General features: G+C 46.6%; 1 protein-coding gene across 1 annotated transcript; it reads right to left on the reverse strand.

Annotated features, from left to right (window-relative positions):
• Window positions 1-20,526: 20,526 nt before the first annotated feature.
• On the reverse strand, window positions 20,527-32,252 carry LOC125941872 (uncharacterized). The gene is made up of 2 exons (XM_049659735.1): window positions 32,094-32,252; window positions 20,527-21,373 (listed from the first exon to the last, which is right to left on the reverse strand). The coding sequence occupies exons 1-2, from the start codon at window positions 32,250-32,252 to the stop codon at window positions 20,636-20,638; spliced, it is 897 nt and encodes a 298-aa protein (XP_049515692.1). The 3' UTR covers window positions 20,527-20,635.
• Between the last annotated feature and the right edge of the window lie 27,749 nt (window positions 32,253-60,001).

Below are 60,001 nucleotides of genomic sequence, written 5' to 3' on the forward strand. Positions count from 1 at the left end.
CTCATTTTACTTTGCCTGCACTGATTCATCTGATCGAACACATTGGGCCCGCTTCCTGGAAATGTTTGGAGAAAATTGTCAGCTGCCAGCTGACATTGACGGTGATATTCAGTATTTTCGTGTGTGGAATATTGCGAGCGCGTGCTACCATTTCTGGAACGGCTTGAACACGAAGGCTCCAGTGCGCGCATTTTGGCCCAAGTATATAAGAACAGGAAACCCATAAGGTTCCAGAATTGAAAATCGAAAGCACACCCTTGGAAATGTCAGTGCACCTTTCGCGTAGAGTATATGAGTACTTTACACCCATAAAGTTCCGGAATTGAAATCCATGCGCTCCGTAGATACCGCGGCCGCTGCCGGATGCCGCGACGCACCCGCTCGCTATAAAAAAGCCCTTGAAACATTGTGCTCGGATAGGGCTCCTTACGTTATGTGCCTCCAGGTGCGTGGGCGTTGCCACAAAATCCAGACGGAGTTCACAATGTTCGTTCCGAAATGTCTTTTCGAGCATGAAAAAGCCGGCAGACCCCACGCCCTGTGCGAATCGATGCTATGCGAAGCATTGTGCGCGGAGCCTACCAAGTTAACGAAACGACCATGACAGCACCAAGACGTAGGAGGCTGTTTCATGACCTACATCACACGCATGTCATGACATTCATGTCATGAGCCCTTAGGAGTCCATTTAGCTACGTCTAACAGACCTTAAGGCAAAATCCTTAGTCATGCTCATGACTATGACTTCAACCATCACTCTGTAGCCTTTTCTTTCACTTAGTACCACATCCGAACCCATTCCTTTGTTTTTTGAGTGTTAACCTTTTTTCGCTGAGTCATTGTCGTTTTTTCTGAGTCATGCTCTTGACTATGGCTTCTACCACCATGTTTTAGTGTTTTCTTCACTTAGTAACCACGTCAGAACCCATTTCAGTAGTTTTGGGTGTTATTCTTTTTTCGCTGAGTCATTGTCATTTTTGCTCAGACATTCTCATGACTATGGCTTCTAGTTCCATTCTTTAACACACTTTTCTCACGTGCGTTTATAAAGACCGACCGACAATTTCATTAAATTCTTTATGTAATTACGCCGGATAGCGCAAAAGATAATTAGTATTTTATATTAAAAAGCGGGATATGTATGGTTGTAATTATCAGTTAACGAGGTTGAAGAAAATAATTAAGCTTCATGGATGTTACATAAATAGAATGGTAGTGAAAATTTCTAAATGATAACACAAAGCCCAACGATTTACTTTATTTTACTTCAACATAATCGTAGCACACTGCGGCTGTGGGGTTGACAATGGATTACCTAGTACGATAATACTAGTTCTCTTGTGCTGCCTAGAAACGCCTTGACGTAGTCGCCACTTCTTCGGACCATACGCTCTCTGTGTTGTTTTTCAAGATTTCGTGAAACATAGCATTTCCTTCTAATCCTGGAAATGTATATATTTGACGGGAGTAAATTTTTTGCCGGAACCGAGCAATGTGCGCAAAGGTTTGTAAATTCGCTTTTGAAGTTTTGGTTAAAAAACACAGCAAGAAGCGTAAATTTATTGCTTCGCAGGAATTTGGTTCCAAAGTTTGATTTCTTGCAAACATTTTCTTTCCTTTTATTTTTGTGACTGATGAACCTGGAAGGCCATGCACGCTTGTCATTTCCCTAGAAAACCTAATTACGACAGCCGCAGTGTATAAAGAGGTTCGGGATAGTAATTTTGTTAATATCACATTAATTAATTTACTCTACATCACGTAGACCTCTCCCATTCATTCTAGAGGCCTCGACTAAGACAGACAATGACATCATGTATACATGGCTGATGTAACAAAATGTAGTTCACAAAAGAAAAATAAGTGACTTTGAACACTGCGACAATGAAAATATCCAGAAAAGAGGAAACAATGTGGCAAGCATGACATTACGCGAACATTCAGGCAGAACCCGTTTTACGATGAATGACGACGTCAATGCGATTAGCATTGAAGCAATGTAGCAGCATACCGCGTTGCCATCGCAGAAATGAGTCATATATGATTCGTGTACGCATCCTGGCTTCTACTTCCCTTGAGCCCAGCAAGGACCTTCAATAAAGTTTACTATCTCTCTCTCTCTCTCTCTCTCTTCGCTCTGTACACGCTACGTCATCTAGCGGCCCTGCCGCGAAGTCCATGCGTACGCGTCTGTGAGTATACTATGTTCAGGCAAGATTCGCTGAATATATTTCACGCAGGTTTGATTCCAACCAACAGCACAGAGGTGATAAAGGATTCATTTTCCCAATAAACAGCAGCAAAAACTGACAGTCACTTTTGCATACGCCAAAGAAGGTGAAGCCGAAAGCCTGCGCACTCAAGACATATTCGTTAAATTACTTGATGTTCTCGTTCGAATGCTTTGTTACTTCTGATTTGTCGTTTTTTTCGACCTAAGGTCGCGCGTTCGAGTGGCTTAATTGACGCTACCTTAATTAACGGTGTCTTAATTAACCTCGCCCTAATAACCAGCTAAGGTCATGGGTTCGACTCCCACCAAAGCTCATGGGTTCGGGTGATATAATTACATGTATATAATTAACTGTGCCTTTAATTAACTTCGCCTTAACACCAAAGATGGTCAGTTCGACTCCCACATAATCTCGAGGTTTCAACTCCTACCGAAAGTCGTGGATTCCAGTGCCTGAATTAACTATATCTTAACACGATGACGACGGTGACCCGCACACCATCAAAATTCTTTCGGGAGCATTTGCATATTGGTAAGACACGATGACGACTCGGTCTAGTAATTCACTTACTATACCGAGTCGTCATCGTGTTCCATTTCGATTAAATAACATGGCTTTCCCTCAAGGACGTTGAAGGTCGACAGAACGATGAGACATATAATGCTTTCGCCTTAATATTTCCTGTGGCACATTCCCACTAAACAAAGTTCGCATCAATGAGGCTTGTTACTGCGAAGCTGTTATAGGCTAGGTTCCAGGAGATCGCGTCCGGCAACAACCGAAAGTAGATCAACAATTTGAGACGCGTCGCGCCACTTTGTAGCGTCGTATGAAAACGTCGGCATGGCGGCGTTTTTAAACATCGGGATCGTAAAAATGCTGCTTGCTTGCTTGCTTGCTTGCTTGCTTGCTTGCTTGCTTGCTTGCTTGCTTGCTTACTTGCTTGCTTGCTTGCTTGCTTGCTTGTTTGACCCGCGCACCATCAGAATTGTTGTGCGAGCGTTGCTCGCTTACTCATAGAAAACGATGACGATGGTGACCTGCACACTATCAGAATTCTTGCTTGAGCCTTTGCATGCATATAGGTAAGACACGATGTCGGGTCGGCGTAGTAACTGAATAGTGAAGTAAGTAGTAAGTGTACGGTGTACGATTTCGCTTCGACGACACGGTTTTCGCACAAGGACGTTGAAGGTCGGCTGCACGATGAGACATACGAAGCTTTCGCCTTAATAAGATCACGTGCGGCGCATACGAGCATCGGATATGCAGGTATGAGCAAGGGGCAAGAAAGAAAGAAGGAATGAATGAAAGAAACAAATCACTTGAGGCTCATACATTTGTGTTGTGTCTCTTCAACCACTTAACATAACCACCAAATTAAAATATTAAAATATAACTAAACAAAACCAAGAGCTTCTCTGGTATTCCATCTTCACAGAGTGGAAGGGCTCTGAATTTTTTATGAGGCTCTCATTCCTAGTGGCATACACCCAGTGATCCAAGTTGCCGTGAAAGACGCGCATTGAATAGCAGCACATACAGTTTGGCGCATACCCAGAGACCCTAGCAGTCATCAAAGAAGTTAATTGATGATTGGCACATGCCTGATGGCCCATACCCACAAAAAAAAAGTTCACGTGAAAAAGGCTCATCGATGAGCGGCACTTTCCAAGTGGCACATAGCCAATGAACAAATTTAGGCCGATGGTTTCTTTTCAACCGGGATCCTTCAGGCCAGCATCCTCATGTCCTTGTCATTACGTCATGGACTACCAAGTGACCCAAATTTGCGTGAAACCGCCTAGAGACACCGATAGGTAGGTAGAGGCACTGGAAAGTCCGTGAAGTATTCGAAGAATATCGTTCGCATTAAAAGTAAACTTGGCCTGGCGGGCAACATAATGTATACAGAGCACTGTCATGGCTAACTGACTTCCACATCAATAAAACAGGTTGGGGCACATATGGCAGGCCCTCCTAAGTTATGTGGAGCAGCACCTTTACGTTATGCTTGAAGAAAGTTGAGTCTTAGCGGACTACCAGTAATAACTTTAGGAGAGAAAATTGTAGACGAACAAATAATTTTCGGATATTCAACTTTGACCGCGCAGGTAGCGATGCAATCAAATACTAAAGGCGTAATACTAAAGTAGAAGAAGATAGCCTTAGGTATTAAAGTTCAAGCTGGTGTCAATTATATTCTACATGACATTAACAGGAAGACGTTGAGTGGCCCAGGTCATGAAAAACAATGATCTTCTAACAGGTCCTTTACTAGATCAACAAAAATGGTACCACGAGGTAGAAACTGCAGCCAGACAGCTGAGAGTTCATTGGCGTGATGAAATTAAAAAATCGGCAGTTTGAATGTGTTGTCGTCAAGGGATTGGTACCATCGAATATAGGTTTATCTTAGCTAATATCTTAAGATAATGTTTGGGTATATTGTATCTGTGTCATGATATATTCCAAAACGTGTAACAGTATCTGTATTTTCGAAAAATCAGTTGAAGTATCGTGTATATTAAGAAACAAGGTACGCCTATCGCACCACCCAGTACGATGCCCAGAGTCACTGAAGGGTAGTAAATGACGGCTATTGAAGCTTATTCTAAGACGCAACTATTTTATTTTAGCACGTACTTCTAATAACAAAACGCCATTTGAAACATAAATAATGAACACACTGCCAGCTAGAGACCACTGCGAACTTTTAAAGAATGACGAGTAGCGACCGCAAGCACGCTTCGATTTTCTTGTATATATATATATATATATATATATATATATATATATATATATATATATAGATTAATCACATCATAAGAAGCCAACAAACATTGACACCAAGGACAACATAGGGGAAATTACTTCTACTTAATAATTGAATTAAAGAAATCATAAATTAATGGAAAATGAAAACGGATGAAAAACAACTGTCCGCAGGTGGGGAACGAACCCACGTCTTCGCATTACGCATGCGATGCTCTCACCATTGAGCTACCGCGGAACCGTTTTCCCATACACTTTCTGGGGTATTTATCTTTTACAACTGGAACTAACCCTGGGAGTATTAGCCAGCGCCACCACTCACAAACCTTGGGGCGGATGTGGAACATCCTTTCTGCCACAGGCGTCACGAGCACGTGATCTTTTTTGGGTGATGGCAACTGGTCAATAAACCCACATATGCTACTTGAAGGCATCAATGTTGCTGGAGTCGAGCCCTCGTTATGTAATGAACGAGAAGAAAGGGAACCGAGGGGCCCGATATATATATATATATATATATATATATATATATATATATATATATATATAAAGTAAGTGCTCTGTGGCGCGAGCATATCACAAACTTGAAGTAGGTTGACCAAGAACTAAAAGCGATCTCCATGGAAGTATATCATCAATAATATTCAGGTCGAGGACAACGTAAAACCGTTATAAACAATAAGTGAAAAGTTTCACGAACCTGATATTGCTTTAGGGAACATGTTCTAACAGCAGAACTGAAGTCAGCCAGTACTCGAAATGTACCCTTTTGCTAGAAACTGTGTGCGTGGAACTAGTTACAAAAAAATACGGATGGAAAATGTGTTCACACTTGCACAATAACAGCTCTGGATACTTCATTTCCCACTACGTGGAAACGTGTTGTCTTGAAGAGCGAAACTTTTTTTAAGTACTTTAAGTGCACTTACCGAGCGCATATCTAATCATTGCTGATTACCTTCACAGATCCTCTGTAATGGAATTCGATGCCACGAATTGAAGCGCTAAACGAGATAACTATATTTTCTTTCACTGAGTTCTCTCGTCGCCTTCACACCGACGCCGCTGTCGTACACCTCCGCAACACGCCGCAATGTTGTTTTAAGTCACGTAAGGTAAATAGACATTTGTTACCTAATTATGGCACAATACTTGCATAGAATTTAGTCAGTGATTCGCTACCTCGAATGATTAGATACACTAATTAAGAACAACGTCACTGCTGTCGCGATGAGTCAGCAGCCTGCCAGAGTCACAAATTGAGTGTAAGTACGCACCCTAGTGTCGAGGGAACACGGAGCCTGCTTTCTGTATAGGGTCTGTGTGTTGAGTGTAGGTTCTGGCTTTCATCAAACCAAGTTCTTGAACACGGCAACTGCGCACTCATTTGCTTCTGAAGGGATGTTTTGACAGGCTACCAGTCCTTTCTCCACATTTTCGGTACCATAGTGCGGTTTTCCACACTAATCATTACTGTTGTTGTTATGCATTCGCTAAAACACAATTTCAGGCAATATATTTACTTGTGTGTGCTTCACGTGAAGTTATAATTGCGGAATCATGAAATTATGTCGTGAAATTTCATGAAATTAAAATAAATTAAAAATAAAGTAAAATAAAGTAAAATTGGTCGCGTAAGGATATATTTGCCCTATCCTGCTCCCTTCATTATAGAAAGGTACAGGTACTAGTTAAGTCGATGGCAGCCTCGCACGCTATTCCTTGTGTTAGATGAAAGATAGGAAAGCCACACGTGTGTTGGATGAAAGATAGAATATGCACACAGACGACACGCATAGGCACGCATACACACTTAGGTTTAGGAGAAAGATTCGCCAGTTCCAAGGGTTTCGAAAAATATGAGGAGCGCTTTCGCTGCGCGCAGAGCGCGGATGTGGTCCTTCATCAAGTGCCGAGATCGTCTTCAAACTTCAAGCTCGAGTCTCATCACGAATGCAGGCCAGATTGGAGATTCTGAGACAACTGTAATCACATATACCACATTGTAAGTCATCATTATAGCTGCCTGCCGAACACGTCTGTGGGTCTATCGTTTTGACCTTAAACATAAGGTAGTTAGTATAAGCAACTTTCAGTTGATGGGGTCAAGACATGCTTGATCCTGCCTGATCGTCATAGGCACTGATAAACTCATGTTAAACTCATACCGTGACGCGACGTACAATTAAGGCAGTGCGTGTTCCGAATGCATTCCCGGAGCCACACGTGATGGTCCTGCGGAGTCAAATGAAATGTCATCTTGAAATAAAATTGTCGCTGTGACGGTGGTGTCCACTGTCACCTGGCGTTCGCCGTGGTCAATTTTCTGTTTAACACACATCCATTATTTCATAGCATTGGGTCAGCTATAAGATATGACAGAAGTAATAATGTAATGATGAAAATTTCATTTGCGAACCTTGCCGTATTACGTTTCCGCCGTATTGGGATTGTATCCGGAAATCACAGATGGTCGCTGCAATTCTACGATCAGTAGTCGCAAAAAATATTCTTGCTAAAAGCTGAATTATTTTTTTTGAGGTTCGGCAAAGTAAATACTGCAACGCTAATACGCTGAGGACAAGATTTCTTTATCTTATCTTGTTGCTATTTATAAGAAAAACGTTAGGAGGAAAGATAGTGTTATACGGACATTTCTCGATTCACACAAAGTATATACACTTGCGTAAAACAACGCTCGTAGTAACGAAGCAGTACCTACATTTTACCAAATCTTAAAAAAAAGGTCGGAGCGAATGGCCCCAAAAGTAGTGACAACGTCAAAAGTTTGCCAGTCAGCTCAAGTGAACTTACATAAGTATACTGCGCAATACAATGTCCTCCCTCCAGGTGGAGTGAGTTCAAGTTACGTTGAAACAACATCAAAGTAGATATTACTTCCACACGGCAGGCGGCGCTCCAGCGCCATGCACCACGAAGAACCCAGTGGTAAGCGACGTCTCAACACATGCAACAGAATATTTCTATTCACTGAGAAAAATCGAACAACGTGTGTTTGCTGTGCTCACATGTGTTAAATATCTGTTAACCTTGTAATAAAGTGGTCCACAAATGTGAAGCTCAATTGAGCACGGGGGTAGCGCAGATCGACCATGATTACTCATCACCCGATGAACTTGGCATCTGCAGAGCACAATAAGCCGGACCTGAACGCAACTCTGCTCCAGTGGAGAGCATATAAAGTAATTCTAGTGTAAGCTAGTGTCGACTTGGTTTAATTCCAATTCTAGGTGGCTCAGGAACAAACGTAAAGCGCCAGTTCAGGCAAGCTAAGTTGGCGAAAACTACGCACGCGTGGGATAAATATTCACGTACGACTAAGCTATTCGACTGCTTCAGCACGCAGCTTTCGCTGCGTGCTGAACCACCCTGACCGCGCAGTCCTTCCGAGCGACGCAAGGCGTTAGTGAACAAATATGGAATTTCCCAAAGTAATATTCGTCAGAAAATCGTAAAGTACGACTTACCCACAACCAGCAGACATGATAGCGTCGGATTGTAATTTGAAAGTACGAGCAAGCATAATTCTGTTATGAGGAAACTCAAACACGAACTCCTTTTCCAGCATTTCTACCATACAACAGCGGCGCGCCTGGGTAGGTTACTTGCTAAAACACCATCCAGATGGCGCTCACGTCCTCGGCAGGTCAAACTGGGACTTAGCTTGCCTAATGCGTTTTGGACACGCGCGTTCCGGGGCAACAGCAAACAATTATTAAAGTAATAAAGAAAACTCGTACGACCTTGACATTTTGATATAAGACGGCTTATGTTGTCCCTGGAAAGATTTCTTCCCAGCAATAAATTTGTGTTCAAGAGGGAAGCCGACTTTAAAGGGATTGGTGTAAGCTTGTTCTTTGTAAGCTGGCTTTCCCCCATTCTGTGTTGTAGTGAAGCCTACTCATAAAGAAAAATGCGATGCGAATTTGGCCAGGTAGCGCTATCGCGTTCTACTCTGAACGGCGAAGCGTAAGAGTCCTCCAATTTTTCTTCACCTTCCAAGGCAGGTACTACAGGCAGGCGTAATGACCTCCCATGGGGGCCCCCATTTCCTTTACCATGGCCAACTTAAAGAGGGCTCTGCGCACCAAAACCAAAAGTTTTCCTCAGGTACATGGATGACTGCTTCTGCGTTTTGAAGACGGCCCGAGTAGAAGACCCGCTGGACCATTTAAATTCCATAGACGCTGATTTGCATTTCGCGGCTGAACGTGAACAAAACGTATCACTGCCATTCCTAGATGTACAAATTACACGAACAGGTGGCATTCGAACCACACGCGCCGCTACCTTCACTTCGAATCCTAACATCCGGCAAACCACAAGGTGCCTGATATAAATTATTTGTTAAAAAGCACCGAAAACTCATTGCTCATCTGAATCAGACCGAAAGAAAGGGGGGGAATACGGTCCCGGGACCGGTGCCGAAAAATAGACGCCTTGCAAATGGACGGATGTGATATCATGGGTCATAGCGGACATTCAGTCATGGGCGAACGTAGACGTTTTTAGCCCCTTTTGTTAGCGTAGACCTGGTCGCAGCATACGCGGCCAATTTATATATGCAGCCCTGGTCTTGCTACGGCTGACGTACCGAACAAACGACCGAGGTGCCTCTCCAGCTGCTTTTATTAGGCCATTCGCGACCTAGGTAATCGCGACTCGTCACGTCTGCCGACAAGCAAAATCACGCTTCGCACGGACGTTTAGCGCCACTTGCCGGGCTTTGCGCGAAATGGCGCTCCGAGGCCGAAACAGGCGGACGATTCAAAACCAGGTGGCCTAGGCAAGGAACGTTATAGCTTGTTATCAAGAGTAGCTCCCCGCGAATTGTCGTTTTGCGTAACTAATCCTTCTAATTTTCTATCTCCGGAAAAAATTAGAACACCCCCCTTACTTGTCACGCTTAATTGCATAGTACTCACGTCTAGAATAAAACCACTTTTTGAGGTGGTTTCCAGCCCACCACTTTGAGTTTGGCGACACACGCAAGCCAAACAAGTTTCCAAGAAATGTAATAGCATTAATATTGTCAAATGGTTGAAAACTCACGTTGACCAGTCTATAAATGCAAATGAACAGGACCAGCTCCGGTGTGGGCTGAAGCCCACTATTCCCTATCATAAAAAATTTCATCAAGTTGGGTCGCATTGTCACGTCCGCTACTCCGCGAGTCTCACGCTTCGTAAGATAATCAGAAAAAAATCATTTAAAGTTCAGCACAATGATATGCACAAGAATAAGGGGGATTATTTGTGAATTGGCCCGCTTCATCCTCACGTTGATCACTGTGATCTTCATTATCTAAAATTACTACGATGACGCAGGCAGTGACGTAGATTACCATGGGCAAGCAATGGGTGAAGAAACTAAAATCAAGGTCAACACGAAGTCAGAGGTAACACGCGTACTCAGCAGCTCACCATCATGCTGGTAGACTTTTTTTTTGCGTCAGTTAGTCAGTTGTCGCGTCCGTCAATCTTGAGCAGCAGTGATCAAAGGGTTACCTCCGAAGGGGTAGTTGAATGTTGATACATCGTCACTCCTAAATAAAAATATGTCGGATCTTTAAAAACCACACCTCTTAAAACCCTTAAACATGGGCAATGTAGCAATATGTAAGTACGTTATCCTCGGTTATGCCACGACCTCGTGACTAGGGACACAGCGCTTATCGGAGGGTATTATGATGCGGGCGTATTCTGCAGCCCTCAGATTCTTCAGATCAGACTTAATAATACTGTAGTATGAAAGGTGTAAGGCTGACGACAGGCGAATCGGCCATTGGCTTCAGCAATGTGGAGACCCTTGATTTTTTGCATGAAGCATGGCACTTAAGTGCATTTTTGCATGGAGTTCAGACACTTCAGTTTAACAATGTTAACTCGTGGCTCAGCGAACGAAGTACTCTGCAGAAGATGTAAACTCAGTGCCACAGCTGCCGCATCAACAATTTCATGCAGCAGCCATGATCCTCGCAACGACATGAAGGTATTGTAACGCGGCGCCAAACTGGCTTAGTTGGTTGCTATTCCTTCTTAAATACGGTAACTGCACAGGAAACACGGGAATAAAAACGTGCAGAAATACGCAAATTCTTACTTGCAATTGAAGGTTTATTAAGGATTGAGGCATTGTGGCATATGTGTAGACATTCTCTGTGTAGTACGCTTTGTTAAAAAAGAAATAAAGAGCAGACATAAATAAAGCCGCCAAGGCCATACCCACACATGTGAAAGGAGCAATGTTACCATGCAGAATCAGTCTGCACTCGACTGTCTACAATGTTATAATTTTTTTTTCACGCGAAACAAAGGAAGGCTTGATCGCACATGCCCCGTGGTATTTCTTAATGAAAAATGTTTCCGGTAATTTACGCATTAAACTTGATGGTTTCAAAACTGTTGTGGTGCTGAAAACAAAGTGCCGGTGCAACCACCGTTAGTATTATTCGCGCCTCCGAGAAAGACGCGGTTGTAGCACGGAGAACCAGCCCATCACTTTATCGGTAGTTGGAGCCAGACTGTGTCACTTTACTTCCGGTTGCAAAATCAATGCTCAGATCATACGAACTCAGATTCTTTGTAATTAAATTCAGAGCAAAAAAAGAACACGCGCCAAACAAGACAATAATGTTTTATGGCGCTTTATTATCCTCTCCGTAGTCACCCGATCAAACTGTCGCCCACCACCATGCTGTTTGAAGTCGCTTAATCTAAAGACACTTGTTGCCAGGTTATTCCGTCGTAGATGCATACAATTTTGTCACCACTTCAGCATCTCTAACGACATGGATAACATTAGTCAGAACAACATGGATGCGGTCACGCTTAGCCAGCAACGTTGGGGCTGTACAAGGAAAGGGTACCCGCATTTCGCCGTAGGTTGTGTGTATACTACTACAGCTGCCTTTTAGTATTATCCACTGCCTACCACCCCCATACCCAGTTTCATTCACGTTTCTCCTACCATCTTTAAAGCTCAAGGTGCATGGACAAGGCAACCATGTCCTTATTCACATCTGTATGGGTACTTTGATATGCTAATAAAGTGTTCTTAATAATTTCTTGGCTCTTTTTCATAGCCTAGAGAAGGAGAGTCGTCAACGCAATATTTTTCTCCTTCACAACACCACGTTCTCAGCGTCAACCTGATCTGGCTTTGGGCAGTAGCTCTCAACACACTGATTTATCGTAACACTTTTTTCGTTAGATCTTTATTTTATTCTGTGATGTTCGCTATAGTTTCGTAGCTGCTGCTGTCCATGGCGCGAATTGATTGTGCTGTTTCTTTATATCCGACATTTATTGCGATATCAATTATATGGACACTCCAGGCGAATTTCTGCTGTCGGCGTCCCCGGCCGTCGCCCAGAGGTTCCGTATAAATCCCAAGGGCGATAACATCGTCGCCATGCCCCGTAAGCTGCATGTGCGAGTGAAAGCTTGCGATTGTGAGCATACGATGGCGGCATACGATTTCGCGCGCGCAAGGAGGAAAGCGTGGAGCAAGCGCGCCATCTCCCGCGTAGGCGGGAGATGGCGCGTAGACGCTACGCGTAGAGGCTACGCGTAGAGGCTACGCGTAGAGGCTACGCGTAGAGGGAAGGCATAGAGGCTACGCGTAGAGGGAAGGGAGGGGGCGCGTTATACTCGGGCGGCTGCTGCGTAAGGCGCCGCCGCGCATAGTCGCGCGGGCCACCCTCTCTCGAAAGCCATCTGCAACGGGGACAGAGTCCTCCGTTCGGTGTGCTTTCGCGGTTTAGTTCGCGTTGAGGCGGGAAGCAGCACGAAGGTCAATTCGCTCGCTGCTGCGGCCGCGCTTCCTCACTCCATCGTTTTGGCAGCGAGTTTCCGCGGTCATCGAGTGAGATGTGGCCATGTTTGCTTTTGCGCGCGTAACAGCACTGCTTGGTAATTTAGTTAGTCAGCCTATGTTTACAAGTTTGTATGGCCGATAAAAGTACTATCCTTGCTTCGTATAGCTGTCTACTAATTTGCTATCGCAAATCAATGGTTCGCCTTTCGGGCGAAACTGCGACATTTAGTAACACCGCTTGTTCTGCAGCTGTCCTCACGTTTAGAATGATAATTTCTGGTAATATGCCTTGTGGGAAGTTCCCGAATGAAAAAAACGCAAAATTACTGGTTATTATTGTGGCTCATTGCCTCAAAAGCCGATGTTTATGGAAGTTGTCAACGTTTTCAATGTTTAAAATGGTGCAGATCCCACGTTCTTTGCGAATCGAAGTTATGGGAAGAATTTTGCAAGCTATGGGCGTCAGCCCTACGGCTGCGAGCCTCGACCATTTATCTGACTCTCTCGATGAGCTTGTGAAAGCGCTCCTTGTGGAGCTCAGACATGCATGCTCAGGGTCATAAAGGGCGTGGGCTTGCCAAGCTGCTCGATAATTGCGAACACGTTCCTCTTCCTGTGCGCCCACTAGTACCCCAATAGTACGTCATTCTCGAGCTGAGGAACTCAAAGCATGATTTGACTCACTTTTCGACAAAGCTTCGCCCCTCTAAGAGCTTCTTTGTTAGTGTCAAAAGCCCTGGTTGTCGGTCCGAGTCGCTGTAATGACGCCGCCATGCTAGACATCGGCGCAGCGTTGTCGCAGCGTTCTCGCACTCAGACTCCAGGTGCAGCTCGAAAGAGCAACCCTCGGTGCTCGATTAAACGGCTTGGTAATAAAATACGAGAAGGGCCGTGAAGGTCCGGTGCGAGCGTGGGGAGGAATGAAGCGGCAGCCGCGTTGCTCTCCGGCGAACGAAAATCAACGTTCGTGCAAAACTTGCTTTTGAATCGCTGTCCGTAGGTATGCAATCACCACCCGGTGTTCTGCAGACGAGATGCCCGGATCTTCTTACGCGCGACACCTGGCTCTAGCGCAGGTATTACGCGAGAATCAGAGGCGAGAGTCGGATGACGAAGCTCGAATGACGACGATGCCGCGACCACGACAGCATCGAGAACACGAGTACCCAGCGGTGGCTCAAGTTGGTAGGCACCGCCAGCACCGAGCCTCCTACTTTGTGGACAAATGTATTGGCGTTCAAGTTACTTTTGTGCTTCGATGCACAAAACAACGTTTTCGTATGTAACTGTAACGCCAGTGCATTCTCCTCAAAGATTGGGAATTAATATCTCCAAACTGGTGTCACCCTGGGAATTCGTTCCAAGTGGATCCGTCTTGCGAACTCCACGGCCAGAATTTGTACATTGCAGGATGGACCATAAGGTATTAGTTAAAAACTCAATAATCTATATTTTTAATTAGTGGATAACGCATTTCAATTTTTGTGCAGGTAATGTCCGCCTTTACGAGTAGATCAGCTCATGAACTAGAATTGTGCTATCTGCCACCGGCAACCTTTAAGAATTTTTGAAAGTGTTCGCTGAAACACCCTGTGTACGGTTCCAACGCACGTCATGAAATTTGCCAACGACACAAGAAACAAGAAGGTTTCGATGTTCTGCAGAGCCACTAGCCATAGTCTTCCCATCTTCCTTCCTCTTAATCGCAGCAAAAGCCTTTCCAACTTTTTAGGAGTCGAAAGTAAGCGTTCACAATAAAAACACACCAACTTTTTAAACAATGAGAAATACCGCGGACGTACGATCGCCACTTTACTGGATTTTTTCCTCCATTTTAAGTTCACCAGTTTCACTGGAACGAGGTTTTCTCTTTAAGCTGCCTCTCAGGCGCCGTCGTTACTGTTGTTTTTTGGGCTGATTTCAAGTATGTGTCCATTCCAATTAGCCCAGCTTTCTACCGTACACAGTCAAACCTCGATATAACAAACCACGATTTAAGGATACTCGCAATGTCACGAACTTATTTTTATTTCCCTGTCTTTGTTTCATTGAAAACAGTGCATTTCCTTCGCGATTTCACGAAGCAATTTCGTAGCACGGTTTCGATTTCACGCGCGCCTATCCGCCTTTTTCTCCTAGCGCGCGCGTACGTACGCGGGCCACGCGGAGTATCATCGCGCCAAGCCCAAAGGTAGAATGAGACGGTTGGTGCCTTGATGCACATTGGTGTCCCGCGCGTCTAGCGTTGGCGGTCGCGTAATCTTGTTTGCGAGCCATGGTGCGAAGCATTCGCTCGCGTTGTGACTGCGATTTCGTGGTCATTGAGTTAGATATGTTAATGTTTGCCTGAGCACGCGTGACGCCGATAAAACTACGAACCTTACATCGTGCAGTTCCCTTTCTGCTACTACTATGAATGCTCCACCTTTCGGGCAAAACTATGACTTTTTTTTGTCCAATACGAATTCCCGTGTGTTTTCCCAATTTTGTTTGTACACTTTTACATTAAGTGTGGTCGACTATGACGTCCAAGATTTACGGCTCCGCAGCACACAAATCTCTAACGCTGTGAGCCACGTCGAAGCATTGTTCTCGGCCTAATCTGCATCGCACGCGCTAGCACTCATAACCACGCTATTGTGGTCCGACCTGCTTGCGATTTGTTTATAAGTACTCACTAACGAGATACTATCCACCAGGAATGCTCTGGGAATTTGTGAAGTTGTTTTTCCTGCTGAAACGTTAAAACCTCAAATAAACAAAATTCGTGCTTTAACCAAGTTTTTCGCTCCAAGTGCAACGTCGTTATATATCTGTTTCACTGTACTACAGTCTTTAGGATTAGTACAGATGGGGCCACATATAAACCGATTCGATATATAAGAGTTGTCTTGTGTGTGAACAAATCAGTAAGACAGCCGCAGTCATGGTGAGCAAAGTTTGGGGGAAGGGGGTGAGATTCGCCTAGAAATCTTCGCGTTAATACGATCAAGGCAAACGGTCCAAAACACGGCCTTTTGGTTCAAAGTTGGATTTACAAACCACTTGAACATGGTACGCAACTACTCACACATTTTGATGAACAAACGCCTCACGTAGTTTCCACAGCGTTGCGCCTTAAGTTTATAACGGAGTATAAACCCTTTTCGCGGAGTAGTTTGCTCTAGAGAAACGAGGAGGCGCTACCGGCAGCGCAGCAAGAGTGCAAAAGCGCTGAAATTCGAAACCATTACGCCTTCTACCCCATACGATCAACTGTCTTAAATGCAACTGGGTGATCGCTAACACACTGAGCTCCTTTCATGCTACAAAATGTGGAACGGCAGATGGAACACATGTACAGTAGTTTGCTGCAAAATTAGGGACTAGAATATTAAGGACTGTGTGTGGCCAAGTTCACAGACCGCCGCTACGCAAAGACAAAAAAAAATAAATTATGGGGTTTTACGTGCCAAAACCAGTTCTGATTATGAGGCATGCCGTAGTGGGGGACTCCGGAAATTTGGACCACCTGGGGTTCTTTAACGTGCACCTAAATCTAAGTACACGGGTGTTTTCGCATTTACGCAAAGACTGTGTTGCCGGCCCTCCGTTCGCGATGGACGGCTTTCCTCGAGAATAAAAAAAAATATGACTCACCCGTCAGCGCTGTATCCCTAACCTCCAAACAAAGGACGTCAATACCGGAACATCTCGAAGAGTGAGTACCGCTCGGTACAGAGTGACAAATGGTGTTGTGCCGCTTCTTAGCATACTAAGTTTCTCGCACCGTTATTTGCACACTTCCACACAAACCTACACTCACACTTTTGCCCAATCTATAGCCGACGTATCAATAATACGCGAATGAATGCACACTCGAATCAATGGGCCGAAGCATGGGTGACGCCGATTATAAACCGGCAGCACACGAATGTTCAAAGCTGAACGTTTCGTGACGGTTAGAAGAGTAAGTGGGTGACTAGCGTTAATACGTCTTTGCTACAAATTATTACAAAGCATACCTTGTAATAGGTTGTAGCAAAGACGTATACAGATTATCTGCGCTTCAAGCCTTGTGAGTAGCAAGAACAAATGTATCGCGACTGAGCACACCCGCGGTCGATTAGGCACAAATGCACAGGCAGAAGTGACCTCGCTGAGAAAATTTACTGAGTCAGAAACATGACACTCCACTGGTTCAAAGTGTTTGTCAAATAGGGAATGAAAAGCAAAACGCGCTGATCCTGGTTTATTTCATAAGCGGAAAGTTTGACCAGCTTGGAAGGCATATCTATAACCTCGCTTTTATTGGGAGCACTGTATACGCTACGCGCTCTGTTTGGACAAGGCTTAATCAGCTCCGAAAGCGCTTTTTCATGTTCTCTTAAGCTGTTGCCAAAGCTTCATGTCGTCCACCCAGCCACCGTCTACGATAGCCGCTGAAATAGAGCTTTGGTAGAGTATACTAGATTTGTTAAGCCACACCGGCGTCGCGCACTTCCATTGTAGACACGGATGCAGCTGATGTAAGGAATGGACGTGTCACCGCGAGATCAAACATGGCGGCACCTAGGGGATCACCGTAAAAAGGGTCTATAGATGGCAGTAGGTGCTGCCTGGAGAAATCACATGAGCGTCTCATGGCTGAACTTCAGGCTGTACTTCCGTAACGTACGGCATCCCAGCATGGCTCTGCCCGGAGGAAAGGCCGTATACAATCACGGGATGGGATAGCTTGGCTGAAATTTAGCGCCGTTTCAGGGTGATCCAGTGGTGCATGGTAAACCGCATGGCGGCGTCCGGAGAAGCCGAACTGTCTCCTACGCGCCCTTGTCCATGCTCTCTAAATGTTTTCTTGAATATTATGGAAGGAACACCCATCACCGTGCACTTGTTGGCTTAAAAATATTTTCTTGGCGTCTTGCACATGGTCCAGAAATGCATTCTTAACCCATTCGTAATATACACTTCGTTGTCTTATACTTACATACCTCATTGTAATCATACTTTCACTGTTTCTGCGGCACTTACCAGCCGCAGCTACAGCGATTACCTAAATACGTCCACAGATAAAAGAGCATGCGCATTTTAGGCACAGGAAACACAATAAGGTATCCCAGTGTTTAGTAGTAAACTGCGGTCGGAAGCGGGTGAATTAACCACGCACAACGGAAATGTGGCCAAGCACACTCTTCTACTGGAGGACCCACGTCATGTCCACCACGGCGTCGGCCCACGGTTTGGTGAGAACAAAGACGGCTCTACTCCCTGCAATACTTTCCTGGCGGTGCAATTTTTATACCTTACTCCGCTGTCATGCACCCCAAACTACAACACCCGAATGAGATGGTCATATGCTGCTACTCATAAAAACACAACTTCATCATCACTTGTCGATACGGTGGCGTTCGCTGTACCTAGAGTGTTTTCAGGGACACCTTGGTGTCCTGGTATAAAAGGCTTTATTGAAAGTTGTTTAGGAACCGTTATAACCACTACTGCTGTACAGAGAAGACCACGAGCTAATGTGGTCAGGACAACATGCTCCTTGTCATTCATAAGGGCACCTAGAGCATAATTTGTATCGAGGATAATTCACTGTACAGCGCGCGAAGGGCAGGAAGGCTAAGAGAACGGCACTCGGTGCTATTTCTAAGAAAAACACTTGAAAGGGCCCGTTGTGCGAGAAATATAATTCACGCGAGCAGATACTTGAGCTTCGTGGTATGACATGGTTCGCCGTACAGAGGGACGACGCGCGAGCACAGACAGAGCGTTGTAGTCCTTTGGGTCTTGTTTCAGTCCTTTCTATGCTGTACAGTGAATTAGGCCATATTAACAAGCGCAATTATTTGCCCTCGTGAATTCGGAATGCTCCAACAGCAAAATGTCATTTTCTTAATTAAGAGACTATGGCAGGTCATTAATGGTGGTTCTCATGAGATAAAGAAACACACTTAACTTTCTTTGAAATTTTGTTTTCGTTCTCAGTCGTCATTAGTGATCGGAGCTTTCTATTGATGCAGTTAAGGGCAAAGCTATTTATTTCATGCTTCTTTGATAACTCCGCACCAACACTTCCTGCGGATTACGATTTCTCCATTTAGGATTCCCTACATACTGTATCAAGACTGCTCAATTTATACCACGTGACCTACTGCTGAGATCGAGCGGTAAAACTCGAGAGTGTTAATTGGTGTCAAACAGTGTCGAGTTCATGGCCGGGCTGCTTTCTTTGTATCATATCAGTCTTCAGTCCGCATCATAAAACAGTGTGTACAATGTGAGAGATAATATTACACATGTTACCAAGGCGGCAATGTCACCGAGGTACTGTCTGGGGAAGAAACGCGCTTGTAACCTTTCATCCACTAGAACTCCCAGAGAGGACATCACGACAATCATTTGCAAGGTGTTTCCCTTCGCTGTCTCTCAGCCTGAATCTGGGTCGCCTTTTTGTCCCAGAGACCTATATTAACTTAATTTGATAATGGTGGCGGAGCCATAATTCCTCGCCAAGGTAGAGTTGTCAGACGGCATCTTTACTACACCTAAGTTGCAAGTGCTTAAACCGAAAAAGCACAGATAGCCGCAAGAATTAATGAGTTCACAAGATGTCGAACAGTAAGCCTTATAGCGTATATCAGGTATTGATGGTTGACCTCCCAACTTCCATGAAACCTCCAGTTTTCGTATTTGTGTATTGTGGACTAAACTTCCCTCACTTCTCTCTTTTAGTGATTGTACTTGAAATATTTACAGCATGTCGCCTTCTTCCTCGCGAGAGAATGAAATACCATATTCCGTTTGCGCCCAAGTCGCTAGAATTATCTTCTAACCCGCCGTGATTGCTTAGTGGCTATGGTGTTGGGCTACTAAGCACGAGGTCACAGGATCAAATCCCGACCGCGGCGGCCACATTTCGATGAGGGCGAAGTGTGAAAACACCCATGTACTTAGATTTAGTTGCACATTAAGTAACCCCAGGTGGTACAGTTTATTCTGGAGTCACCCACTACGGCGTGCCTCGTAATCAGGTCATGGTTTTGGCGCGTAAAACCCCAGAATTTAATTTTTTTTAGTGCTGTTCCTAGTGGTATGATATGCTTCTAACCACGCTTCGTCGAGTTTCTGGCTTGATTTGTTGTCACCAGCTGAAACAGGAATTGGGTTGAACAAACTTGTGTGGCATCACTGCTCTGTTGGATATTGTATCCACTTAACATACGACTTTCGACAGATGCTCGCCCTATAGCTTACAGGAGCTCAGTATTCAGAAGCGTAGTGATAGGTGACAGGTAAGACAGCACAGTTATGCAACGTTGTTCAAAACGTGGCGTCTCTTTTTTAATATGCCAACCTATGCTCCTTCAGCCTATTTTCAATGGTGTCCTTGCTGCCGAAAATAAATAAGATGATGCAATGACAAACCGCTTAAGCAAATGCACTTAAACAATATGCCTAACGCAGCGTGCCTTACTGAATAGTGCGCTACATTGTTTGTATGTGAAGGACATAAAAAAACTGTTCAGGCCTTTCGTACTGGCCATTTCGCACTTTTTGACAAAATGCCAAGCGACGACAGATGCTGCAGCTACTGCTAAAGACGCGACACTCAGCATTAACACTGCATATTTTGTGGCCAGTAGCACTTGTTTCTTAGCTGCTGAAGTCCTCGTACAGCTACAACCGAGACTCTGTGACATGGCAAGCTGCCTCAGGCGTGCTCGCCAAAGTTTGCACTTTCTCGGTTTCTGGTGCACAACACGCCTCGACAAGTCCACTCCTAAAATCACCTCTTTTCTTCAAGTCGTCACTGCTCGACGGTTTATCGACCCTTGAATCGCACCTGTCTTCTCATGAATCACTTTGAATCCACCATACTTCTCGATTGCCTTTGACAGAGCTTCTTCCAGCCCAATCAGTTCATCGGCCGTCGGTGCCAGTTGTCCCACACTCCGCCTGCGACGTCCTTGGATGGCAGCCGACGTCGCCCCGTTAAGGAGGAAGAAAGTGTTGGTCATCATCGAAGCGATGATGGGGAGCAGGAAGGCGGACACCGCCAGAGGTGCCATGATAAGGATGAGCAGGGGAAACACGATGTCGTACTCGTTCTTGTAGTCGTGCTTGTCCACGTAGTGGTCGTAATAGTAGTCGCCTTCAAATTCGTCGTAGCGTCGCCTATCCTGCCTGTGATGGTGGCGGTGAGGATGGTGACCACCACCCACTTTGCCCTTACGCTTGTCCGTGGCTGGTGGCCAGTAGTTGTAGTAGGGCGGGTAATCGGCACCGTCGACATCGTAGTCTGCTACCACGGGAGTGCTAGCGCTTGAGCCAACGCTTGCACGGCGACGCAGCGGCGTTGGGCCCGAGTCCAGACGGCGACCATGGCGGTACCGGCGCACCGGATTACGATGCGAGAGCCCCCTGCCTTTTCCGACGGCAGTGGCATCGGTTGGCGATGACGTCGATGATTTCGGGTACGCTTCGCAGTACACTGCCAGGAAGGCGGACAGCAGGAAAGCAACCCATGGTGGAGAGACCTGCTCGAAAAAAAAGGGCGAAGGGAAACAACAGTAAGGACCTCTTGCGCGTATGTGTAGCTGTTTGACTGTGAGCACGTCTACGGAGCATTCACAATAGCTTTAATGTTTGCACTGATACCAAAGTCATCAGTTGACTCAGTTGGTTATTCATTATCTCGAGAAAGCAGGGCGGGGAGACGACAACACAGACAGCCACGGTAGCCTGAAGATTTCGCTGGTGTAAGACAAACACCAAGCTGACTCGCAGGCTATACCTTTTATTCAAGAAAGAAGCATATAGAAATAAATCACGCATATCGCTTCACACTTACGCTGTACAAAACTAAAGCATAATTATAAAGGTGAATTAATATAACTAAATACGTGCGGCAACATCAATAAATTATCTCTATGATAGGAATAAAGGTGTCGATGGTATTGCATTTTGGTGTCAAGTCTGCGAATATGAGCTCACTAAGCTAAGCGTGCAAATTTATTCGCCGCCAGATTACCGCATCTCAGCACCCTCTGAGAATAGCGTTCACCGACCAAGCTGCGAAGCACAAAAAATTCTGTGCGCATTATGCTTTTTGTAGCATCCCTTGACGTTCTCGAACGTAATTACTGAAACTGAGTAAGAGGAGCAACAATTTGATTGTAGGCATACACGGAAGCAGAATATGGACACGTGTACTTCTTTATCTTTGACCGATGACTGCTTTTCACCAGCTGACAAATGTTGAACGTTATCGCACGGTGCAGTACGCGCTTGCAAGTATCGGAGGTTTCTCCTATGTTATCGATGGTTCTATCCCTTGTCTGTTGTCACTGAACCTCTTGAAATCTGAATGTATGCGCGACGCGAATTGTGCAGAACTTTCTGGAAGGCAAGAAGGCAACAGCAATTACGCTGGAACCTTAGACGAGTCACGTATAACAGCTGACGTGCTTGACCAGCTGATAGATTTCGACGATCGCTGACTGTGCTCGCCGATATCGTTTAGCTTTGAGTGCCACTTGTTTGTTGCTTTTTCTTTTTTATCTTGTTTTTTTTTTTTCTTGTTTTTGGTGGGGCGGGGGGGGGGGGGCACAGGCTCGCCCAATAAGAAGTTGCTTGCGTGATTCCAAGTTCTTGTTACTGTGTTATTCGTCGTTGCTACAACGTGACTATACTATATCGATTTGATTCACGAACTTCAGGTAGGAATGTTCTAATCCTGCTACAATAATTTCACTACAAATCAACAAGTAGCACACATTTTCTTGTGGCCCGTTCCAATAAAGCCGTTCTTCTTTTCTTCTTGGGCTTTTAAAGTTTCCAGCTCCAACGTGCACGTTAAGCTAGGCAGGACCTTCCTCAAATTTCTTTGAGCGTAATTGTAACTGCAACATTCTTGGGTGCGCTATCGGTGCAAGAGCACCGCGGCAACACTGATACGAAAAACAAAAAACATTCCATTGCTACAGAAGACCTCCCATTCCGTTAAGCCTTACTACACGCAAACCACAAAGTGGGACACGTGAGACAAGAGGGCCCTAATTTACAAGATATGTCAAGGGCACCCATTCAATAGGACCTTCTTTGCGCAGTAGGTCTCTGGGTGACACCGCGCATTCGAGAAGGCCCGTTACACTCTACATCTTTCCACGTGAAGGGCCGACGCGCATCTGCCTTTCCCACGTCCGGGCGCCGCAGCCGCCTTCGAAAAATAACGAAGAGTAACAGAGGGGGAATCCCCTCCTCCGTTGTCGCATTCATTAAATAAACGCCGGGCACGCGGCAGGGCTGCATGACGGCGTCAATGCGTGCCCTACTGCTCTCGTCAGCGCCCATAGTCCGCGCTCAGCGTGCCGACGACGCATACACGCGCATTTCAATTTTCGGCAGCAAAGCGCGTCGAGTGCCGCCAAGCAGCCGTTCCTTTCTTTATTCCTCTTGTCGCGCAGCCAGCCGTGAACGCGTGTGACCAACGGGCGAGACGCGGTACGCCAGGTTTCCGGAGGAAGCGACTGAAGGGGGCGCCACCCTCGCCAGCCCGACCGCTGTCACGGTCACACTACGGTGGATCTCCCTCAAGCGATGCGTCTGTTACGTCGCCTCCTGGCTTTTGTCAAGTAGTTCAGCGACTGTAACCCATGTGGCATACGAGACACGGGCAGACTAATAAGGGACGTACTCTTAAAGGGCGGCCAAAGGATTTCGGAGCGCGGGATCCGCGAGAAAGAAACATTATGATAGTCAGTACACCTGCTCTCAGATTGAAAGATGTAAAGGATACTTTCCCATTCGACCACCACATTGTGCATCTAAATTGTAGTCTGCGTAGAAAGTGGATTTATCTGTGAATTTTGTGCTCCGAAAACTTTTCCGGTCGGCTGTACTCTGCAGCCGCTGAGGGGTCTAAAAGTACCTTTACTGTGTTCTTTGTGATACTGGCGTACTCCAAGCTGTATGTAGTCCTCGTTCTTTCTCATGAAGGCCTGAATTGTAGTAATTGTGGATAATTAATTCTTAGTCGAATATGTTACTGGCAGTAACATATTCCAACAGACTGCACAAGAATTAGTAGGGACCGAGTCACTATTATCTGCTTTGAGCAGAACAACGAATCGTCTTGATGGTCGCAATCTGGTTGAAGTGTTTGCAACTAAGTACCATTGATGGAGCTTCTTGTAATTGCCTGTAAAGAAAGCGCGCAAATAAAGCTTCCTTGTGAAATGGACTAACGCGTATTTACATCTATCTGCCCTGAATGGCTTCCTATACTGAAAGTGATATTGTGTCATTGTAGTAACACTAAGCGCGTCTTTCCTTGTTTGTGCTTGTGTGTTTTTGATTACTTGATTGAATCCTCTGATTGTGTGTGCTTAGTTGTAGAAACTGCAGAAGGTGACGTTTTCTTGTTGTTGTTTTTTTGTTTTGTTTTTTTTTTTTGCTGTTTCATATATTGTCTGTTGAGGCATGTTAACAGAATCTGCTTTCTTTCCTGAACGTTGTTTAGTGTGTGTGGTTGTTTTTCTGTTTTATTTTTTTTGCTTATTTTATGATCGCTTGTTATCATCCTTTGATCATTGACCAACATATTGCAAGGTAAATATACCTGGTAGCGAAGCTTCCATAGAAGCCCATACGTTCAAAACATGGTTGCTTACCGGCGGTTCATGGGGCTTAGCGCCATCTGTGTGAGGAGGGAACACTTCCGGCGGAAGAAAAAATAATTTGACGTCATATCCGTCAAAAACAGAAGTGACGTCATTTTGTTCTCATAGGCGCGAAATTTGTTTTCGGAGGCCTGCCATTAGAGCTGTATATTCAAATGCCCAGCCATTCGACTTCATGGGCGTTCCGAGTTTTCAGCGCGAAAAGCGATGCCGGAAAAGATCAGCCGTACGGGTGTCGAAATCGCGTCGCTGCACAGAACATACTTTCTTTGGAGGCCGACGAACACTTTGGGCGTAGATTGCGTAGAGTTCTCGCCCTTTCGTCGGACGCCAAGCCCGTCGGCCAGCGCTGTTGCACGAAAACAACTAAAGTAAACATGTATCTGACGGTCGCAACTCACTACTTTTGACTGCACAGGTTAAGAAACAATAAAACTACCCGCGTCACGTAATTCAGACAAACGTCGACATGCAACACAACACATATGAGGGGGGCGTATTGTAACAGGTGAACTTTGCGAGCGCGCCTTTCCACGCACTCCAAGAGTGGCATTGCAAGTGATAGCGGCGTCAACGCCCGCCGCTATCGATGGGCGCTCTCACGGTGGGCCCTGAAAAAAGGTATATATTGATAATGATCTAGTAAAATACAGTTGTATCTTTTCTCGCCATGCATATATAAAATGAATTAGGAATTTTATTTTCGTTGAATGAATCTAACTGCGTCTCGCTTTAATTTAAAAACGCTTTTTTTCTTTCCCAGTGTTTATTCCCTCCAAACATAGTCGCTCTTCAATCGCTGCTCCCATAACCACCCTTGCTGATGTCGGTGACAATTGGTTCTGAACCGCTTTTCGCCCGAAGCTTCGCGACCTATGTGGATCGACCTTGCATATTGTATCTGGCGAAATCGGTGACAAAAGAATTGCAAATAATTCCAATTTCCTGTTCCATCCAAATAGTTCACGCATTTACCCCCAACAGAAAAGAAAAGATGGCTGCCTAGCCAGCCTCCTTCTCCTCTCCTGCCTAGGCGTAGCAAACAGTTTCTCGCATGCGATCTCCCCTTCAACCTAATGCACTTTCCTCATGTGCCCTGCGTCTATGAAAAACATAGACGGATAGCCAGAAAACTTCTTGGGTACGTTTCGGCGCTAACAGCATGTAAAACGAAAGTGCCTTTAGCTTTATATAGCGTATGGAGTAAAAACATTATTTCAGGTATTTGAAATATAAAAGTCGGCTCTTACACGGTACAACCCCTTTAAATCATAGATTCCATGCTAATAATAATACTACAGTTATATCTCGCATTGCAATCGTTTACAAAACTAGTCTTATGGTTAATACATGCATTTTGCCATGGTTCGGCACGGTTTCGTTGAGAATGCATACTGCGGTAAAGAACGCCAGGTGGTCAAAATTAATCCAAAGCCCTCCACTACGGCGTTCCTCATAGTCAGAACTGGTTTTGGCACATAAAAAACCCATATATAAGACGAAGAGAATGCACAGTGTGAGTTCTTTGTTGCTCTTCGTGTTGTAGCGATGCTGTGTGCTCGTCTCAGAGTACTCTTTCTGAGCCGATGGCTCAGAAATTCACAATATTAAACGTAATTTTTACCGATAAGCTAATCACAACAACATAGAGCGTGTGTGACACAGAATGTAAGAGATGTACGAATGCGTATCTATGCTAACCATGAATAAATCATTCTTCATATTGTAACCAATTCGTGTTCTGTCTTTTTTTTCTGGCCTTGTTTTGTCTGATATACTCATAAACTGTATTATATGTACTGCAATGGGGATGTTTTCCTTGCAACACTCGATCTGGCGTTAGAACGGCAGACTGAAACAAGTCAAAAGGGAGCTATGGCGAAGCGGGCGAGCAAGCGTTGCTTGTCTTCTTCTTCCTTCACCAGCACCATGGCCCAGTCCCTTCAGTACAATCACTCCCCACCAAAAGAGGAGCCATCCTGGCGACCTAGGGGCAGGAGAAGACAGGGGGGTCGTGGCACTGCTTTAGGCGGGAGACATGGACAATTTCCTGGCCGCGACGACGCTGGTCGGAAGACGCGTCCTTCGGCTCGATGAGGTAGTTGACTGCGGATGTTTGTCGCAGTACCCGATAGGGACCATGGTACTTGGAATGCAGTTTGGAGGAAAGGCCCGGTGGAGTAGACGGCACCCACAACCAGACCAGCGAGCCGGGAGTAAAGGACGTAGCTGTAGTGGACGTGTCGTGGCGATGCTTTTGGCGCCACTGGTCCTGGGATGTGAACGAGCGAGCGAGCTGGCGACATTCTTCCGCGTATGCAGCCGCTCGTGAAACAGTCGTCGACTCCGAAGCATCCGGCCGGTAGGGTAGAATTGTGTCCATTGTGCAGGAAGGTTCGTGGCCGTAAAGAAGAAAGAAAGGTGAAAATCCAGTGGTGCTTTGCGTTGCAGTATTATATGCGTACGTTACGAAAGGCAGAATCCGATCCCAATTCGAGTGGTCAGAGGAAACATACATGGCCAACATGTCGCCAAGGGTGCGATTAAAACGCTCTGTCATGCCATTAGTTTGGGGATGGTATGCCGTGGTAGTGCGGTGAATGATGCGACACTCCTTTAGCAACGCTGTAATGGCGTCAGAGAGGAAAACGCGACCGCGGTCGCTCAGTAATTCTCGAGGTGCTCCATGCCGTAATACCAGGTTCTGAAGGATAAAACGAGCAACGTCTTTTGCCGTGGCAGATGACAGGGCTGAAGTTTCAGCGTACCGCGTAAGGTGGTCGATAGCAACAATAACCCAGCGGTTGCCGCTGGGAGTGCTGGGAAGCGGACCGTATAGGTCAACGCCGACGTGGTCGAACGCTCGAGCGGGGCATGGTAAAGGCTGCAAGGGACCGGCAGCAAGTTTAGGAGGCGTCTTGCGGCGTTGGCACAGGGGGCATGACCGGACATACTGGCGAACGAAACGATACATACCGCGCCAATAGTACCGAACCTGGAGGCGAGAGTATGTCTTCAATACCCCAGCGTGGCCGCATTGTGGGTCATCGTGGAACGTGGCGCAGATGTCGGAGCGGAGATGTCGGGGAATAACAAGCAACCACTTGCGACCGCTGGAGTTGTAGTTGCGCCGGTAGAGGAGGTGATCCCGAATAATAAAGTGCGTGGCTTGGCGACGGAGCGTCCGAGAGATCGGCGCTGGCGACCGGCTAGACAGGAAGTCGAGAAGCGAACAGATCCATGGGTCCTTGCGCTGCTCTGATGGCATGTCGGAAATGTTGAGGGCGAAGGCACCGCAGGCGGAAATCGACGAGCAGATAGGATCAGGTGACAGGGGTGACCGGGAAAGAGCGTCTGCGTCTGAATGCTTGCGGCCGGAGCGATAAACAACACGGATGTCGTATTCTTGTAGGCGTAATGCCCAACGAGCGAGCCGACCAGTTGGATCTTTGAGTGAAGACAACCAGCATAGGGCATGATGGTCGGTCACGATGTCAAAAGGGCGCCCATACACGTAAGGTCGAAATTTTGCGATAGCCCAAATAATGGCCAAACATTCCTTTTCAGTAACGGAGTAGTTCGCCTCAGCTTTGGTAAGGGTGCGGCTGGCATAGGCTACGACGTACTCATCGAAGCCATTCTTGCGCTGTGCAAGAACAGCACCTAGCCCGACACCACTAGCGTCCGTGTGAATCTCAGTTGGAGCAGAGGGATCGAAGTGGCGCAGTACTGGCGGTGAAGTGAGAAGGCGGCGCAATTCTTGAAATGCGTCGTCACATGCCGGGGACCGGTCCGGTAGCTCGGAACGGCCGGTAAGAAGCGCGGTCAAGGGGGCGATTATGGAGGCAAAATTGCGGACGAAGCGGCGGAAATAGGAGCATAAGCCGATGAAGCTGCGAAGCTCTTTCAGGGTAGTTGGTTTGGGGAACGCGGATACAGCACTAAGTTTCGTAGGGTCCGGGAGGATGCCGTCTTTTGAGACCACATGACCGAGGATAGTAAGCTTGCGAGCGCCGAAGTGGCATTTCTTCAAATTTAGCTGCAGTCCTGCAGCGGTGAGGCACGCAAGGACTTGCTCGAGGCGGCTGAGGTGTGATGCAAAGTCGGTAGAAAAAACTACAATGTCATCTAAGTAGCAAAGGCACGTGTTCCACTTCAGGCCTCGGAGAATGGTGTCCATCATTCGTTCGAAAGTGGCAGGCGCGTTGCAGAGGCCAAAGGGCATGACGGTGAATTCATATAGGCCATCAGGTGTTACAAAGGCTGTCTTTTGGCGATCGGCCTCTGCCATCGGCACTTGCCAGTACCCGGAGCGCAGATCCAGTGAAGAAAAGAATTCCGCACCCTGTAGGCTGTCCAAGGCATCGTCGATGCGCGGCAGAGGGTAGACATCTTTGCGCGTTATGCGGTTAAGGCGGCGATAGTCGACGCAGAACCTTATGGAGCCGTCTTTCTTTTTAACGAGGACAACCGGAGATGCCCAGGGACTGTTAGAGGGCTGGATGATGCCACGCTGCAGCATGTCGTCAACCTGCTGGACGATGATCCGGCGTTCAGCGACCGACACACGATACGGACGCTGGCGCAAAGGGGTTTGTTGACCGGTGTCGATATGGTGAACGACTGCTGACGCTCGACCCAAAGACGGTTGGCCAATGTCGAAGGAGGCCCGAAAACGCTGGAGGAGCTGGATAATTTCCTCGTGCTGGACAGGTGTGAGTGCCGAGTCGACGGCATGAGCAAAGACGTCCACAGGGGCATCGGTCGCGCCAGGAGGAGTGACGGCGCAAAGCGGAAGTGGTGCCGCATCGTCAAACATGGTGGCTGGGAGGGTGCAGTCGAAATATTCAGAGCTCCCCAAGCACTCGCCGCGGAGTATGGATGAAGGGCACGCGGAGGGATTGCACACGTAAAGGGCAGCAGAACCGCCGCAAAAAGTGACGATAGCAAAAGGAAGCAGAAGGTTCCGACGGCTCGCACAAGAGGCTGACGGCGTAAACAAAACAGATGAGTTCGCGACAGAGTCACACGACACAGGAACCAGAGCGGCTGAGAAAGGTGCGATGTCGATGTCCGTGGCAGCAACAACTTTAGTAGAATGGTGGTCGTCAGGCTCAAAGCACGGCACTGATAACGTAAGTTCGGCACGAGCGCAGTCAACAACAGCTTGGTTCAGAAATAGGAAGTTCCATCCAAGAATGACGTCGTGCGAGGAACGGGATAGAACGACAAATTCGACAACATACAAAACGCCTTGAATGACGACCCGAGCTGTGCAGGATGCTGAGGGCTGAATGCAATGCGATGTTGCCGTACGCAGCGATAGATAAGTCAGTGGGGTGGTCACTTTGTTCAAATGGCGGCAAAACTTTTGACTAATAACAGAAACGGCGGCTCCGGTGTCAATAAGTGCGTGTACGGTGACGCCATCGACGGACAGTTCAATTTCGTTCGCAGGAGAAAAATGAGGCCTTGAAATGTTCGACGTAAACGCAGTTCCTGCCTCGGGAACTGCCACTGTTAGTTTTCCTCGCGGGCAGGACTGAGTCGACGAACCATGGGGGAAAGGGATCGACGACGTGGGGAGGGCGACCGGCGTGAATCGAAGGGGCGGCGACTAGAAGACGAGTCCGGAGGAAGATGAGACACATCATGACGCGGAAGTCGAGCAGGCATGTAGCCGGAGGCGCTCGCACTGTCAGGGAAACGGTAGTTGCGACGGCGGCAGAATCGTGCTACGTGGCCCGGGAAACCACAGGAATAGCATATTGGCCGGTTATCAGGTGTGCGCCATGGGCGCTCACATTATATGCGCTCACACGGGCGTATTCGGCGAGCCAGTCCTCGACGTCGAGGTCCTCTGCTCCGCTAAAGATAGCAGGATCACGCTGCCGGACGACGCCAGGGCAGACAATGGTCGGGGGTACGGGAGCAGCAGCCTGGGACGGTCCGGGATCATTCATCGCAGGAGCTCTTGGTAGCGTCCGACTGCGGAGTTCCAGGATGTGGAAGAGAAACCCAGCACCTCCACCAGATGCAATGGGGATGTTTTCCTTGCAACACTCGATCTGGCGTTAGAACGGCAGACTGAAACAAGTCAAAAGGGAGCTATGGCGAAGCGGGCGAGCAAGCGTTGCTTGTCTTCTTCTTCCTTCACCAGCACCATGGCCCAGTCCCTTCAGTACAGTATGTTTTGATTTTAGGTGCGTTTTCTGTACACACAGCACTTTTGGATTGGGTTGGTAAAGAGGTTCCTAAGAAGGCCTCTGACATTCCATTGTATGATTTGTGTATCCATAATGAACTTAAATTGGTGCTGTGCGTAATAAAAACTGAAGTATTGCCTTAGATTACGGAGCCCTTTCCAGGCCCTGTAACGCGGGATTTGTCCTTTCTGAAGCGGTCGAGGGAGCCTCGCTGCTCCTTAGGCGCTTGGGGCGCCGTCGGGATGGGTGTAGTGTCCATTGCCTCTTGAGAGGCGCCGGAAACGCGCTCTTGCGAGCGAGAAGTTTCGCGAGAGAGTCTCGCCGCGAAGGACGAGACAGTTGCACCCACCAGCCCGGAGGTCGATGGGGCTGCCTTTGGGCCTGAGCTGCGCCGGCGGTTTCCACAGCCAGCAAGGGCCGGAGAGGGTGAGGCAGCCTTGATGCACCCACCGCGGGAGCTGCTGGCGGGCCTGCGGGTTCGCTACGCGTAGCGCAGGCTACCACCGAGGACTGTTGTGATGCCGGCAACCCTAGGGTAACTGGGCCTGTTTGCTAGTTGGGTGGAGTAGACGCCCACGGGGGGCAGGAGCCACAAGCGACAGCGTGCTGCGCGCGGGCTGGGCAGGTGGCAGTAGCCGCTGCGACGCTGCCCCTTGACGCGCCGCCTCAGCATAAGTGGTCGTGTGAATGGTGAGCACCTTTTGCGTGCTACCCTGAACGATATCTTTTCACAGACTTTCAGTGTGATAATTTCCTTTTCTTTTTTCCACCCTGGACAAGACCGGGAGTACGCTGGATGCTCACCATCGCAATTAAGGCAGTGAGGTGTGGCCTCGCAATTGTCTGAGGCATGACCTTGTACTCCACACTTAGCACAGGTGAGCCGACCACGGCAGCTCTGCGAGCCATGGCCGAATCTTTGACATTGGTAGCATCGCCTAGGATGTGATATGTAAGGTCTTACATCTATCTTTGTGTAGCCTGTTTCAATGCTTTGTGGCAAAATGCTCAATTCGAAGGTGAGTATCAGGTGTTTTGTGGGAATGTCTTTGTTGTCCCGCCTCATTACAATGCGCTGCACATTCGTGACGTTCTGCTCCCTCCATCTTTCTAACAATTCGGTTTCAGATAGGTCGATGAGGTCTGCTTCGGATACTACCCCCCGTACTGTGTTCATGGACCGATGCGGTGAAACAGTAACTGGGACATCACCAAAAGTAGCAAGCTGGCTGAGTCTGTTGTATTGGTCTTTATCACGTAGCTGAAGCAGAAGGTCTCCCCTTAGCATTTTGGTGACCTTGTAGCCAGGACCTAGTGTGTTGATTATCGAAGTCATCAATTTCCTTGATTGGTGACTTCGAGGCGCACACCTTCCTCGGGCAGCCAGTGGGGTTCTCGGTGCTACCGGACCGGGCGACCGTGGACGAAGCTATCCGCGTGAGTAGCCGCCTCCCTACCTCGATGCTCGCCGCGTGGCAGAGATTGGACGCCGTTAAAACATTCGTTTTTCCGGCGCTCAACTTCGCCATGACTTGTGGTTCCCTAGGTAAGGCAGAGGAGTCTCGCCTATACACAACGATGCGCCCGCTAATCAAACGAGCGCAAGCTTCACCTGCTTGCCAACGCTGCCAATGAGTACCTTTAGTGATGTTTGCTGAGTTGATGAAGCATTCCAACTCCTCTCCTTTGCAGACACTGAATTCCAGGACCTGGCATTGCGGGCACTCACGGAGGTAACCAGCAAGCGGCTGTGGCGGCCTGCAGATCATGGTGACATGGCTGCCTATCTGAGCGGCGAGATGGAGGGCCAGTTCCGGGCCACGGCGACGGAGCTCGAGTCCGTGTGGAAGGAGGCCCTCAAGGCTTCTCGGCGCCTGGGTGCTGCGTGGGAGTTGGAAGAAGGCCCTCGCATCTCCAGGGGGGACATAACACTCGGTCCGAGGAAACGCACTAAAGTGGTGAGGACATTCAGGACAGCACTGGCGCACACATGAAATGACGATCTCCGCCAAAAACCGAATTAGGAGAATGTGATGGAGTGCGTCGCCGCCAGCCAGATCAGTTCCCACATTGTGCGCACCGGCCAATTCACGAGGTTTGGTGGCTCGCGTTTCATTCACTGGGCTTGACTCAAAGTGGCTCCCCTGAACGCAGCGAGGCCCTGGGCTACGTCATTGGACCAACGGTGTAGGGTGTGCGGCTGTCAACCCGAGACACTGCCGCATGTCTGTGTCATTGCATGGCTCACAGTTAAGCATACACAAACCGCCACAACCAGATCGTTAGCCGAGTGAAAGCCGCCGCCTCCATCAAGTTAAATGTCCCCCACGACAATCAGCCACTAACCTCCGTCCCGATCTTGTACTTTGCAGAGGCGAGAAGGCGATCATCGTCGACGTGACCTGCCCGTTCGACAACCGGCCCTAAACGCGGCCCGCCAGGCGAAGGAAGAAAAGTACCAGCCTGTCCGGGAGTACCTGCTGAGCAAATTCCAGAAGGTGTCCGTGGAGGTGATCATTGTTGGAGCGCTCCGTTCCTGGGACCCCAGGAACGACCGCGTCATGCGCCGCTTCTGCAGCAGGAAGCACCTGCGATTCTGCAAGAATCTCTCAGTCAGCGAGACCATCGCAGCCTCTCGCGACGTCTACGCAGAGCACATCGCCGCCAAGTGAATAAAGTTTACTACGCAGTCACACACTACACTGACACACACTTCTCCGCCAGCCCAAAAACTTCCAACAATAATCTACGAACACTAAACGAACACGGATCTTCATTCCTGCTCAAAATTTAACACGAAAACTCTAATGTATTGTGCCATTTATGAACAATTCTTTTTGGAAAAATCGTAACAGACATTTTTATAAAAACCTCTGTTGAGCCTTGTTCCTGAGACCTCTTTGGGTCTCAGCTGTGACAAGGGTAGTTCAAGGGCGCGTTACAGGTCTCGGAGTACAGGAGTACATGCCATTGCGCTTGGACCCTTTCTGCACTATCACCAGGATCGACCGACATTGTAGCACACGCACTTGAAAAAGGCACGAAAGCCTAGCCATAAACAGCTACGCTATAAAAAATTGGCAGCCCATCCACAAAGTGAATGCTGATGATGGAGCGAACCGCCTTAACGATTGCGGCTGCTGTTCGAGCTTTTGCTTCGGGGTCTTGCTGCCGTTGCCGGTGTGCTGCTGCTTCTCGTGCTCGTAGCTCGGGGTTAGCTTCGCGGCGTTGCCGTTGGGCTGCCGCGTCTCGTTCTCGAAGTGTAGGATCAGAGTCACGACGTTTGCGCTTACGTTCGCGCTCCTCCATACTGCAGTTTAATGTGTAGCGGCGCGGCGCCGGCGCAACATCTGTGTACGGTCGGTATGCGCGCTGCGTGCGTGACGGGGAGCTACAACAACGACGGCGACAACGGACATCGTGAGAGCCTCAGGAGCTTCGCTCCTAAAAAAAAATAGCGTAGTTTGCACTGAAGGCACAATGCTAAAGAGACAGCGGAGCTGATGGGCACCTAGCTAGTCCTGGCTTTTGGGCTAGGCTAAGCACTAACAAGTGATCCCCAGCATTTTCCGGAATTTATCGCGAAGCGCGGCCTCTTCTTCGGGGGTTTGAAATATATTTGGCTGTCCCATGGTTTCTACTGATCGAGCGCCGCCGCGCACACGCTTACATAGCTGTTGCCTCAAGGTCAGGAAATGCGCAGATCCAATCGTTGTCATGACGCATGCGCAGATCTCGGCGCGGCGGCGGAAACCGGTTGCGCGCAGTGTCTCCGAGCTGCTGCCTATGCCGCCCGCGTTTGCCCGGCTCGAACGCGGGAAACGCGTTCGCTCTCGGCGCATGCGCAGTACACAGGCGGTAGTTGGCGCCAGGTGTTCTAGCAGCTGCGGCGTCGCTGGTTGCCATGGCTACGGCGCGGCTGGCTTTCCGTGAAACACCATACTTTTTACGGCTAGCTTAAACAGCTTCACTGTTAAAATAATTCGCGCAACAGCGTGGCGTCGATGGTACTCGCATGGTCTCCTAGCAGCATCCTCATTCTCGCTGAGTTCTCGCTCAAGCCAGTGGGGCCCTGGACTAGGGGCTCCACCCACATTTTCCTTCTTTTTTTTGCCTTTCACCATTAAAGTTTACTCTCTCTCTCTCTCTCTCGGTCGCCGAGTTCTTCAGCGGACAGAAGCTGTTGGATGCGAGAACGCTGTGAAGCTGCTGTGCGCTGTAGCAGGGCTGCCTTGAGGTCGTCGTAGGAGGCGGTAGACAGTGGGGCGTTAAAAAAAACGCTGCTTCGTCAGTGGCGGTGGGTGAGAGCGCTGCAACAGTGTAATGAAACTCGGAGTCTTGAGAGCGGTTACCAGCCACTTGGAATTGCGATTCGGCCCACGCGGAGGGATGCTGGTCCCAGTACTGTGGGAGGCAGACGGCGATGGCCGAACAGCAGGGCACACGCGTTCCTCGCGCAGATTTTGGCCTTGAGGACTCGTAGCGTTGGTGTGGTCCATGGTCGTCTCTACCACAGCAGCGTATGGCAGTATCACGTCCGGGTCACCAAACTGTGGCGTCGAGTGATTTCGTAGAGCGGTAAAGTATCGGCCTTTCGAGAGAGAACAACCGACACACGGAACTCTTAGTGTACCATTTTTTTATATCTCAGAACGCTAGCCCGTACCGGCGCGTGCCAGCCACACCTGCCTCGCGTAGATGCGAGCGTCTACGTAATTCTACGTAAGCTAGTCCTGGCTTTTGGGCTTAGCCTAACCCAAAAGCCAGGACTAGCTAGGTGCCCATCAGCTCCACTGTCTCTTTAGCATTGTGCCTCCAGTGCAAGCTACGCTATATATTTTAGGAGCGAAGCTCCTTAGGCTCTCACGATGTCCATTGTCGCCGTCGTCGTCGTAGCTCCCCATCGCGCACGCAGCGCGCATACCGACCGTGCACAAGTGTTGCGCTGCGCCGGCGCCGCTCCGAAACCCCTCTCCGAGCAAGCGCACGACGTCATGCGCAGAACCGTTCGCAGAGCGCACGCAGCGCGCATACCGACCGCGCGCAGGTGTTACGCTGGCGCCGCGCCATTGTCGCTACACTTTACACTGCAGTATGGAGGAGCGCGAACGTATACTATATAAGCGCAAACGTCTTCACTCTGATCCTACACTTCGAGACGTGGCAGCCCAACGGCAACGCCGGGAAGCTAACCCCGAATACGAGCACGAGAAGTAGCAGCACGCCGGCAACGGCAGCAAGACCCCGAAGCGAAAGCTCGAGCAGCAGCCGTAATCGTCGAAGGAGCTTCGCTCCATCATGAGGATTCACTTGGTGGATCGGCTGCCAATTTATTTACAGCGAAGCTCTTTATGGCTAGGCTTTGGTGCATTTTTCAAGTGCGTGTGCTACAATGTCGGCCGATCCTGGTGATAGTGCAGAAAGGGTCCAAGCGCAATGGCATGTACTCCTGTGGACTCCGGGAGCTGTAACGCGCCCTTGAACTACCCTTATCACTGCTGAGACCCAAAGAGGTCTCAGGAACAACGGTCCACAGAGGTTTTTAGAAAAATCTTTGTTACGATTTTTCCGAAAAGAAATGTTAATAAATGGCACAAGACACTAGAGTTTTCGTGTTAATTTTTGAGCAGGCATGAAGATGCGTGTTCGTTTAGTGTTCGTTGAATATTTTTGGAAGAGCGGGAGGTGGGACTGCACAATCACCACTGGCAGGCTGGGCAGCGGCACGAAATTGTGGCTTCATAGTCAGCTATGGACCCCGGCGCTTGCTTTAACGGTCACTCTGCATGGCCACTGGCTTCTTAAGAATTGCTGCTTCAGCACGCTGTACTGAGAACTGTTTCCTGCTTTGTAGCGACGCGTATGCTACGTCTGCGATAGGAGTGAATGCACCATTGCAACCTTTCGCACTATGGTCATCTGGAATGCCCCACGAGTCCGATAACCGGGAGGCAGGTGCCAGGCTGTCACCACTGGTAGGCTGGATGGCGTCAAGGAATCGTGGCAGCGAGACCCAGCGGTAGACTCCGGCGCTTGCTATCAAGGCCACTCTGGCCAATGGCTTCTTAGGATTTGTGGCTTCAACACGCTGTGCTGTCAACGCTTTTCAGGTATACATACTTGTCACTTTAACCACCTGCTGTTTTTCATCCATGTTCCTGAGTCTTTCTTGAGAACTAATGTTGCTCTGTGCTTGGGTGATTTCGAAAGACGTCCAATACTGCGCTGTCTCATTTGTGGTTTAGGCATGAGCTCCCATAGCCAACCGGCCTACTGATCTTTGGTGAACATTGAACCCCAACAAGACATCCTATTCTAAGCACAGCATGGTATTTGCGAACGTTAGGGCGGGTACCGTTACTCTTTTCTAGATTGCATGCACTACCTCATTTTTGTTGATGCAAAAGCATCCAATTGACCGAAAACGCCGGCGTCTGTAGCAACTAAAGGGCACCGAAATTCGGATTGGCTGCGACGCCACGTCACCAGCGCGCCTGTCGCTTTCGCGGTCTCACTCACCGAAGCCAGCGCGCTCCGTGTCTCTCTTTCACCCCACCCCACTGGGCTTAGCTGCTGCGCACACCTGCCGGCCTCGGCTTCTTGCTCTCCTCGGTCTCTCGTCACGCAGGACGGGAGTTGCACGCGGCATTCTCACCACACGTTGCTGATGCTGGCTGGCTCGGGCAGCACGTACCATTTTCTACATTAATCCATGTGCAAAACCCGAACGACCACTCAGCCGCGTTCAATTGGACACTAATGCTTTCGCATTCACAGCTCATATGCAGAGTTTGGGTTTTCTCGGATGATTGTAGCCATATAGTAGTCCATATTTCATTATTGCTTCGCTCCGCTTCCCCTTTATTTTCAGATTATATTTCGTTTTCTTTTGGTAATGATCGGTAACCCCCCCCCCCCCTCCCTATGTAATGGCCATGTAGCCCTATAGGGTAAATAAATGAAATGAACAGTATGCTTGGTCAGATCGGTATCCGGGGAACGGCATCGCCGACAAAGTCATGGGAACGGCTGGCGAACAAACATGTGTGGCTTACGACCGAGCGATGAAGAGTTTCAGCTAACTCTGCATCGTGAAATGCCGGTGATTATGAGACGTGCGGTACGCAGTGTTAACAAACCGCCGTTTCCTTTAGCAGGCAACATATAAAGTTGCCACTAGAAAAATAAAGTTTAAAAGTATCAAGGTGTTTCGGGACGCCTAGTGACTGAACCAAGATACTTGGATGGCGCAACCCTCGAACAAAACTAAGCTCACTACAGGTGCTTACGTATTATGTTAAAAGTTTGTCCTGTACAAAATTCAATGGTGGGCTAACATGGCCTAGTTTAATGGAATGCTTCATATAAGCTACGTACTTTTGCGGGTTAATGCAGCGGAACGAAGGTCAGAAACTTTGGGTAACAGCGCAGACGACCACAAGAAGGGAGACACGGACACACAGGCGCTGACTAACAACTGGTTTTATTGTGAAGGATAGCACACCTTATATATGCCAGAGTGAAGCAAGGGAAAGGGGAAACATAACAAGGGTAACATCGTGCCAACAACGCAAGCGCAAAACAGCCAACCAAGCGCAACAAGACGCAAACAATTATTTTGCTTTCTAATCTGAACCCCCGATAGCCGCATCCAGAAAATAAAATTCAGCGTCAAAGAGAGCAAGGGAAGGGGTGCTGAAGCACTTGCTACCGAACTTCCTGATGTGGTAGGCTTCCAAACTGATGCGCGCTCTCTTGTCACTACTCTTTCCTAGAATCGTCGTCTCCTTTAACCGGGCCACACAATCAGTGCACTTGCTAACGTGCGCAACTATATGTGCGTATTTGTCATCTCGTTTTTTCAGTTTTAGAGCGTGTTCCCCTAAACAGTCATTGACACAGCGACCAGTTTCGCCGACGGAAAACATCCCACAAGACATGGGAATGCAATACACCACTCCAGTGGAACATTTAACGAACGGCGGTTGGTGGTTCTTCTGGCATCCACGTTTACTGGTGTTGCAGATACGTGGGCACAACTTTCCCAGCTTGTTAGGGGCAGAAAAACAAATTGGCACGCCGTGCCTACTTGCCACCTTCTTCAGGTTGTGGGAGAGTTTATGGATGTAGGGGACCACCTCAGGTCTATGTGCCTTCCGGTGATCCTCCGCCGTTGTACTTCCCGTTCCACGCTTGAATTTTTGAAGGAGGGTTTCAGAAACAGCAGTCAAGACCGAGACGGGAAACCCTGCAGCCAAAAGACGGCTTACCTGATTGTTAAAACTGGGCGTCATCTGATGTGGGCACGATTTCTGGAGAGCCGATTCCATACACATCACCGCTATTCCTCTCTTAATTGTCTTGGAATGTGCCGAGTCATAGGGCAGTAGCTCCTTCTTAGCCCGTGGGTAGTATCTCCAGCAAACGTGTCCATCACAGAACGTGATTTTAAGGTCTAAAAACTGTAAAATTGAAGAGTCCGGAAGTTCATGGGTGAAACGCAACCCACTTCCATGTTTCCTAAAAAAGATAAAACTTCACCTACAGTAGAGGAGTAGGTGGAGGCAGGCTGTTTTTTCAAAAGCACTAAAACCAACCAGTTGTTAATCAGCGCCTGTGTGTCCGTGTCTCCCTTCTTGTGGTCGTCTGTTTGCGCTGTTACCCAAAGTTTCAAGATGTACCAACTCGCCCAAAAAGAAGTATTGATGAAGGTCAGAAAGAATGTGAGACTAGCGGTTTCTGTGCCACTGACGAGTCTCTCTCGTCCAGATGTGCCCGCGACGAGTCCATCTTGACCCGGGATTTCATTTCCCCTGAGCGGTACAGACGACGGGTAGATGTTATTTTTGAGGGCGTGGTTTTGAAAGTGCCGCAGAAGTCTAGTTCCCCCGCTGTTTTAAAAATGGAGGCGTGGATAAAGGCGGCTGAGGTGAGTACGGCCGCCCTTTGGGCAGCGGAATTGTATATTAGTGTTGGGTTTCGCCGCAAGCAAGCCAGTAGAGTTTGAAGGGCTCGTGGTAAAAGCTTAAATTTAGTTCTGATGATTGTAAGGAAGTTGTAGCCCCTGGTGGGATCCTTCGCTTGGACATGGGTCGACGTAAATGCTTGCCTCCTCTGCGATTTTTTCCCCCACGGAATCAAGAATATGAAAAAAAATGTGGAGCCGCTTATGAACTGCTTACGTGACCGTGCCTATTTGTACCTGAAGAGCGTAAAAATTGCTGGTAAAAATACAGAACATAAAAATAAACTATTTATATCGCAAGCTCATTGCGATGAACCTACCCCCCCCCCCCCCCTCCTCCGGTCGCTCTTCAGCATAAATAAGCACAAAATATTCCGAATAAGTATTTAGAAATTTGGCACTGAAGGAGTTAGCGAACAGCGAAGCTGCCTAAGATACTGAAGATGAAAATATCAAAACCACGCTTGGAAAGTTAAACATCAGTGACCTTCTCGCGAATGTTTTCACTAGTGTGTGTACAGGTTTAAAGAATTATAGAAATTCTAAAGGGCGGCCGTATGCACAGGAGTACGTTCCCGAATCCCAGCACTTATTTCACACGCCAAGATTTACGGCGCATGCAGTCAGCCGAAAGCGGCTGAGGGGTTTATGTACCGCAAGTGATCGTATGTGCAGCTCTTATGTTTATTTTTATATGCTAGATTGCCTAGGGGAGAAAAGCTGCTGTTCTTGTAGAATCACCCTGATTCATTATAAAGAAACGCTTAGCAACGGCATTCTCTTGAAATTGTGTAGATTAACGTCCCGAAAGTCGATTATGAGGCACGCTGTAGTGGAAAGCACCAGAATAAATTTGAACGCCCGGTGTTCTTTAAGTGAACCTAAATCTAAGCACATGAGCGTGTTTCTCCCGCACCGAAATGCGGCTACCGCGGCGGAGAACCGACCTCACAACCTCAATCTCACCAGTGGAACTGCACAGTCGCCACGACGGGTGTGCATCCTAGTACATCACAGAAACTACAAAGCGAAATTAACAAATCTCGATCACGTGTCTGTGAGATAAATAAGGACGGCTGTGGGGAAGTGCCAAGAAATGCTTCAATGACGACAATAAAATGGCGTTGAAAAAGTACGGGCACCACGGCACTTGCATCGTCCACAAAAATGACGACACCTCAGTGCACGTGCACTCTTGGCGGGAAAAGGGAGAAATAAAGAAGACACGAATTAACAAGCGCCACAAAAGAGCGCTAAGCGAATAACGCGTCGCTCAAGCAGCCTGAGGAGCTGAGGAGCAAGGCTTGAGTCGGATGCTGCCGGAGGAACGCACGACGGCACACGTCTTCCGCTCCCCAGCCGACGAACAAGAGTCTGCGAGATGTCACCTGCCTTCGCGTCAATCATCGAGCGACGCACTCCGCCAGCCAAACTGTGAACGCGCTGTGTTAGTCGGTCCGAACACTTTGTAGGGACGCTTGGTCTCGCTTGCCCCATCCGTGCCCTGTGTGCGTGCACGTTTTCTGTTTCAGTACGTGCTTGTGCGCTGTAAATCTTGTCGTTCCTTTCTTACAGCCCTCGGAGGCGTGTCTCAGCCACTAACAACATCATAACAGCGGCGTCGAACGTACATTTTGATGCCTTGCACTTGTTAAGGGACGGGAATGGCGGTGAATTAATATGAACAAGATCATCATCGTTGTTGGCCTATTCTTATGTCAACTGCAGTACGAATGCCTCTCCCTGCGATCTCCAATGCGCTAGCTGATTTCAACTTGCGCCTGCAAATTTCCTAACTTCATCACCCCCCCTAGTTTTGCGCCGTCCACGACTGCGCTTCCCTTCCCTTGGCACCCATTCTCTAACTCTAATGGTCCACCGGTTATCTACCCTACGCATTACATGGCCTGTCCAGCTCCATTTCTTTCTCTTAATGCCAATTAGAATATGCGCTATGCCCGTTTGCTGTCTGATCCACACCGTTCTCTTCCTGCCTCTCAAGGTTAGGCCTAACATTTTGCGTTCCGTCGCTCCTTATGAGGTCCTTAACTTGTTCTCCAGCTTATTTGTTAACCTCCAAGTTTCTGCCCCATATGTTAGAAATATCCATCTCATAAACCAGGTTATCGCGAAATCTGCGGAGTACAATCAACCTCTCGATATGGCTTTCATAGATTATGAAAAGGCATTTGATTCAGTAGAGATACCAGCAGTCATAGAGGTATTGCGTAATCAAGGAGTACAGGAGGCATACGTGAATATCTTGGCGATTATCTACAAAGATTCCACAGCTACTTTGGTTCTCCACAAGAAAAGTTTAAAGTTACCCATCAAGATAGGAGTCGGGCAAGGAGACCCAGTGCTCTCCAATGGTATTCACTGCATGCTTAGAAGTATTCAAACCATTAGGCTGGGAAGGCTTAGGAGTGGGGATCAACGACGAATATCTCAGCAACTTTCGGTTTGCAGATGACATTGTCCTGTTCAGCAACACTAGGGACGAATTCTTTCTTGGATCTATTATAGCTGCTGCGACACGTGGTATCTGATTTTCTTTGCAGCTGTAAAGGCAACCAGCGCTCGCTCCTCTCATACTTCGTCTACCTTTTCTTCCTAACGAGAAGCCCTTCCGGCTCAATGCTGTACGTCACCTCCTTAAGCGCACGTATTACGCGCCACTTCCCGAATTGTAGGTGTGGTTCCAATTGAGGAACGATACTCGCTCACCACACTCAAGGCCCGGGTTCGATTCCTTGTAGGTTCTTCCTTCTAAATTATGTTTCTGTTTCGACGATGGCTAGCGAGTCATCCAATAGAGGCCAGATAAATTGTCAGGCTACAGTCGAGCAGAGAAGTGCTCTCCCATTTAATACTTCTGGGAAGTGCTGCCTTCGTTGATTTGATCAATCGTCGTTGCGCATTGAACAGTTTATAACTAATCGTTCTCAGTCGGCCTTTGTTGATGGTCACCTGTCTAACACTCTGGGATAACGTTCTAGTGGGATCTGTACTCGCTACTCTTCTATTCCAAATATATATTAACGATTTACCCGAGCATGTTTCCTACAGTATTCGAATGTTCACCGACGACTGCGTCATTTACCACACCATCAGTAACGTGCATGATCAACTTGATCTTCAGGAAAATCTTAACGACATGCTGAATGGCGTAACAACTGGCGTCCCTGAACCCTACTAAATGCAAACTCGTCTCCTTCTCGCGTCGCCACAGTCCACATCGTTTCCAATATTCGATCGTTAACACCCCAATTATCTAGGAATAACCGTGTCTTACGATATATCGTGGCGAACCCATATTGGTAACATCATTGCAGCATCTAATAAAACACCCGGTTTCCTCAAGCGCGATATCCGTCTTCACCACCCCATGTAAAATTAGTCGCGTATAGATCCCTTATTTAACCAAAGTTTGAATATGCATCTGCCGTAAGGAGCCTGCACCACACGTATTTATTCAATACATTAGAAGCAGTCCAAAATCGTCCCTCCAGTTTCATTCACTCTTCCTACTCATACGACGTCAGTGTTTCCTTCTTCTCTCAATCAGCCACGTTATATAAGAGCCGCAGCACGCATAACTCCCCACAGCAGTCATTCACTTCAGGTTACCCGCCCATCATCGCGCACTACTACTTTTTTCGAGCGGCTACAGACTGAAGCGGCCCGCCCCGAGACATCTTCACCATCGCTTCAACATCTACTTTTGAAGACCGTATTAGTGATCACCTTCAATACTAAAACAATTTAAACAATTTGCAGTACTTGTTTCGTAATTTAAATAAAATTCCACTGCTTATGTAATGCCCTCCGCCCTCCCCCCCCCCCCCCCCCCAACAAAAAAGGGGGGCCTGTAAGGAGTAAAACTGAACTAAACCTCTGTAACGGGGCAGCATAGCATTATATGCATTACAGACAAAGTATCTCCCCACTTCACACATGTTGGTGGCCTTCTACTTGTTAAAATGTGCATTTGTGCTATATGTACGTCCTATGCACAAAAAAGACAAGGTGACTTGTTTTAGGCTTTCTCAGCTTGGAACAAGTACTCACCTAAGCCGTGGTTTTATAGGACGTAACTTGTTCTCGGTTTTATTAATTCTATGTCATTTCGCCTGATTTTTCAATGTCGATGGCGCTTAAATTCTTCGATGTCACGTAATGGCATTTTATGCATATAAATTACACATTCATTTGCTGCCATTGCCACCTCGGCGTTAGCGTTCTCAGTTCCCGATTCGCCAAAATTTGCGGGGGCTCGAAGAGCAAGAATGAGACGAGCGGTTGCCCTGACTATTCCGTTTGTCACAGCCGCTTTTAATGCAAAGAGGCTACAAATTTCTCATTCGTGTCAGTGTCTGCATTTTCATCTGCTGTGTGGCGCAATCCTAACGTTTCTTGCTGATTAAAAATTTGCAAATCCGACGCATGTTTTGGAACATATATAAAAGCGACGCTTTAACGTAGACGTTAATTAAAAGCTCTATACAAATAACTATGATGCATACAATTGTGCTCATTTCATTGGGAAAGTAGAGACGAGACGCGAAGACGAGCACACATGCCAGCTGGGGCTCACGCGCAGAATCTTTACTGTACACAAGGAGAATTATATACAGACGCGTTACACGTGTCCCGTGAGCTACGAACAAACAGTAACGAAAGGCAATTGTCTAAGAATAATCAATGTAGTTGAATTCCTTATCATGACGTAACATGAAGGCTTGGTTTTATTTTATTTTTTTATTTAGGTACATACTGCAGACCATGGTTAGGTCCAGGCAGGAAGGGCACAGTTATACAACGGCAAAATCTCAGCAAAATAAGATAATATAGTAACAATATAACAACATAGATATATAGCAATACAGTAACATAAGAGATAAGTATACAATATAGTATCATGGAAAGATTGTAACACAAACGTATGTTAGATTCAATGGGGTAGGCTAGATAGGGTTAATGAATTCCAGTCATTTATGGTGCTTGGAAAAAAGGAGGAGGAGGAGGGAAAACTTTATTTTCGTCAGATGCAGAGTTATTTAAATTACTGGGGTTCTTCTGCTAGGCGGCGTGAGGTGGCCGTAAGCCCTTGCCTTTCGGCGACCTCCAAAGCCCAGTTGACGGTCCGGAGCTGGACCGCGCGATCCGAGCTGGACACCGCTACCTCCCAGTCTGAAGTGTTATTAAGTTCGAATTCCGCCCTAGGTTTGAGCCCGGGGCAGTCACTCAATGCATGTGTCAGGTCCGCTTTATAGGCGTCGCAGTTCTTGCATTTAGGTGAGAAGCAGCCCGGATATATTAGTGACTACTTGTAAGGGTTGGCAAATGAGCCAGTCTGCAACTGTCTCCAGGTCACCTGTTGCAGTTTATTCAGTGATTTATGCGGAGGGGGGTATTTTTGTCTATCTTCGCGGTAGTGTATAGTAATTTCATGGAATGTCACCATGCGATCCCTCGCTGAACCCAGGTCGAGGCCTTCCACCGCCCGGCTGACGAAACCTCGGGCATAGTTGTGGGCAGCCTCATTTCCTGGGTGCGAGGAATGTGCCGGGACCCAGATGATTTGAATCTGGCGATCAGGCGGTGGATATTTGTTTAGAATTTGCATGGCCGGTTTGTGGATTTCGCCACTGGCAAAGTTTCTAACTGCGGTTTTGGAATCGCTAAAAATGATTTCCGCGGTGGTGCCATTTATAGCCAGAGCTATAGCTGCCTCTTCTTCTTCCTCTGCATGCATGCAACAAATTGTAGCTCCGGAGTGGGCCTGACCTTGATTGTTGACTATGCCTATAGAGAAGGCATCTCGACTTGGGTATTCCGCAACGTCGACGTGGACTATATCCTGCAGACCCGAGTAGTGTTTATGTAGAGCTTTAGCTCTTGCTCTCCTTCTGTCCTTGTGATGTTCAGGATGCATGTTTTTTGGTATTGGGTCTATCCTTACATTTCTGTGGTATATTAGTGGAAGTTTACATATTGAGGTGTGTGTGGATCCGTATCGGATCCCCAGGTCCTCCAGTATGTGTCTTCCTACTTGAGTTTTGATAGCCTCTCCAGTTGGGCTAGTCTGTGTGCCTCGACCAGCTCCTCTAGGGTATTGTGTATTCCCAATTCAAGGAGCTTCTCATTAGCCATGTATCTAGGTAGGTGAAGGGCTGATTTGTATGATTGTCTAATTAGGCAATCGATTTTCTTCTTTTCGGCCGGGTAGAGGTGCAGGTAAGGAAGAGAATATACTATGCGGCTCAGGACGAAGGCTTGGACAAGTTGCCTGAGATCCACTTCCTTCATGCCTTTATGCTTGTTTGCTACTCGCCTAATTAGCCTGTTTGTTTGGCTAACGAATATTATGATTTTGCTCAGGGTGAATGCGTTCTTTCCGTTGTTTTGTACGTGCATCCCCAGAATTCTAAGGGTCTGCACCTCTTGTAGTACGTGTCATCTACCATCGCCTTGATTTCTGGGTGAGGTGTCTTTGCTCGTGGTTGAGCCCTTATAATCAGAAGTTCTTGCTTTTGGGGGGAGCATGACAGGCCTATTTGATTCGCATGATATGACACTCGATCTGGTCCTGCTTTTAGTGTTTCCTATATCTCACTATCACTTCCAGTATTAGCCCAGAGGGTGATATCATCAGCATATAGTGAGTGTATCAAACCAGGGATTGTGCCAAGTTCAGTAGCCAACGGTATAAGAGAGATGTTAAATAGGAAAGGGGATAGTACTGATTCCTGTGGAGTTCCTTTGCTTCCAAGTTGCAATATGGAAGATGCGACGGAGCCTAGCTGGAGTGCGGCAGTCCTGTCGGAGAGGAAGGCTTTGATATAGTTGTGTTTTGTGTGCGACATTGAGTTTCTCCAATGCAAGCATGATTGCCTCATGCTTACTGTTGTCAAAGGCTTTTGTTAGATCTAGGGCTAAGACAGCTCTAGTTCTTTTCCTGTGAATAGGGGAATTTGTACAGATCGGTCCGTGCAAAAAGTGGTGATAATAAATCTTTGTGATAAAATCGTGTATTTCTTGCTGGCATTGGGGAAAGGTACGGTGAAGCGTCCAGTTTGAGTTTATTGTTGCGAAGTAATGAAAGAAAATATAAACGAGAATTTCGCCTTCTCAACTGAAGATGATCGATGCCGTGGGCGCGCATCAAATCTGACGGGGAGTCACTAGGTACAAATTTCGAATATATAAATCGGACTGCTTTTCTTTGTATTGTTACGTTTGGCCGAGTTCGGTTCCAAGCCGGGAGAAGAAGACGCCGGGAGAAGGAAGAACGTAGTTTTAATGCGGCATGCTTGCCGAAAGAAGGTGTACAAAAGAAGCCGCCAACGGCGTGATCCGCAGTCCTTTATAAAGGAACGCCGTGATCAAAGGGCGAGGGAAAACATCAGCACATATGCGCGAAACAGATTATCGTCCGGAACAGATGAGCCAGACTTGGGCGCCGGCTGATAAGCGGTGCGCAACGCAACAGTATGCTTTCGAGCTTCTTTATGTTAGATTTGGTATATGGGTCCCAAATTATGCAAGCGTATTCGAGCTTCGGCCTAATTAGAGTCATCATCATCATCATCATCATCATCAGCCTATATTTATGTCCACTGCAGGACGAAGGCCTCTCCCTGCGATCTCCAATTACCCCTGTCTTGCGCTAGCGTATTCCAACTTGCGCCTGCGACTTTCCTAACCTCATCATCCCACCTGACTTTCTGCCGTCCTCGACTGCGCTTCCCTTCTCTTGGTATCCATTCTGTAACCCTAATGGTCCACCGGTTATCCATCCTACGTATTACATGGCCTGCCCAGCTCCATTTCTTTCGCTTAATGTCAACTAGAATATCGTCTACCCCCGTTTGTTCTCTGATCCACACCGCTCTCTTCCTGTCTCTTAACGTTGCTCCTAAGATTTTTCGTTCCATTGCTCTTTGTGCGGTCCTTAACTTGTTCTCGAGCTTCTTTGTTAACCTCCAAGTTTCTGCCCCGTATGTTAGCACCGGTAGAATGCAATGATTGTACACTTTTCTTTTCAACGACAGTGGTAAGCTCCCAGTCAGGATTTGGCAATGCCTGCCGTATGCACTCCAACCCAATTTTATTCTTCTGTAAATTTCTTTCTCATGATCAGGGTCCCCTGTGAGTAATTGACCTAGATAAACATATTCCTTTACAGATTCTAGAGGCTGACGGGCGATCCTGAATTCTTGTTCCCTTGCCAGGCTATTGAACATTATCTTTGTCTTCTGCATATTCATCTTCAACCCAATTCTTGCACTTTCTCGATGAAGGTCCTCAATCATTTGTTGTAATTCCTCTCCATTGTTGCTCAATAGGACAATGTCATCTGCAAACCGAAGGTTGCTGAGATATTCGCCATCGATCCTCACTCCTAATCCTTCCCAGTCTAAGAGCTTGAATACTTCTTCTAAGCATGCAGTGAATAGCATTGGAGAGATTGTGTCTCCTTGCCTGACCCCTTTCTTGATAGGTATCTTTCTACTTTTCTTGTGGAGAACCAAGGTAGCTGTGGAATCCTTGTAGATATTTGCCAAGATATTCACGTATGCCTCCTCCACTCCTTGATTACGCAATGCCTCTATGACTGCTGATATCTCTACTGAATCGAATGCCTTTTCATAATCTATGAAAGCCATATAGAGAGGTTGATTGTACTCCGCAGATTTCTCGATTACCTGATTGATGGCATGGATATGGTCCATCGTAGAATACCCCTTCCTGAAGCCAGCCTGTTCTCTTGGTTGACTGAAGTCAAGTGTTGTCCTGATTCTATTAGAAATTATCTTGGTGAATATTTTATACAATACTGAAAGCAAGCTAATGGGTCTGTAATTCTTCAATTCTTTAACGTCTCCCTTCTTATGGATAAGTATAATGTTGGCGTTCTTCCAGCTCTCTGGTACACTTGAAGTGGTGAGGCATTGCGTATAAAGGGCCGCAAGCTTTTCAAGCATGATATCTCCTCCATCTTTGATTAAATCTACTGTTATTCCATCTTCTCCAGGCGCTTTTCCCCTGGTCATATCTTTCAAGGCCCTTCTAACTTCATCGCTAGTTATAGAAGGAGCTTCTGTATCCGGTTCATCACTATTTCGAATGGAAGAAGCTTGGCTATTTTGGCTACTGTACAGGTCAGTATAGAATTCTTCTGCTGCTTTTACTATGTCATCGAAATTGCTGATGATATTACCATGCTTATCTTTCAGTGCATACATCTTGCCTTGTCCTATGCCTAGTTTTCTTCTTACTGATTTCATGCTGCGTCCATATTTTACGGCTTCCTCAATTTTCCCCACGTTATAATTTCGAATATCCCTTACTTTCTTCTTGTTGATCAGTTTTGACAGTTCAGCGAATTCTATCTGATCTCTTGATTAGAGATCAGATAGATTATTATAGAATTATAGATAGAATTAGAGTATTAGGGCTTAATAGCTTAACGTTAGTGGGGGCGTTACGAAGCTTATGCCTGAGATACCGCAGCTTACGGAACGCGAGTGAACAGATGTTGTCTATGTGAGTGTTCCAAGTGAGGTTATTATAAATTGTCACAACTAAGTACTTTACGGATGTTACTTGTTGTAATAGTGATCAGTCGAGTTTGTACGCATACTCTAGTGGGTTTTTCTTGTTAGTTACTCGAAGAAAAACGCTTTTCTCCGTATATAAAGTCATTTCCCACTGCTTGCACTATTGTCCAATATTGGTAAGGCTATTTTGCAAGTGGCATTAATCGTTAGCATTAATAATTTCATGGAATAAAACACAATCACCTGCGTATAATCGGATTTGTACACCCGGACAAACTTCCGCAATAATGTCGTTTATATATACTAAGAAAAGTAGTGCCCCAGAACGCTTCCTTGTGGCACACATGATGACACTGGTAGACAACCCGAATGGTGTAGACCAACCGTAACTTGTTGTTTGCGGTTAGTCAAATAATCTTGTATCCAGGAGATGAAAATGGTCGGAAGGCCACTGGATTTTTGTTTTTGAATTAGGCTATGGTGAGGAACCTTGTCAAATGCTTTACTGAAATCCAGAAAGATAGCATCGATCTGGCCGTTAATGTCAAGAGTTCTTGCAAAAGAGTGGACAACTGAAAGTAGCTGAGTTACTGTGGAAAATCCTTTGCGGAAGCCATGTTGGAAATCTGTCAAAATGTTGTTGCGATCTAAAAATTCATTAACACTAGTTGCGATGACATGTTCCATTAATTTGCAGCAAGATGATGTTATAGATATAGGTCGGTGGATTTCTACCTAAACGCGATCACCTTTTTTAAAAACAGGCACAACTCATTCATCACCCAGTCATCAGGTACCCTACCGGTCAACAAAGAGGTACGAAATATTATAACCAAATATCTGGCCAGTGATTCGGCGTACCTCCGACGAAACGCATTGGGGATATTGTCGGGACCTAGGGATGATTTGGTCTTCAAGTATAGTAACATGGAAGCGACGCCGTCATACGATGAAGTTATCTTGTGATTGGTGTCTGCTGTTATTTCAGATATAGGTGCTGTTGATTCGCTAATGTGGCTCCAGAATTTACTAGGATCAATTTTTAAGAAGTTTGACAACGTTGTTTTGAAATAATAATCATTTGATCGGCGAACAGCAAGGGCGAGGCTTTCTCTGAGTTGATCGATGGTGCTTCTGTGTACGCGTCGTTTTTTTAGCCTTTTTAGTCGGCGTTTGAGATGGATGATATCGCGATTCATCCAAGGCGTCTGCTTCCGAATGTTTTTGTACTTTATAGGTATAAAATTATTTAGGCAATAATGGCACATTTCTTTAAACTGATTCGAGAGTGCGCAGGCCTTATTGCCTTCGAAATCAACAATGCATGTTTCAAGATGATCAATCACTGATGCGTCATCGGCATGTGTGAAGTCTAGGATACAACGTGCTTCACACTTTTTTGGATTGGAAAGAGGGTTTATGGGCATTGAAACACTGACAAGGTTATGATCTGAAAGTCCTTGCTCGACCGATACAGAGCAGTCATGGAAGTCTTGAGGAACAAATACAAGATCTAAGATTGAACTATTGGTACGAGATACGCGTGTAGGTTCACGAACCACTTGACACAAGTCCTGCGTAAACATTATGTCGAAGACAAGATCTACGTGTTTGTTGTACTGTGAACAAGGCTTCAGTCTTTCCCAGTCAACGCCAGGTAAGTTGAAGTCTCCAACCAATAATATTTCGTACTTTCTGTATTTTGACATTGAAGTTGTAACCTAGTTAAATAATCATGCGCGACGTTAGGTGGCCTATAAACCGCATATAAAATAAAGCAATGTCCCCAGCACAACAGTTTCAAGCAAAGACACTCAAGATCAGGTACGTATTCGAGCAGAACAGCCTGTATTTGGTTTTTAACAATCATGGCCTCTCCTCCACCCCTCGAGGGCCTATCTTTACGAAATATTCTGTATGAAGGGGGAAAGATAAGGTCAACAGGAATCTCGTTGTGAAGCCAAGTTTCGGTTACAATTGTTATGTGAGGGTCATGTTGAAGCAGAAGAATTTCAAGCTTATCAGACGGATCAGACTTATTAGTAATGCTTCTGTCATTAGCATTGAGTATTCGGAGCTGCTTGTCCTTTAAAGTACTTTTCTTGTCACTTCGGGTACGTTTATTTTGGGGCAATCTACTTTCGAAAGTGGAAGCATTCTGATTGCTTATATAGTTATCCTCTATGGTGTTGATTGCATTTCTAACTATGCTTTGGATTGTGCTTGCTTTTTGGGGTAGTTTTTTTTGTAATGGTACCTTATCGTTCTTCACATCGTCCCAGATGTAGGCTTTGTTGTTGATATAAAGTTTGTCAAATGCTAATGAAACTTTATCCTTCTTATCACGGTTCGGCTTGGCACTATTCCAGAGCTTTCGTCTGATGTCCCTTATTTTTAGAGAAAAGTCTTCGCCGATCAATATGCCACTATTTTTAGTTTACGTCCGTGTTTTAGATATTTTGTTTTTTGACGGAACTCCAGTAGCTTGAATATAACTGACCTAACTTTGTCTTCTGCGCGTTTACCCAAATGGTGCATTCGCTCATACTAACTGGCGGTAATTCAAGTATGTCTTCAATAATTTTTTTTGTTCACGGAACTCTCGAGAGACTCGGAGGTCTTGTCTTCTACTTCTTCTAAGCCATTAACGATTAAGTTTGACTTCCGGCTGCGATTTTCCAAGTCATCTATTTTCTCCAAGTCACAACACATCTCTTCTCCAAGTCACAACACATCGAGTGGCGCAAAGAGCGCCATTCTTGGTGTTGTGATATGTCTCTGAGATTTATCGCGTGATCTGGCAACGAAATGGCCTGATTTGCAATGTGACACAAGGTGAGTGCACAGTACGCTGCGTAATTACTTTCAATTTTCTCTGTGGCATACAATACACCCTTATTTTCCAATAATGCTATACCATATACAATGAGCCCAATTGAAATTGAGTTAAGTTTCAGTATATATGCAACATGTGATCTTCTGCAATGTTTATTTTTATACGCCAAGCCATTCCCAAGCTACACCCAAATAGAAACATCAAATCAGACGGATACTGAGCGTGAGACACAGCGATACCACGAGGACCACGTATTGAGATGAGAGGTGCATGTACTGGTGAGTACGACACATGTGTAAATCTAGCTAATGCCCTTCTGTCCGGCTGGCACGTGCCCATTCTGGGGAGAGGGAGTTTATTTGATGAAATTTGGGTGCACGTGTTCGGCTTGGCCCCAGGAGGAACCCTCACTCCAGGAGACTTCTGGCCTTGGCTGCCCATCGCGCCCGCTGTACCTGGCGCAGCTGGCCCTTCGGGTCGGAGCTAGTTAACGCTGGTTTGGGATGGGCGTGAGTTGGATTGTGCGTTCGCACGCGCATACCATATGGTAGAGCGATGCATGCGCTTTGCACTGTGTACAGCGCTGGGTGTATTGCATGTTAAGGACTGAGGCTTGGGTCCATGTTGGTCTACAGTTGGCGTAAGATGACAGCTGCCTCTACCGTCAGCGTTCTTAGTGGTCGTAATATTGTGCGTCGTAATAGGTGGTAGGGCTGGAGAATGGGTGGATGATCGGCACGGGCTCGGGGTGGGACCCTTCTGGGTCCCCTTTTTGCAATCGCTGGATGACGTGTGGTCTGGCACAGGCATGCGCCTGCCGGTTACTGCGGATGGGTAATTTATTTATTTATTTATTTATTGTACCCTCAAGCACACAGAGCTTTATAGAGGGGAGTGGGGTACATAAATAGTAAACAAAATAGAAAATGTAATATGTACAATTCTAATGACATCTACAATACACAGGACGAGACAATGTTAGGCTAATACAACAAAAGCAGGAATGAAGATACAATGCGAAGAACCGCGTTAAGAAAAAAAAAAACTTCATGCGTCATCAAATAAGTGACTGTAAATGGTTACACAAAATTGATCATGGTCCGAAATGGAAACAATATCTGAGGGAAGGTGGTTCCAGTCACTGGACGTGCGTGGGACGAAAGAATAAAAGAAAGTGTTAGTGCGGCAAGTAGTAACGTGTACCTTATGGTGGTGATCTAAGCGTACTGAACGACAAGATGGGGTCGTAACGAACTGGGTTTTGAGAACTGGATGATGGTATATTTTATGGAAAAGTGTAAGACGACATGCTTTGCGACGTGAAACAAGCGACGGCAAGGAAAGGGTGTGTTTCATCGACGTGATGCTGCTAGTACGATTGTAGTTGGATAATATAAAACGTGATGCGTTATTCTGTACCATTTCAAGTGAATAAGTTGAGTGCGATTGAAAGGGGTCCCAAATGGAGCATGCGTATTCAAGTTTCGAGCGCACTAGTGTTTTATACATTGTTAGTTTCACACTTACAGGAGCTCTACTAAAGTTACGTCGTAGGTACTCTAGCATACGGTTACCATTGTTAATAACGTAGTTAATGTGATGTTTCCAGCTTAGATCAGTTGTGATATGAATTCCCAAGTATTTATAAGAGCTAACAGATTCTAGAGTAGCGTTATATAGGGTATAGGTAGCAGAGGGCCCGTTAGTGCGTGAAACACGTAAAACTGTGCATTTTTTAGTGTTAAGTTCCATGTGCCAAGTTCTGCACCAATGAGCAATATTAGAGATATCGTTTTGCAGTGAACTAACGTCTAGGTTACTTGAAATTTCGCGATAAACAACACAGTCATCTGCGAAGAGGTGAACTGAGGAGCTTATACAGTCGGGTAAGTCATTAATATAGCTGAGAAAAAGTAAAGGCCCCAATACAGAGCCTTGGGGCACGCCAGAGGTAACAGGAGACGACGGTGAGGTGGAATTATTGGCAACAACGTACTGTGGGCGATTGCTTAAAAAAAATTCAATCCAAGTAAGAATTCTGCTGTCAATGTTTAGGCTCCTAAGCTTGTAGAGTAATAGATGGTGGTTAATCTTGTCAAAGGCTTTGGAAAAGTCCAAGAAGATACAATCGACCCAGGAACCACGTTCTAGAATGACGTGTAAGGAATGGGTAAAGCAGAGCAGCTGTGTTTCACATGAGTATGATTTCCTAAATCCATGCTGTGACTTGCTAAAGAATGAGTTAGATTCCAGGAAGGTGACCAGATTAGAGAAGATTATGTGCTCCAGAATCTTACATGGTAGGGAAGTGAGAGAAATAGGTCGGTAATTAATCACAGATTGTTTGCTTCCAGATTTATGTAGCGGAACCACCTTCGCCTCTCTCCAAGCACGAGGTACCACACCTTGATCCAAAGATTGTTGAAATATTTTACACAAGAAAAGAGATGAGCACAGTTTTGTTTCTTTAACAAATCTTGAATTAATATTGTCAACACCGCGAGCAGAGGACATTCGGAGGGATTCAATCATTTTCACAATGCCAGGCACTTCGATCTCTATTGGAGACATAGGTAAATAATTGCGCATTGATAAAGAAACAGACGTGCTAGTGAACGAAACTGAAAAATTGCGGGTAAAGTTTTCATTCAAAAGTGTTGCACACCTCCCAGCCGGTACGGGAAGGCCGTCAGTGTCAACAAGTACAATTTCACTGTTGTTAGTATTTGTTACAGTTTTCCAAAAGTTCCTCGGGTTATTGACAAGCATTGCAGGTAGGGTGTTTGATAGAAAGTTAGCTTTAGCGTCTGAAACTGCCAAAGAATATGCTTGTGTAGCAGATTCGTAGGCACGCCAGCGTTCATCAGTACCTTACAATTTCGCCCCGCGAAACAAGCGTTTCTTTTTATTAGAGAGACGCTTCAAGTATGTGTTATACCAGGGTGCGGAGCTCCTTATAGGGATAAACTTCCTTAGTAGCAGCAGGCGTGCTGCTGTTTATGTAAAAGTGTAACATGCAGTGATCGCTAAGACCAGGAAAGGAAGATAGTGAATGAATAGTCTCAGGCATTGATGTCAAGATCAAGTCAAGAGTGTGCGATGAAGTACTGGTAACACGAGTTAGAGTAGTCACCATCTGCGTTAAATTAAAAAGGTTGCAGGTATCAAGGAAGCACTGGCTGTGAGAAGAAAATGGCACGACTTGTGGTAATGATGACGTCCACGCTATGGAAGGATAATTAAAATCGCCTAGAATAGTTATTGACGCTGATGGGTACCGCATTTAATTGCATTAATGTTATTGTGAAACTCATGAGCAAAGCTAATGTCCGTATCCGGGGGACGGTAACAGACACCAAAGACATGCGTCTTATTGTTAGCAACTACCCCACACCATATCACTTCCAACGTTGACGTCAGGTTAATGAGGAAAGACTTGAAACGTTTTGAAATAGCAAGCAAAGTGCCACCGCCCTGTCTTCCATATCGATCGCAGCGATAAATTTGCAATGACTTGGAAATTGCAAAAATTTCACTGTCGCGAACATTAGAATTCAACCATGTCTCGGTTACAGCAATCACGTCGGCTTCACACGAATCGATAAGTCCTTCGAAAGCGTCACGCTTCTTCATGATGCTACGAATGTTGGTATACAGCACAGAGATAGGAGGCGATGCTTTTCCGCTGCCACTTCCCTTCACTGATTGTTAAGAAGTAGCATTAGAAGTCTGCGCATGTGACAGAGGTGCAGAATTAGAGGATGAATATGCTTGACGGTCGCGGTTCTGACCAGAGAAAAAGTGCGTCCTATCTCTGTTGCGAGCTCGGTTGCCATCGGTCCGAACATGCGCAGTAGTTTCGCAAACTTCGTCCTTGCTGGCGTCATAGGCAAATTTTTTGTGGTTAACAACAAGCTTGTCGTAACGGAGCTGAAAAGAAGGTCTACCGGGCAATGATTTGGCATAATTGAGTAGCATCTTGCGTGCAGTTCTTGTCGCCTGACAGTACTCCTCCGATACCGAGACGTTATGGCTTCTTAACCTCGATCGCCCCGCCATAACAAGTTCTTTTATTTTAAATGTTGAAAATTTAACTATGACAGGGCGACATCTTTCATTTACGTATGGACCACCTAGACGATGGGCTCTTTCTTTCTATCGCATTCGCGTCAAGCTCCGAGTCAATTAATGACTGCCTCTACGGTCGCTTGCCAGGTCTCATTTTTATCGGGCATACCAAAAAACACCAATTTCTTTCGCCGGGCTCTGTCCTCAAGTTCAATCAAACGCGACACCAACACGTCATTTGTTTCAGTCCTGACCAAATGTATCTTTGGTGCCAGTACATGTGCTATTAAATTGTCGGCCGGTAAAAGAACGCGCGGCAGTGCTGGCATTTGGAATGTTCTCCAAGATGGACGCCACTGATCAGCGCTCTGAAGAATAAAACGAGTTCTCTGCCCTACTCTCACGGTGAAGATTCATTTATTCCACATGCACTGTGTGGAACTTCCAGGGTTGCCAGGTCCAAAAAGGTAAAAGTAGCCACGAAATCTCTAAATGTAGCCAGAAATGTAGCCAGTTCACTGCAGATACTGAAAGAGTAGCTAAGAAGTTACCAAGTTGTCACCGGGGACAATCACGAAAGGAAGAACCATGCGGGGACCGATTATAAAACGGCTCCATTCGGTAGGCTGACGTCTACCGCACCTCTAGTGGTTTAAAAATATGTCTTACGACATTCTGCTAACGACATTCATTTAACAATAACACCTTCTGTTTTAGAATATCGAGGGCAGCTTATTGCTGACTGCTTAGAAAAATGTGAAATGAAAACATTGGTTTTGTAACCGGGATAATATATAAGGTGCTTTTCCCTAGGGTTCCCGGTAAAGTTGAACACATGAACAGGTCGATATCCGACTAGAAAATTTGCACGAAAATGTTTTTCAAGTAATAAAAAAATTGAGTAGGGCATATCCGCTTACAAAGTTGTGCTACATGCAGAAATACATTGAGAAATAAACAAAAAGAGAGGAAATTTGCCAGCACGAGACTTAGCGATGAATAATAAAATTTGCATCAACGCCATTAAATGCCTGAGTACAAAGGGGACTTCCTTGATGAAGTAAACGCTTCTCTATCTGCGACCGCACTTTCCGGGGCTGTGGATACTTTACGTGATGCGACGAACCATCTGTCGATAATTACGAATAGATGCGATGATGCAGAGATTAGGATGCGTCAGTCCAACCTCCTCTTTTTTGTTCTAGCAGATGACCCTAGTGAGGGGTGGGCCACTTCAGAAAAATAAATTCTGAAGTTCTGTTCTGATAACCTCTAGATTTCCATGAGAAGCCTGCAATTAGAGCGTGTTCACATGCTGGGCAGGTTCAACAAGGAAAAACGAAGGCCTGTCATCTCGTAGTTTACTTTTTTCAAGGATAAAGAACAGATTTCGTCAAATGCACGCAATCTCATGGGGTCTGCTTTTTACATACGTGATGATTATTCTTTGACAACGCGAAGAGCGCGACAAAAGCTTCTGGAGTACGCAAAAGCGCAGAATAAACCATTCCGGCTATCCGTGGATAAGCTTCGCATTGCTGCTAAAACCTGTTTTTGACATTTCAGGCAACGTAGTTGTACAGTCTACAAGATAGCTTTAGCGCACGCGTAAGCAGCGTGTGGTAAAATCACCATCATTATCAGTATCGTTTACTAACATCCGAAGTCTACTCCCCCAGAGGGATGAGCTGTGTTCTTACTTAGATGACAGTGACCCTGACATTAATTCTCACGGAGACCTGGCTCCATTCCGACGTAACAAACGAAGAACTTTTCCCAAATAAGAGTAACTATAACATATATCGGTGTGACCAGGTTGAAAAAAGAGGAGGCGGCGTGTTGATAGCAGTCAAGAAGAGAGTCTCATCCTTTCCAATTGACATTTTTATTTATTTATTTATTATACCTCAAGGGTCTCGTGAGGGACATGTGAGGGGTGGGTACAGGGGATAGAACATAATTACAGTAAAGATTGGTGAATACAGGTCAAATGAATACAAGTCATTAACCCTAAGATATAATTAACTTTGACTGCATGTGTTACATCTTCTCCTCAATTACTTCTGGGATCATGTTATCGCTCACCAGATGCCCATTTTTCTTTCACTAGGGAACACAATAACATAACGCGCGCTGCACAACTCTGTTCAACCGAGATAATCTTTTGGCGATTTCAATTGAGTGGGCATGGAAGTACAAGTACAATGCAGACCATGCCAACACCCTTCTTTTTTTTATGCAGATTCTGATTGTTGGATCCATTTTGGATCTATCGTCGGGCTTCGTCAGTGCGCAGCTGTGCCAGGGCGCTGAAAACTGCCCCCGCCTACCGACGGTGAACTCGCTTCCCTGTCAAGCGCCCAGCGCCGTTTTTGTTTGCGGATCATCAGCCGGAACTCGACGCCTTGCTGTCCGCCGCATCTAAAGCCACATCAGGTGCTCGCTTTTTAAGCGACCGCCTTCCCGTGGATTTCTACAGTGGGCATAGAAGTACAAGGACAATGCAGACCATTCCAACACCCTTCCGTTTTTTGATGCAGGTGGGGCGGCCCCTTTCACTTCACTGTAGAAAGGTAAGCGACCTTTGCTTTGCTTCCATGCTCACCGACCGTGTTTGCGTCCTTGAATTTGGTAAAAGTGCTTCCGTTTTGACAGATGCATCTTTATTCTGCGACTGCATTCACGTTACTAAGCTGCTGTTTATGCCTGGTGATATTCAGTTAAATCCAGGGCCACCAAACGAAGATCCCTTGGGTCAACAATACTGCCAGCTTGTTGCTCTCATGTAATCACTGCACAAAAAAATGGATAAAAACACGATGAACTCATGAGTGCCCTTAACGAGCTGAAAGAAGCTCAGCAATCACTTGAGGGGCGTATTTCCGACATAGACAGCAGGCTTCTCACAGTTTAAACTAGGTTATCATCACCCGAAACCCCAGTCGGACAAAGCTCAGCAGTTGAAGAAGTCGAAGTAGTCGCTGTTAACGAACGACTTGATGATTTTGAGGACCATTCCCGCAGGGTTAACCTTATATTTTGCGGCATTACCGGCGCGGAAACATGGGCTCAATCTGAAGGCAAGATTGTTTCCCTTCTGAATGCCGCTATGAACCTAAACCTAAACGGCAGTGATGACCGCCTGTCTTGTGCGCACCGAGTGGGTAAATACATCCCTGAGAAATGCCGACCTATGATTGTTAATTGTATTTCACTGAAGCTTCGGGATAGTATCGTAGCGGCAAAACGTAAAGAAATCTGGAGTGTATGTGACCCAAGACTTTTGCGCAGCGACAAGTTATCAGAAAAAAGTTGTTTGATTACGGCAAATCTTCTGGAAAGCACCGGTATAATAACCTCTACATCGGGAAAAAGTGCTACGTTTATTGATTAGCTACCGACCGTGATTTCGTCCTTGATTCTGGTAATAGTGCTTCCGTTTTGACAGACGCATCAACTGCATCGACGTCGGCTTCTGGCAATCAGTTTTTATCCTAACTAAATGGCCCGCTACTCGCCGTGATGTATCTTTTTTATTTACCAATATTAGAAGCATTGTCAATAAACGTGAAGCTTTGTCATCAGTCTTGGAAGCGTGCTCCGCCGATGTAGTTATACTTAATGAAACCTGGTTATCGTCATGATTTGAGAGCTCTGAGCTGTTTGAATGTGAAGAAAAGTACGACATTTATCGCGGTGATCGCTGTGACAAACATGACGGTGGCGTGCTTATTGCTGTTACCGATTATCTTCTATCGCATATGATTGTAACTCAGGCTTGGAATTTATTTGTGTTTGCATTTCTTTAAACCACAAAAATTTCTTTTTTGCGCATGCTACCGC

The sequence above is a fragment of the Dermacentor silvarum genome, unplaced genomic scaffold (assembly GCF_013339745.2).
Source record: "Dermacentor silvarum isolate Dsil-2018 unplaced genomic scaffold, BIME_Dsil_1.4 Seq510, whole genome shotgun sequence".
Lineage (NCBI taxonomy): Eukaryota > Metazoa > Arthropoda > Arachnida > Ixodida > Ixodidae > Dermacentor > Dermacentor silvarum.

Excerpts from the sequence above, each read along its gene's own strand:
- LOC125941872 (XM_049659735.1), bottom strand. The coding sequence starts at position 32,252 with ATGGCGAAGTTGAGCGCCGGAAAAACGAATGTTTTAACGGCGTCCAAT. Across the intron at positions 21,374-32,093 it reads CCACTGGCTGCCCGAGGAAG|GTCTCTCCACCATGGGTTGC; the intron begins GTGTGCGCCTCG and ends TTTTTCGAGCAG.